A 52028-nucleotide genomic window follows, 5' to 3' on the forward strand; every position below is an offset into this window, starting at 1 on the left:
ATGATACTTGAAATTCATCTTCTAAATTTTAGCTAATATTACATTTTCTTTCATTATAAGGAATTGCTTCCATCTACCAGTTTATACCTTTAATCAATGTGATTTTAATATATGTGAAGAAACATGATAAAGATTTCCTAAACTTTATTTACCATTGTCAAATATGATTTAAAACCAAAATCACAAAATAATACATAGCTTCATACTCTTGATGAATCTGTTGCATACCAGTTTTGTATAATTGTATTTGTTAATCTTTGTTTTACTACTGTTAAACATAAATAAGTAAATAATACGTAAATAGCTCTCATTGTTTTTAAAGATTTCTTTCCTAGTTCATTATTATAGATAAAATTGTTTTGTGCTTGTCTTTTAACTCCTTACAACTTCTTACAATACTTTGAATGTATATGTTCTAATACATGACTATCATATGATCGCAATATTTGTGATCTATAGTAAAGAATTGGTATAATAAGTTTATCAAATAGATTCAGTTTATGTTTAACTGACATACAAGGAAATCTTATTAGTTCTTTTTCAAGTTTATTCACTGCTTTCAATAATTGTACAGAAAGTGTTTCAAAAGTCATATTAAAAGATTCAGCTACAGCCATGTGGTGTAGTTTCTTTTGTTAGACAAGTCATTGTAAGGTGAAAGGTTGTTAAGTGTGTTCACTAATATTTCACGTGCATGACACTAAAGCTCACACAAAATATCTTCTTCCTCCTTATGCAAGTCAGTTCCATTTAGCACGAGCATCTGAAACGACTTAATTAAAGTTGTTGTACTATAATAGTTACTTTATATTAAGGCCCGTATTTAGAAACGATACTTAATCTGAATTTCGACTCAAACTCACAAAAGTTCACCCCTCAAGTGACGCTGAAGGAGACTTATGGTAAGTAACTCACAATGTGCAAAATGGTATTCGTTTTGTTTACTCAACCTCACCTCTAGTGAGCGAGACTTCAAAAGTTGGCCGGCCGGTTTTGTTACATAACAACACTCAATATACATTGGAAAAGTGTAACCATGTCGTGTAAAAGAGTGTATTTAACAGAAGTCGGGAAACATGTCAAAAAATTAATTATTAAAAATCTTAATGTTAAAGAAAACAAAAGAAAAAAATGATTGTTAAAGAAAACGAAAGAAAAAAATGATTTTAAGTCTACGTTCGATACAACAAAAGCATGGTAAGAAATTGAAAGAGAATTTAATAGTTTTCAAGTAGTACATTACAGAATCAATAGCAAAACAACTGGAAAAATGGAAAACATGAAAGACAGGACGAAAATAGAGGAAGCTAAAGAAAGAAGTGAAAGTCTTCAGACAGGCATTTTGAACTGAAAAAAAAATACATTTTAATACCGTAAACTTTATTTTGAAAGTAGCATCCAATTTTTATGTCAGTGAAAACGTTTTTAATTCAAAATTGTGTCGTTGTTCTTGTAAGAGGTTTACTATGTTGAAATTGTACCTTAAAGAAAAGCTTTGATAGTTTCTGAGAAAATGGAAATTAGCCTATTATCTATTACAGATCTAATTATCATACAGAAAAATAATGAAAAAAATTCAGACACTGCATTTTTTATCAATTATTGTAACTGTTTAAAGGTTTGATCAAACTCCTTTATTATTTCTCAAGTTTTACCCCGGACAAGCATTATTAAGTGATAAAGGGAGATAATTAAACAAAAACTAAACAAATAGCGTCATGGTTCTTTGACACTGAACTAGTCACTATAATTGTGTGAAGTTCAAATAAAATTCCTTCAATATTTTTCAAGAAATTATCCGGATAAGATTGTGAGGATCGACGGAGGGACGGATGAGGCGGCGACCATATACACTTCGGTATGTATGAAATAAAGATAAGAAATGCGTTGATCATCATGCCTTTCGTCAACATATAAATGTAGTAGCATAAAAGCAACAAAAAACACAATGTGATACAATACAATTACGGACATCGATTAAATCAAATTAATCAGTATAAACATATTGTAACATACATATATCATTAGAATGGTAGGATACATTTTAATGTAAATCAGAAGCACTATTGTATATGTTTCACACACGTGTTACCTTTGACTTTTTTGTTATGACGTTGTTATGTGTGAGCGTGAACATAAACCAATGCTTATATTTTAATACACGGCTTATATTACATTTAAAATAAACGTAATTGTTTCAAGATCAAACTTTTTCCAGTACTGGGTTGGGGGACTGAATATGGTTGAAATCACATTAATATCAATAAAAGATATATGTCAAAATAGAGAAAAACAGAATCCCTAAAGAAAGTCTAACACAACAAAATTGAAAATGTTGCAGGCTCGGTTTGATTGAGCCTGTTCATGGACGGTACTGTAAAGTGCAAATTACCGTCCACGCCCCCTAGCACCGGCTTAAGCAGAATTCAACATTTAACACGAAAATGGCGAAATTTTGAATTTAGAAACATCCGCAGATGTGTTCATACGACGGTTATCATGGAACCTTCAATGTGACACAGTAGTGCCATTCCAAGAAAAGCGGCGTATGGTCCCCAAGTAAAAGAATGCTTTTGCCCTAAACGAGAAAACAATGGGCGGAACTAAATAAAATGGAATTTTGAAAGGGGATCTGAGGTTATGAAGCCTTAAGTCTTAAAATCTTAAGAAGGGCGCAACCGTTTGGAAAGTTTTGAAAAATCTTGGTCTGGTTCTATATTTGAGCTTATTGAGATTACAATACGCGTTTGAAAAACAAAAAAAAGTCTAAACAGTAGAGACACCGCAGTCGTCTAGTCTTAATTACATTTCCGGTAATTGTATGGTGTAGAAATTTTCTTGGCGATGAGGGGGACTACCGCCCCCCCCCCTTCAAACCCCCCAAACAGAAGGGGGCACATCCCCCATCTGGCAACCCCCTGATGTACCATTGTGATTGGAGAGGCGATGCCGAAAAAGTGGTCACTTTTTTAACAACATTTCTCAAACGAAAAACAGTGTTTGGGGTCTAAATAGGGCATTGTTTCACTGTTTGAGGCCTCAAAAGGGACAAAAAGCTGTCAAAACACGTCTTTATGAGGTAAAGGGTTAATAAGGTGCAGCAACAACAAAATCGGATTAGAGATTAACAAAAAATGGCGGGCAAGATATTCGGAATAATTCCTATGCTAAATACCACCAATTCATTCATGTAGACGTTACTTAATAAGTGCATTACTTAGTATTTAGAGGTTCGGAAATATTTGTTTCATAAATTGAAAATTTTATTCTTGTTATTAAATCTTAATAGTTGTTCATGAAATCGGCAGTACATAATCTACTCATTATACTCATGTATAAATATTATAATTGTTAGTAATACTAAAATTAACACATGTACTTGCATAATGTAACATAAATATTTTGAAAATGAATTCATTTACAAGACCATTTTTGCTACTACTAAAATTCCAGTTCATTGAAATCGTACGTTTTGTCAGATATAGACACACATACATAATTATATACATTTTAGTATTGCATCGCAAATGAAACACAAGACGATTGCTTCCTTAAGTCAACAATACATACAAGGGAAAAAACCAAGACAGTTATTGTGTAACAATCATCAAGATTTGTTTACCTTTAGTTTTTCTTACGATATAACTGTAACACTTATTGAAATTAGCATAAAGCGTAAGGAACTAAAACAAATTAAAAAAAACAATAGTGGGCCTCAAAATTTATACGGTGTCCCGTAAGGCCAATATCGACACACACATAATTCGAAACAACGAAAGCACGAAATTAAGATGGTGAAAAGTCGAAATAACGAAACCACGATGCTGAAAATCCGGATGTTCAATGATGAAAAGTCAAAACAACGTTGGTTTAAATTCGAAATAACGAAAATTCGATTGTGAAAATTATAACTTCGTGTTTTAACCATCGTACATTCTATCTTTTACCATCGTGGTTTCGCTCTTTCGTTATTTTGAATTTTCGCCATGATCGTACTTTCGACTTCTCATAATCGTATTTTCGTCTTTTAACCATCATGGTTTCGTTATTTCGTCTTTTTATTAAGTGGTTTCGACTTTTCACCATCATACTTTCGAATTTTCATCATCGTGGTTTCGAGTTTATATTATTTGAGATTCGCCTTCCTGTTAAGCATGCGCACTGTATGACAATCTGTAAAATGATGTAACCGTCAGTCGGAAACTTTTTAAAATTAACCAAAACGCACAATATGATTAACCTTATGATAACAAGATGTTCAAAAGCCATTTGTATTATTGTTTCATCGCATGTGTAACCTTGGTACAAATATTTTCTTGTATCGTAATTTCTTCTTATGATCTCTGTGCGCATGTCAGACAGGAAGGCGAAACTAAGGTGGTAAAAAGCCGAAAATACGATGATGAAAAGTAAAAAATATGACAGTGAAAAGCCGAAAAAAAAGAAAACAAAGCTGCGATGGGGAATGTCGAAAATGATTAGATTCAAGTGCGCTTACCGGTTTAAGGGCTTACATGAAACCTGTTTTTGTAACTTCGTACCGTCGAATCTCGCCCAATAATACATTTATAAGGTTTCGGTTCAAGTAAACCTTTTAATGTTTTGTATGCATGTGTTCGTTTCTTTGCTTTCATGAACGTCGGCTACGTTTCAGCTCAACGAACTTACTGCCTAAACCGTCTGACGCCAAAATGAAGATAGCTATCGAAGATGTTATTGTTACGGATAGCGGCTTTTTCTGTCAGTATTTTTACTCGGAATCAATTATTATTAAATATTTATTCAGGATTATTATATATTCTATAAATGAAATATTCAATAATTATTGACTAGTGATCCATTGAATATGATGTTATATTCACCGGTATATGTCAAATCAATTTTGATCGAGGCAATAGCCGAGGTCAGTATGACATTTTGCCGGTGAATATCATATCATGTTCAATGGATAGTAAGTCAATAACTGTTTTATTATATGACCAGCCTAAGATTAATAAAAACACACACAAAGTAAAACCTAGCATTAAAAACAAGTAACTGTTATTAATGTACTTATAATTGTGGTATAACCTTTACCTATTATTGTGCAGTAAATGGATTTTTGGATCGAGAAATATGCCTTTAATAACAAAATGCAACAATTGTAAATAGTCTATGCTGTATTGTCATTGAATGAGTCTGATACCATTTAAGATAAGGAAAATTCAGCCAGTGAATATGATACTACACCTACACCTAGTCATAACTGCGCATGACTGAATCAAATTTACCCAGTGAATATGATTTACGCAGTTAATTGTCTTCGCGGTATGGTTATTGAATACGAGTCTATTTTAGATTGGGAAAATCCATTTTAGTCAGTAAATATGATACTACGTCCAGTGAATATGATTTTATGATTTGTTCTGTTGACTTCCATTTGAACCAATGAGATTGCAGCTATTTTAAGATCATATAATAATGATAGATATTTAAGAAATAAAATGCGTGTTTTTATTTGCACTACACTCAGAGGCACTTATAACCCGACACTTATATTTTTCGATATAAATTGGTTATTTGTGAACGGATTTTGTTCAACTTTGGTCCATACAAAATTCAACTTATCATACTTATAACTTAGAATTTTATTTACAATTCATTGACACGGAAATAGAGAAAATAAGAAAACAAATATGCTACTGCAAAATGCAAATATCACAAAATGGCTGTATATATCGTAACAAAATGAAAAGTATCTGAATCCCACTAAATATGTATGTTTACCAGTCCTAATGCTTTGTATGTCCTTTTATGGTTATAACAACGTGTAAACACCTGTCTCATGGAAATGTCGCAGTTTCTTATGAAAGCTTTGGAAATATTTCTCCACTCCTGAATAAGGAATAGATCCAGCAACTCCTGCCTCCCAAGCCACCATATCTAAACGCTGAATTGAACACGCGTGTGAGAAAGCGACCAGAAGCCCCTCGCAATTTGCTGGAACTAGAGCCTTTGCTCAGGAATAAAGAACTATGAGACAGAGGTGTTTAGGTTGTTATAGCCAATTGGGAGGACATACAAAGTATTGGAACTAGTTACCATACAGATTTTGTGGGATTCAGAGACTTTTCATTTTGTACCGATATTTATAGTCATTCTGTGACTTTACATTTTGCAGTAGCATAATTGTTTTGTGTTGTTCTCTATTTCCTTAACAATTAGTTGTAAATATAATTCTAAGTAGTAAGGATGAGATGTTGAATTTCGTATGGTCCAAATTTGAACACAATCCGTCCACAATCTGCATGTTCACTAGTGTCTTAAAAGACTATTTTCTTCTTTATTCAGCCAATACATAAAATAAAAGAAATCTTGAGCATTGTAAGGTCAAAAAGAGAAAACTTAAGGTATAATAAAAAAAGAAAATTAAATTTTCATTCGCCACTTGTGAAATATTGATTTCAATATAACCCAATGAAAATAAATCCTGTATTTATAGCAAAACTTGAATATCCTCTATATATTACATTAAACAAACCGCATTTTTGCAGAATTTTAGAGCCTCCACGCAATAAAAACCCTGATTTAAATTTGTAATGGTTTTATAAGTTTTATAGTAAAGGATACCTTTTACGTCATTGATTCTGTTTATATCAATCATATAATGTACAATTGATCATTGTCTAAATAAATGTAAGTAGAATAATCTGCATAAAGATCAACACATAAGATATTAACATTTGAAAGTAATGTGCGACGATTTATTTTGTAAAATATTTTCCATATACATGTACACCTTTTATTTTATTTTTATTTTATTACTTTTTCTTTGAAAAAAAAAACACAAATAGACATTCTGTCATAAATTTGATTAACCGTTTTAGAAAACATTTATACATTAACTACACCACTGCCTATACATTTGACATTTACCAAAAACATATAACGCGACTCTCAGAAGCTCATAAGAACAGTTTCATTCTCATTAGTTTTGTTTTCTACAGAAATTCTTATTTTACTGTAGAAATAAGGTAACGGAAAAAAGAGGTTGACATTACACTTACTACTTATCATTAATAAGCAAACTTACAGAAGCTTGCTGCATTTTATCGACAATATAAATTGATCATAGTATTGCGCACTTTATCAAAGTCACTGCATTAATCTAAAATACGAATTAAAGGTATCGGCCAAATGTTTCTATAGTAACTGTTTTCTTAAGTGTACATTTTGATGAACCATCGAGGAAACCTTAACAGCACAACACTTATTTACCATGATGCATAATCATCGTCAACTGAGTGTGTCACAATCAATATCATTGTGTAAATCTATATCAGCTCCCTAAATTTTACACTAGAACAAACACAATCTTTTCAATTCAATTGAAGGGCATCTATGAGGTCTAGATTATTCTTTACAACGTACTGAACTCCTGATACTCTCCCAGAAAATGTCTGATTGACCATGTAAATATTTAATCTTTAAACTTTGTTTCTTTATCATCCTCAAAAGATTGGTTACGGATTTAGCCCATGGTTGAAAGTCATCAGTGTTTTCTGCATTTTCAATACCGTGAAATGCATGTATCAAATCGGCCAATTCTTTCGCGACCATGTCTACAAAATATTTTATATAATGCACTAACAAGTGATCATGATAGGCTACCGTGATCAAAGACACTGTGTTTTGCTGACTATACGGACTTTCAACTGTAAGTTCTTCCTGAAAATAGCAATAAATATGTTTCAAAGCATCAAGTGTACATTGTGCCAGGTCGTCATCCTCTCGACCGCAATGGTAATGATGATATATCATTATGTTTTTGAGGGCATATGAAGATATACCACATCTCATATTAACATCATATTTCAGAATTTCATGTAAAAGAATCTCGTCCCATCCATGACCATTTATTAAAAATTTTAGAATTTGGTAAACCTTTAAATGTCTCTTTGACAACTTAAATTTCATAAAATTTAGTTCGGTTTCTGTGAAGGATATTTTCCCCGTACTCATAATCAAGTAACTGTCAGTTTCACGAACTTCTGCCCTGAATTTTTTTACGCCAAAATTAAGATAGCTATTGAAGACATTTGTGTCTAAATTGATAACTCTAATTGCAAGAGTTATGTCAACAAATATATCTCTGAATGAATTTACATCAGATATATTACCAAAAACCAATCGCATTTTCGCAGCAGGTCCTCTGTATTCAACGAATTCTTTAAACCTTACTTCCCACGAGTTGTTCTCGTGTGTATATGCAAGAGTCTTGGATATCATTTCTAACTCCGCAAAGAAAACGTTAAGATCTGATGGGTTGAAAAATTGGCAAATCGATGCATGTCTCGTGGAGAATAACACGACAGTGAAATCGAATTCGTTCGGAAAATAATTTTTTGTTCCTTCATAAAAGCTCCCAACTTTGAGAAAACGTTCACTCGTCGTATAAATGTCTTCGACAATTTTATCTCTAATGTTTGCGGTGATGTCATAAAATTTCTGTTTTAACTTGGTGCAGAGTATATTTATCCAACTTTCAACAATATGCTCAACACCGTTTTGAATAAATTTTGTTTTCCTATTTGAAAAATAATTGTATCGTATTTCCCGATCAAAAATATTATTTAAAAATTTATTTAAAATGCGTGCCTTTTCATCATGAATAGGCCCATCATTCAGATCCAAAATTGAATCAAATTGTTCGTAATTCATAACTGTTTTTGTTACTCCTTACATATCGTTTGAAAGCTATTAAATGCTTGCAAACTTATGTTATTTAATGCGTTTTTCATTTCATGTTAGTTTCCCATTCTGATGTTCAATTTTTACGACGATAACATAATCTGTGTAAATAGCTTTTCAACAAACAGATCTTATCGAGGGTCCTGTATAAAGTTGCCATTCTCATGATATCGTAGTTTGATAACGTTGTATAACGTTTATTTCAACAATTGTTTTTTGTAATTATTGGTTATTTTGTTTCCAGAAAATCGTAGCAGCTGAAAAAAGTTTCCCCGTTCTTCACTTCAGTGTTGTTATATTTTTCTGGTCCTTCGAGATCATTGATGCCAGCACTATTAAGTGTTGAGAATTGAGTACCGCTCAAGCCGGTGCTAGGGGGCGTTAGGGATGTTGCACGTATGTACAGACTCAATCAAACCGAGTCTGCAATTCTCTTGTAGTTTTGTTGTGATTAATGCTTCCGAGGGATCACTTTGTTTCCAGATTTTAAAATAGTGTACAAATCTTTATCAAAATGTACGCAATGTGCAATAAGATTTTTTTTCTCTTTTTGTTGTTGTTGTTGTTTTCCTTGTTGGTAGGTAAAATTACATTTAATAAAACGAAAACTTATGTGCTAAGGACCGAGCTTGTAACATTTTCATTTATTTTCGTTTTCAGCGTTTTAAAAGCAATGTTTTTTCTTCTTATAAGCATGATTAAACGTGAATTGAATTTAAAGAAAAAAGATCATTTAAGGAATTTTTGTATGACCCTCTTAATAATTTATGATATCTAATTCTTTGCTATTAGCAAGAGGTGGATCTACTCAAACTAGTGTACACAATCCTGTTTTATTATCGAGTGTGTTAGATACAAATTGAAGGACACAAACACTGAATAAAAGCATCTTAGAAATCATATGGATAACTCATTTAAATCAATGATGTATAACCTTAAAGTTTGTTTAATTATTGTCATTTAAAGATATGTACTTATTAAATCAATAATTAAGAACGTCGGTGTTCCCTTGCTCTGATACTTTCAAATCAGCTAATATTCTGCCCCCCCCCCCCCCCTCTTTACAAAAGAAGTGTTAAATGTTGAATATCTTAAATGACATTCTTTGAGTATAGACATAACCATTTATGATTGAAAGGATTTTTCATTTATATTTACTGTTTGAAAAGCGAACTTTACAGGCAGAAATGTTCTGATCCCGGTTTACACTAGTCATATTGGTTGAACCTGTTACCGCTTAACATTTAGGACACATTAGTTTTCGATCCTTCCGGATTTACACTTAGAAATACGTGCTGAAAATGTTGACAGACATGCTTCAACACATCCGTTTTTCACACAAAAAAATCTTCGAATTGTCGTCTACAATTAAAATGATAATTTATATCAATAATTATGAATGCAACGTTTGCTTTGTTACTTCGTGTAGTCGAATTTCGATCCATTGATAGCAATTAATTTCGTATTCATGGATTTTGCATGCCTTAAAATGTTGTTGTTTTTTTTTTTTGTTTTGTTTTTTTTTTTGACAAATCTAATAATGCAATAAAAGTTAGCTTGGTATCTGAGAAACGTATGATATTCTGGTCATACACAAGTAACTGCAGGTTTCACGAAAATTATGCTTTTAATCCTCAAGAGCAAATGATAGCTATAAAAAACGTTTTCCTCACAATAAGTTATGAGTTTCATCAACAAATATATTTGTGAATGAATATGCATCGTCAGCCGGCTGTCCCGTATTGCAATTTACTTATAAAGTTTGTTACTGCCACACATTTGTTCAAAAGCGAGAACACCTGTATTATTAAAAGGTACGGACATTCTTAACATCTTGAATGATATCAAATTTTGAAAACCGCATTCTAAAAAGAATAAAAAAAAGGTTGACTCGCTGTTATTTCATGACGATGAAAGAGTCTAGACAATTCTCACCAAGGTAAGTTATCCTTGTTTTCAAAAAGAAAAAAAAACAAATTAGGTAACACCAAACAAATTTGTACAATTGATATAGTTATGTTTTTTCTGTTTGTTTTTGTTGGGTTTACGCCGTACCAACACAGTAGAGGTCAAATGGGGCTCTTTAGATTTTATGATTGTGAATTATCTCGGGTACCATTCCGTGCATTATTACAGGCACGGGAAGAACCACCTGGATAGCTTCCACACATGAAAGAATCCAAAGTCACTAGTATGATTCAAACCCACAGCAGTAACGTGCACGTGATTTGAAGTCAACGACCTTAACCACTTGTGAACAGACGCTCCATAGATTAAAACAATGTAATTCCAAAAGGACTGTTGGGGCGGACAATTAACAAGACATTCAAGATTTCCAGCTTGCCTTGCGATTTTTCTCTTTCTTTTTCATTTTTCATTATGATGTTTAGATGGATTTTTCAATGAAAAGAATGAATCAATATTATGTCAAAATGGTAACACATTATAATTATTATCATCACTTACAAAATAGATGCTTTTGGGCATTTTGCATCCTTTTCTGATAACCTTTAGATTGTTTTAACCTGAATTTGACTCTGTACATCCTTTCCAGCTTCAGTGCGTCATCACAAATTTCAAATACAAATTCAATATAGAATTTTCCTCGATATTTGTCTGGTGACACATTGATGATCGGCAACTCTGGCAGTTTCTGGTTCTGTTTCCCATCCATCTTTGGAATATACAATGGGTCAGTTGTTGAAAAACAAAATCTTTATTTTACTTGGAGCATGTAATTAAATATAGATACTTGTAACAATGTGATTTACGTTTCATCTACTTTATACACATTAACAATCTATATTTGTGAGCGTGTTGTAAAAAATTAATTCTATCATATGGTTGAATTTTACTTATTAAATACCAGTTTTACAAAAAAGTTAGTCAATATGTTAAGATGGAAAAAAAACTGTTTCACCTTTAAAATACTGCTATTGCTTTCCATCACATTCAACACAATATAAAAAGTAAATCTATATTTTTTTCTGTTTTATGGATCGGCAGATTCAATATAAGTGTAATATTATACAAAAAGATATAATCAATTGTGTCATCTTGTATTCTACACATACAAATCAAATAGTTTTTAAAAGTCATATGTCATTTTCCGATTTAATGCTGCAACTGTAATACATACATACAAAAAATGTAGATAGAAGCCTTTTTAGTTTTTACTGATGTCAGAATTGAGACGCACTTTTCTTATTTCATTGACAGAAGTGGTTAATACTAATACAAGCTACCGTCTACACACTTAGCATGTTATAAAGCGATGTAAACCATCCGATGTACATGTTGTATAATGGGAAGACTTTTAACACTATCGCTGGTGGAACATGTATTTAAAGGTGCATTATGCCCCAGAAATGTTTTTCATTATATTTTTCAAAAGCTGTATATTTTGGAGATCTGTTCTGGTTTCCAAAAATAAATCACTCATTGTCAGTTAGCTGAAACATCTTTGGCTTCTGGTGCTTTTTGGCAAATGCAAATAGAACGGAATTAGAATTTTGTTTGGAACTCAAAATACTTCTTGTTTACATTTTCCTACTTTATAACAAATGGTTTCACATTCCGTGCACCTTCCTTCTAGGTGACATGAAACCCTACATGCTCTAAAATCAGTATTTCAATGTTTTAAAATCTTTAAGTTATAATCACTTCAAATGTTCTAAAATTGATTAAACATTATAAAACACTTGCTTTCTTTACAGAAGAAAAAAATATAATTGTTTATGAGGCATAATGAGTCTGTAATATAATTATTAGTAAATTAAAGAAAAGGGAGATGGAGTGGCTGCACTTTTGAAAGCTGCAGTATGTTCATAATATAGTTAAATCTAAACAGAATTGAGAAAAAGGCATTTTAAAAGATAATTTCACCCATTGTGTAATTTATATTTCAAGATTTAAGTTCAGTAAGATAAGAATTAAAATGTGTCATTTAAAAAGACGTTGTTATCTGCGTTTTCTATGTACAAATACAATTGGAAAAACGTAACTTTTATATGACATATACTATGCCAAATTAGCATGATTAATGCAATATATATGTATAAGAATTGTCATTTCCTTTTTTTGTATATATTTGAAGGTTCGCATATTGCTTTTTGATTGAGTACATTCAATGTTTTTTGTCTCGATTTTGGTCATTTTTACTTCTCAAAAATTTTTAATTTGCTTAGTTGGGGGACATCTCTATATATCTTTATAAATAACGGATAATAAGAGTTGCTGCAAATAATTGTCCATTGATCACATAAATATCAGATCTTTTACATGAATATGAATAACGTACACATTGTTACAAATAACGTACAAAAGTTTATATTAGTTCTTTTACTTCAAATCAAAACATGAAAAAGTATGCAGTAATTGCTAGTATCATTTTAAGAGCTTGTTTTAAGTGACATTATGACAAACCAATTGTATGTTGTGAGTGTAAAGGTAAATGTCAAAATAACTATACATTTTACCATATTTTTTTACAATGTCATATTTCAATACAAAATATACAGTTTGTAGTACAAAAAGTTTCAATAAATTGCCGTAACGTCTAAATGATAAATAGAGTGGTACAGTCTTTTTATATTTTACTAAAACAGGTTAGGTAATTTAAGTTGCTTTTCCTAAACGTTGTCATTCCCAATAATTGGTCAATTATCATTACAATACATGTTGCAATAGAAAACTTATTCAGCTCAACTTGACAACGAAACAAAATGAGCATAATGTCTCTCAAAAGAACTTTGATTTCTTGCATGAAGCTCCTGTTGTAACAAAAACAAACCGTATATTATCACAATGTAGAAAATAAACATTCAATGAAACACTATAATTATTTGTCACCCTTTCAAAATGGTCATGACATAATAAACTGGTTATGACATTTAAAACACTGATATCTTTGTTTAAAGTTATTGCTCAACTCCAATGTCATAGATCTCCTTTCCCTCCTTGTTTGCCACCATGATCTTAATGAAGTCCTCTTCGGAACATCTGGTTACTTTAACCGCTGGGACAGCTGTAATGTTGTCTATCCAGGCTACCAGGTTTGGAAATTGATCTTTTCTTATTGCAGCTTTGTCGTTGACTTTTCCCATACCTACTATTCTCTCCATGTGTGGCCATATCATGAAATCTACCATCATCGGCTTCTCACCTGAGAATTAAGGGAAAAAAATGAAATGAGCCATGTCACGACAAAACAAACACTATGCGTTTGAGACCAGCAAGGATCCAGACCAGCCTGAGCATCCGCGCAGTCTGATCAGGACCCATGCTGTTCGCTTACAAACCCTATAGCAAGTAGAGAAACTGACAGCGAGCAGCATGGATCCTGATCAGACTGCGCGGATGTGCAGGCTGGTCTGGATCCATGCTGGTCGCAAACACATAGTGTTGGCTTTGGCGTGACGTGGCTCAAATTTTGTTACGATTTACAAGTACAAGCATGATTTTCTATGGGCATGAATCAACCAGATCGATATGAAGTTGTCGGTTTAAAGATGTTTTGATACACACAGAAATAACTTACAAAGCCTTAGCAGATAGTTGTATATTTTTGCCGATTTTCAATCAGTATAAAATGGAGAAAATGAAAAACGGTAATAAAGATTAGTAGAGTGTTCTGGTTAGTTTCAGCATCGTTAGCATAGAAACGCCATAACTTGACGTGATCAAGTGATGATAATACGCTGTATAAAACCGTTCTGTAGCTGACTATGCTTTTCAAAACATTCACCAATTTAAGTTGGGTGAGGCAAATTGGGGAATGTTTTGAAAAGCATAGTCAGCCACTGAACGGTTTTAAATAGCGTATTATCATCATTTGATCACGTCAAGTGTTGCTATTTAGATACAACTGACAATCTCACGGAAACACTATATTTGTCGATGGCGATTTGTTAATCGAAATACAAGTATAAAGATTTGAAGCGCAACAAAATTTTTAAAAAGAAGAGGTGAAGAAGGAAAAGCCCTGAGATTGACACAACACATACCTCCAAAGAATGTTTTGCCTCTTGACTTTAACTCGTCTTCAAGGACGTTAAGACCGGACAGTAGCTCCCCAAGTGCTTCAGGCTCTTGCTTTAAAGCCATTCTGTAGAATGGTGTTACAACTTTCTGTAAAATATAATGCAACTTTCTGTAGAATATGATGTAACATTACTTCGTTGCTTTATGACGAACACTTGACGTAATTAACTTCTTAGATTGAGTACGATAAATAAGTAGGATGTCAATGGAGATAGCTGGGTCATTTTTTCGGACTACGTTTGTTGCTTGGTATAAAATGCATTTATCTATTTATGAAAAAGATTTTTTTTTGTCTCACTGATGATACCTCGTCTCAATAATTGTCATTTTGATAAGCCCTGATTGACTGATTATAGTTTAAAGCTTATTTTTAATTATATTTTAAACATCGTATATCAGATGGATTATTATACTGATCAAACCATTTCAGTGTTCATGGATATGAAAATATACCTTAAATATTTTTGAACATTATATTTGTATATGTACCTTTGAGTACCTTTCTACCAACATTGCATCTTTTGCCTTCTGGTAAGGATCGTTTGGCGTTAACTTTTCACCTGGGTAGGTTTCGTCAAGATACTGACAAACGATTGGAGAATCATATACAATTATGTCATCTTTTTGTATAGCTGGCACTGTACCAAGTGGAGCAAGTTCTAGAAACCATTCTGGTTTTTCCTTCAAATTGATATTGACAGTTTCAAATCTGTAATAGATTTGACATAGAGAAATAATCAATTCCATAGTTCTATAGACTAGTTGTATCTATAAATAAACCAATGGATCAGTGGTTAATTAAGCATTCTAGCACGACCCGCATTTTACCCTATTGAATATAGAAGAACCGAAAGTGTGTGGTATTTAAGAAATAATATATCCCAAACTGTGATTTTATTGCTCAATAACATCACTGTTTGGAGTTCGGATGCGGGGAATTATATCACGAGGGCGTAGCCCGAGTGATATAATGATGCGCATCCGAACGACATACAGTGATGTTATCAAGCAATAAAATCACCGATTTGGATATATTATTTCGATTCTAACACGACATCAAGAAATAAATGCTGCCGTACATGATAATTAGATAAACTGCGCCTGATTTGTTTCCGTACTTATTTTCAGCGCGTCACATTTTTAGTGGTTACGTCACGTGTATAACGATTACGTCACATATCTAAATATAGAACGTCAAACAGTGATTTTATAGCATAATAATACACACTTTCGGTTCTTCTATGTTTAATAGGGAAAAATGCGGGTCGTGTTAGAATATGCAATAAAATCACTGTTGCCGTTCTATATTTAGATATGTGACGCCATCATTATACATGTGACTTAACCACTAAAAAATCTGACGCGCTGTAAATAAGTACGGAAACAAATCAGGCACAATTTTGCTTAATATCAGGAACGGCACCCTTTATATATTGATCACAGGCACGAGTATCGGACCTGGGAAGAAAAAATATGACCAGATTGATAATAAAACCTGTGTTCATCTTAAAAGTGTCAAAAACCAAATAAAAATGTAAATAATGACCTCCTTTAAAAATATAATATAAAAATAAAATTTTGAAAGACCGTGAAAATGTTTGAAACTCGAATCTCGTGTGTATCAGATGCTACTGACAGTTGTGAGTGGTCTCATTTAATGAATTTAGTAATATTATTTAGTAAATTCAAGTGATTTTGACCCGTACTCAGCTGGCATACATGTATTAGTCTATGTTTACGTACCGAATCGTTGTGCCGCAATTCTGTCTACCAAGGATTTTTAGCACGAATTCGCTCGTTTCCTGATAGATATTTCATGAACGGGTAGGGCAAGAGACTTGGGGTTGGTCTCATTTTGAAGCTTAATACAAAAGTGAAATAGTGATAAAATTAATTTTAATTATCTGGCCAATTGTTTTCACAACGGCCCGGGAAATGAATGACCCTTGCTCGTAGGCTCGAATCTGGAGTTTCCGGCCTTCTCTTAACTTATAGTATATTTTTAAAGGGGGTCATTATTTACAAATTTTTTTTTGGTTTTTGACACTTTTAAGATGTTCAATCTGGTCATATGTTTTCTTCCCAGGTCCGATACTCGTGCCTGTGATATTGATGTCGAGTTAGAATCGAAATAATATTTCCAAATCGGTGATTTTATCGCTGGATATCATCACTATCATTATATCACTCGGGCTACGCCCGAGGTCGTGATATAATTCCTCGCATCCGAACTCTAAACAGTGATGTTATTGTGCGATAAAACCACTGTTTCGGATATATTTTTTCTTAATACCTGATATTAAGCAAAATTGCGCCTGATTTATGTCTGTAAAAGTTTATTTTCAGCGCGTCTGATTCCAAACTCCTCGCAGCGGTTACTTCCCCTGATCTGTACAGTAACCACTGCCACCACAAGTAAATTCGGTCGAATATAGCCGGATATATTTTTTTCACTTTTAATTTTAAAATAGAATACTTTATATCATTTTAGTTTTCTTTCGTTAAATAGTTATGCTTAATGTACAAGAAAGTAAAAAATTATACGTATAAAAATTATTTTGTAAACATAACGAAAGATATTTTCACTGTGACACCGTATGCATAGTAACAACCAGTAAACAATGGCAGAATATAAACAGTTATTGAACGATTGCACAAAAAGATTTGATCCGGCACTTGTTTTAAAGTGATAACAAATTGTGTGTCTTGAACTTATTTTGTCTGGTAAGGATGTAATTATAAATCTGACAGTTTGATATGGGATCCTTGGCGTTCTGAAACTGGCCGCCATGTTTTTGTCACATGATACAACTATCATCACGTGATTTCAGTGGTGGCAGTGGTTAAAGTAGCAAAGCGTGACGTAACCGCTGTGAGGAGTTTGGTCTGATTCTTTTAGTGGTTACGTCACATGTATAATGATTACGTCACATATCTAAATATAGAACGTCAACTGTGACTTTATTGCATACTAACACACACTTTCGGTTCTTCTATTCAATAGTGACAAATGCGGGTCGTGTTAAAATTTCCTGTATATCATTCACTCGTCGTACAAGTGTATGTGTATTTAATCATTGTAAAATTTTCATATTTAAAAACATTTAAATATTTTCTCTTTTTTATAGATCTAGATGTTTTAAATATTTATATAGCTTTATTAAGATAGACTGCGATTCGATACATTATAGTGTCTCGTTAAAGAGATACATAATTATGTTAAATGGCAAAAAGTAGAAGTACTTGATGATATTTACTCAATATTTTTATGAAGCATCACAATTCGAGCTCTCTGGGCATACGGACAATGCCTCATACTGTATACCCGCAACTTCCCAGCCTCTAAAGCTGGAAACTCGCTTCCTGAAAATAAAATATCAATTAAGAGAACTATTTGTAAACAATTATTATGTTGAGATTATTTTGTCGTACTGACATTGTTACTTTCGTCGTATCTGCATATATGTCTCAGTTAAATAATGCAATATTCGGCACAAAACAGAAATGGTCAATAACATTGATTTGAACTTAGATATCATAAAACAAAAATTCCATTTACTTTGAATTCGAACAAAAATCATGTGTGTCATCTATGTTTTACGAAATTGACATTACAAGTTTTATTTTGGAAAAATGTCATTCTGTATCATTTACATCTATTCGTGCATATAATGTATTTGAAAGATTTTGTTTTTCCGTATTTAAAATGACACACGTAAACATGTTGAATGTCTCCTCTGTACTTTTATCAATTCATTATATTTGTATTATAGATAGTTACACCTAAATTTATATTAACGCAAAACTTTGAGTCCCGTCACGTCAAAAAAAATGTCGGTAAGGTCTCTTTAAGATTTTGGAATCTGTCATGATATATATTTATGATATATTTACGGATAAAATCCATATATAATATATATATTTCTGAATCGGTTATGCTGAAGAATGCAAAACGTTTAAAGTGCAATGTTCAGCTTAGTAAATGAATATTAAAGAAACTCTTCATATCATTGAAATAATTTTCCTTTCTTTGTTCTTTGAATTTGTATTGATATCACAGTAAACTCTGAAGTCAACAATTTAAGTATAGCGATGTTACTCTCACATTATTTCAGTTCTTTTAGTATTGTGTATTTTGTATATTAATCATTTTTCTGTATCAAAATAATACTGTTAAATATCAAAAATAAAATATGTTAAAACAATTACCTTTCCTATATGCAATTTCCGACGGCATTTTTCCTTCTTGCAATATTATGATGTGAGTGAAGTCGTGTGTTTGGTATTCTTATTCATTGTGTGTTTGGTATTCTTATTTATAAACTACCCATCCTACTTTATAATCTTCGTAGATAAGAGCGGTCCTCGTTTTCAAACTTCTACAACTATGATAAAGGTTTGTAACCTGTGTGTATTTGAGTTTATTTATACTCGGCTACCCATATGGGTGAGTCCTCTATAAGTCATTTTAAATTTTTGGAGGTTTGTACAAAATACAGAACGACCACCCGAGTGAAATATGAACTTTTGGTGTTCACAAGGTGAAATATATTTCGATATTACACTAAACTAAACAAAATTTCTTTTTATTATATGCATTGAAACGTTTTAAAAAGACATTAAACATAATACTGAATGAAAAGCGCGCCAAAAAATAATACAACGTGACGTCATTTACGACGTCACGTCATTAAGTTGGTACCCAGTATTGTGCACGCTGGTATTTCACTGAAACAACGTAAGGGGCTTAAATTCAAAACAGTGAAATTATCAAAGTGGTTATTTCACTGTTTCAAACAGTGAAATAACCAGTTTTATATCACTGATTTATTTCTATAAACCACCGAAAAGCATGTAATAAAAAAGAATCCAAAATATCTAAACCTTTTTGTTTGTATGGGTTTACAAACATTTTCAGTATACCTTTTTGTTTGAATTGGTTTACAAACATTTGATTATAAAAGGATTTCAGTTTGAAACCCCTCGCTAGAAGTATTAGGCAGTTACCAGTGAAAGATGTTTTTGTTTTTCTGTTTAATTTTCCTTTTTTAGACATATTTTAAAAGGGCGTAACGCGCCACTATTTTAGTCTGTTTTTCCTTTGATTTCCCCGATTCGTAAATGGTTATATTGCATTTTTCTTAACGGCAAACTTCGTTTTGGTATGAAAATCAAAGACATTTAGTTAAGCCTTAATAAGGTTCTGAGTGGCGATGGACATCTAAAATATATTATAGGTTTATTTTTATTCAATAGCCTAAATTCTTTGTACTTAGACACAGCACACGTTTACATACAACATGAAACCCTGCATAACTTTGTTATTGATAAAGTGCTATTTTTATCTCTTTTATTCCCTTTTTTAAGGCTGTCAAACTTATTTTCAATCACGAATGATAAACCTTTAAATGGGTAGTGGTTCTAAGGGATAGTTTGTATCTAGAACATGCGTTCTACATTATAGTCTTTCTCGTCAAATAGACCAGAACTTTATCGTTAAATATACCCCATCTTTCTCGTCAAATATACCCCATCTATCTACCCATGACGAAAACGCCTCAATGAGACTGTATGCTGATGATGCAACGGTTTTTAGCTGAAGACGTTTTCTTCTTTTTTGTAATTTTGAAAATTGCAGTAAGACAGTCAATTTTAATTTCTATTTAGTAAATGATGATTTATTATGCGCGCACCCACAAAAGTTATGGACAAAACTCATCATTATTTATTTATTTATTTATTTAGTATCTCTTAGGGATGTCATTAATCGAAAATTTCGTTATATCGATATATCGACTTCGACAGTAGATACAATGATAAATATTTAAATATGTGTTATAAACTGGGATCATGGCGATATGCATGCTTGTATTACACATTACAAATACTACAAACTAGCAGAAAGTTTGTTTTTTCTGTTATTTTTGGTACTGAAAATGGAATTTAAAGTTAAAGGTAGCCAAGACAACTGGAAAAAGTGACTTCTCTTATTAGACAAAATAGAGAGATATATTCACAAACATAAATAAATAAATATTTAGCTTGTATTGATATTTGAAAGTGTGTATCGATATTGTATTGGATGGTGAATATCGATTGCAATATTCAATGACAGCCCTAGACTATTTCTGTTGATTACAGATAACAAGTAATATAAACTGCTAACAACAGGAGATAATTCTAAAATTTAAAGTATCCTCGAGAATTAGCATAATATTATATAGCGTTGCAAAACAAAATGAATTTATGTACATGTATAGATTTTATATAGATATTTCATCGCAAAAGATATTTACTTACGTTGACATAACACACAACATATATTTAGTGCAAATATTTTTTTTAGCTATGCATGTTATATATAGGCATACACAATGTAAACGATTGATAAAACAGATTGACTTTTCCACACTGGCCATAGCTTTCGCAGAAGCGGTGGGTCTACCGCAGCGACGGTGGAGTATTCGTCGCAGAAGCGGTGGATAAAATTTGGCCGTTTGTTGTTTTCGGTAAGTATATGACTGAATTTTGTTTTATATTTTAATGTTTTACTGGAAACACTCAGTGAGACTGGAGCCCACACATGTACTCTTTCAACCTATTACACGGGCACGGTGCAATTCATTGCCGTTTATGCAAACACTTCTGTACAGTTTGATGAGGGGACGCCACTTTTGCCTAATTTTGGTTAAAAACACATACAAATGTGTGCAAAAACGACCCATAATGCATCGGCATCACATCGAATCAATGATACTTTCACAAATTAACCATAATTTGGAAAATTGGGAAATTAGTATTGCCTGTTTATAAAATAAATGACAAAAAAATTTTTTCGTCGCAGACGGCGGTGGATTCGATTGCAAACGCAGTGCGGTGGGCCCGATACCATTTTTTTATATTTTAAGAATTTAACTTGACGTAAGGCATTTTTCAATTGAGAACAGCCCTTTTCTTACTTTGACATATGAGAAACGTGTTTATTTTGATGTTTAAAACGATATTAATTACTATATATATACGCTCGTACAAATATATGTCCGAGGCCCGCTTTCATTTTTCCTTCCATTGAAAATTACTTCAGCCATAATTATCATGGAATAATCCACGTTCAACCTTGGACTTAAAAAGACCGTAAGTTCATTTTTTGTCATACAGACATACATGTATAAGAGATACTCGTAAAGATAAACAGAACATGCTTCTTGAATACGAAAATTTAATGTCACTGTGTTATATAACCATATATAGTGAGAACACCAATATAAATAAATTGTATGTTTACAGCGTAAGAGTTGTTTCAGGAAAAGTTTTTCTCTATTACTATTTAGTAAAGACCTACGCGTTTAATAGCTTTAGTTTATCTTCTTTTTCTTAAATTGTGACATTTATAAAAAAAAATGGTTTCAAATATGGTATATGTTTAAAGAATTTTAAAGTATGAAATGAAATAAAAAAAAAAAGGTAATAGAAGTATTTTATGGAATTAAGTCTTTCTCTAATAATGTACACACATATAGTAAATAACGTAATATGCGGGAGAAAAAAGATTTTTCAGACTTACATTTAAGTCATATTACCTTGAAATAACCACAATTAAGGAAAAAATCAAATTCACGTACAGGAAATGAGATCGGTGAACCCTAAGTTTTTTTCCCGCTCTAAAATGTTTATGTTATCATATTCTGGCATCATGCTTAATTTAAAGAATATAATTTTATCGAACCTCCTTAATTTTGCGTGTATGTGTTTATAATACTGCACGTTTGTTGGATAATCGTGACGTTTTATATACATACAATGTACTTTTTAAATACATGGCTGCCGTAAATTTATGAAATTATTTCATTTTTTTAACAAAAAAAATGCTTGATGTATTATGAGTTCGTTATAAATAAATCCAACAGGTTATATGGTCGTTTATTATATGATCTAAAAATAGCTGCAATCTCATTGGTCCAAACTGTAGTCAACATAACTTTTTATAAAATCATATTCACTGGGTGTAGTATCATATTAACTGGCTAAATTGGATTTTCCAAGTCTAAATATAGATTGAGACTCATATTCAATGACCATACACCGTAGACTGTTAATTACGTGTGTTAATTAAAAAATAATTGTTGCGTTTTGTTCTTTATGGCATATTTCTCGATTGAAATAACATTACTTTACTGTTATACTTAAAGGCTAAACCGGTATAAACTTGAATTACTTTTGTATGCGCAGCGTTCTCGTAGTCGTTGCACGCCTAACACGTGCGTCTTTTTCCCCGCGCTTCAACGAGGCAAAATTTGTACATGTATATAAGGTTGTACTTTTTCGTGATTTTTTTTTAATTCTTAGCCTATTCATATAATAAAACAATTATTGACTAGTGAGCCATTGAATATGATGTGATATTCACCGGCAAAAAGTCTTCTGCCGGTGAATATCACATCATATTCAATGGCTCACTAGTCAATAATTGTATAATATAAACGGTTGTTCGCAATATTAATAGCTATCGAAGTTCTTTATTATACTTGTACATGTGTGTAAAAATCAGAAAATAAAGTTACAAATAAACCAAAAAATCTCTATAATTAAATAAATGTCTCGATTTTCCAATGAAAAATTACGTTACAAACATGCAGTTTTATAAAGTTTATATATTTATATACACGACTGCTGTTTATTTAATAAGAAATTGTATGTTTATGTATTATACATGTATTTTCAAACAACCGTTTATATACGGCCATATTGAATAGCCTTTCAAAATCTTTATAACTAATATGATACCCTCGAAAATGCCATGAATATGTGTTAACTTTATGTATTTATAACTCATATGCCGCAATGCAAAACTATATGCTTATATATATATATATACCTGCCATGCCGCTTTTAATAAGTCAGAAATCGGCATTGGTTATAAGGGATAACACGTCATCACGTGTAACATGTAAATGTCTGACACATGTGCTATTTTGGCTGGATTCATCACATTTGTGGACTTCCCTGCACATCGCTAAATTTCCTTTCGGTTGTGCATCAAGGTCAAATATTATGACTCTTAGTTTTCGCCGTTTCCTCTACGGTCCAGGTTGTCAAATGCATGATCCCTAATATGAACTTGGAAATACAAATATGATAAAGGGCACTACATTATGTTCTTACTTTCCTGCGCTTTTCAACTGGAATGGTGCATTCACACTCAAAAATACATGATACCTAGTAATAACCCGCAATAAATAGTTGAACGTGGATTATTCTATGATAATTATAGCTGAAGTAATTTTCAATAGCGGACCTCGGACATATTTTGTACAAGAGTATATATAATAATCAATATCGTTTTAAACATCAAATAAACACGTTTCTCAGATGTCAAAGTAAGAAAAGGGCTGTACTCAATTGAAAAATGCCTTACGTCAAGTTAAATTCTTAAGATATACATAAATGGTATCGGACCCACCGCACTGCGTTGCAATCGAATGAACCGCCGTCTGTATTGAAAACATTTTTTTTCATTTATTTTATAAACGGGCAATAATAATTCCCAAATTTCAAAGTTATGGTTAATTTGTGAAAGTATAATTCATATGATGTGATGCTGTTGTAATATGGGGGCGATTTGCACACATTTGTACGTGTTGCAACTAAAACTAGGCAAAAGTGGTGTCCTCTCGTCAAACTGTACGAAGTGTTTCCATAAACGGCAATGAATTGCAGTCTGCGTGTAATACGTTGAAAAGTACATATGTGGGCTCCAGTCTCACTGAGTGTTTCCAGTAAAACATTAAAACATAAAACAAAATTCAGTCATATACTTACCGAAAACAACAAACGGCCATATTTTATCCACCGCTTCTGCGACGAATACTCCACCGTCGCTGCGGTAGATCCACCGCTTCTGCGAAAGCTATGGCCAGTGTGTTTTCGTCTGCACTTTTAAAACAAAATGTTCAATAAATTACAGATTTTTTCAGACGATTGGCGTATTTATAGGCACTTAAACATGCTAGGATATACTCGAAGAGCACGGATTGTAAATACATGTATATAGTAAAGATTACAAACAGAAAAATATCTATTGAGTCTGATAAATATATGTTTTTTATCGTGTTAACACGAAAACTAACTAGTTAGTCAAGATCGTTATCGCTATAATTATATGGTTAACTGTTGGCAGAAATATGCCACCATACAAACAAGTTTAAAATACCGTGCGTACATACACCGAGTACGCAATACTGATAATAATATTAACCGAATTTACATGAAGATTAAGTATAGAATGTGCTTAAATGACAAAAAGATACTTCAAATTGGTAAATGCAATAACAAAATCCGGGTCAGCTTAACGACATTTTGTTTAGCACTTCATGATTATGAATGAACCAGTTGCTTAAATTAACAATAACTTCATTTTTTTCGCATTTTGGATGTCACGTATTTATGCATCTATTTAATTCTTCGTTGCATATATGAGCCGCGTCACGGCAAAACCAACATAGTGCGTTTGCGACCAGCATGGATCCAGACCAGCCTGCGCATCCTATAACAAGTAGAGAAACTGATAGCAAACAGCATGGATCTTTATCAGACTGCGCGGATGCACTATGTTGGTTTTGTCGTGACGAGGCTCATATGTTTTTTTTCTTCGAATCATTCGATGGTTAAGATATGCAACGGTAGGTTAATGAACGTGGCATATAAATTGTGGTTTGGTAACAGCGCGGTTAAATTGCTTATTAACTGAGGTGGTAACTTTTGTTAAAAGGTATTTATATATAGTATTGCACATTTGTAACGTCGCTTTTTGAACATTGGAGTACCTTGACGTTTGTATAGATCTATATTCACTGTAAAATTATTAAGTAATTTCGTGTTGTCCTCTAAAAATAGGAACTTTGTTGTATATTCTACATATTCGTAGCGGCTCTGATTTATTTACAAACAACCGTTTATATAATTAAGGTCAAATAACATGTCAAAAAGTAGTGATATGCACGTGTATTAAGTACACATGTAATTACTAGTAGTTATAATGCAGTCAGTCATTTAATACATACTGAATATCGAGATATCTATATAAACAGTTGCATGTAGTACGAGTTTCATAAAATCCGCTATAAATAGAAGGAGTGATCCGTAAACCAATACAATAACTGTACAAATATTGTTCTATTTAATGTACCCATAAGCGGCCAGAGAATGAAAAACAAAACTTTGAAGAAACAGGAATGAGTGTTGAGATTTTCATGTGAAATATGTCTTCTGAAAGAGCTCTCGGGTCAGGTTTAAAAAACCTGTTTTTTTTTTTTTTTAAATAAAAAAACCTTTAAAAATTTTATAAGGGGTTTATGGTAAACAAAGGGCATAAAAGGGTTTTTAAAAAATCTTCTACTGTTTTCGAAAAATTTTAAGACATATTTGTACCAGGGAAAATTTAGATAATTTTCATTTTTTTTAAAATGTTTTTAATTTTAATAATTTCGAACAACAATAGGGAAAATAAAACCCAAATTTGCCCCTTTTTGGGCGTTTTTCAAAAAAGGCCTTTTTACTAATTCCCCCCCAAAACCCGGGGAAAGTTTTTTTTTGATTTTTCTTTTAAAGCCGGCAATTTTTTGAAAAAAAACCAAAAATTGAAAAATTTTTTTTCCGAATTTTTTAAGAATTTTAAAAAATTTAACATTTAGACCTTGAATTTTTTAAGTTTTTCCTTTTTATAAAAGGCAAAAAAATTAATTTTTAAAGTTTTATAAAAATTTGAATATCCAAAATAAAAAATAAATTAATTTTCTAAAAAAACAGGTTTGGACATTCTTTTCTCAAAAAATTTTAAAATTTTAACGGAAATATACCCCTTATATATTGTATAAAAAGGGTTTTATTTTTGAATAAAATTAAATTTAAAATTGTATTTTTAATTCTTTAATTTTAAAAACCCTAGGACATTAAATTTACAAAACCCTTGGGTAAAGGGCGGTTTTTTTTTTTTTTCCAACGAAAACACTAAAATTTTTCATCGTTTTTTAAAAATTTGACGGAGATGTTTTGTCTTTAATATAGGTTTAAATTTCTTGTTAACGTTATTGAAATTACCCAAAAAGGGAACTTTTAATCGTAATTTAAAACTTTTTCCCACCCAAAATCGGGCGGCCCTACCCGAAAAGTCACTGGTAGGCCACATTTTAAATTAAATTTTTTGAAAAACGCCTACTAGCCCTGACACGGCCGCCCACTTTAATATTTATAAACTTTTTAATTCCCACATTTTTGGGGCTATATTTTTAATTTTTTTTATTTTAAAAAGGGAAGTAAGTATCCCCCCAAGGTCCCTTTGTGTTTTACGTTTGAAATGGAAATTGGGGATTCTGCCCCTATGGGGGAAGAGAACGCAAAAATTTTTTGGGGGGGTTTCTGGAAATAAAAATATTCGTAAGTTAACCCCCTTTAATCTAAAAAAAAATTGGATAAAGGCATCAATAAAAAAAAATTTTTAACAAACAAAAAAATTTTTATTTTCAAAAGAAAAATATATTTAAAAATATGATGATATAAAGGTACCTTTTTCAACAATTAAAAATTTAAATTTTTTTTTCTCATAAAGGGAAAGGGAAACTTTTTAACTTTAAAATCTCATTGAAAAACCGGACGGGGTACCTCAAAAAATAATTTGTCTAGGACGGGTTCCATCCAAGAGACTGATAATAAAGTCATTTTTGCTCGGTTATTGTTAAGGGAGTACATTGACTCCGTAAAATCCTGGGGGAAAATTAATTCCCAATATGGACTTCGACCCGGAAAAAAGCCCAAAATGCTTTTTGGGAAATATGGCCCCCCAAGGGTTAGATATACAAGATTTTTTAATTTTTTCTTTCAGTTTGGCCTAACTTTTAAAAAGTTTAACTTTTAAAAAAATTTATTTAAACTCAAAAGAACAAATAATAAAAAAATTAAAATAATCTTTTAGTAAAAAATCATGAAAAATAAATATCATTTGGTTTACTCGGGTGTTTTTTTTCGGCCTGAAAAAACCACAGGGGGGGCCTTTGAGCCCTTTTCAAATTCCAACAGTACTTTTTTAAGTTAATTTAAAAAAAATTTTAACAAAAATTTTTGGGGCCCCTTTTTAAAAAAAATTCGATTTAGAAAAGGGATATTTTTTACCAATTTTTAAAATTTTATTAAAAAAATTAATGTTTTGGGCCGGTTTCGTTTTTTTGGGAGAAAAAAAAACCCCCAAAATAAAAAACAAATTAATACTTTTAAATTTGAAGCCCCAAAAGGTAAAAAAAAGGAAATAAAAATTGGAAAAAAAAAATTTAAGAATTTTTTAAAGGAGTGAAACTTGAAAAAGGGAGAAAAAACCTTTTTAAATTTCCAAACTCTTTTTTATTTAAATGTATTTTTTGTAGAAAAAAAACTTTTAAAAAAATTTTTGACTTTGGGGCTTTCTGTGTTTTTAAAAGGTTGTGACCCCAGTTTATAAATTTTTTATCCAAGTGGTAAAACAAATGAAGTTTTTCCCCCATTTTTTTAAGGGCTTTAATCGTATCAAAATGAACTAGAAGGGGAAAAGGATACAAAATTCCTTTGGGGGGTATTTATCTGTTTTATTTTTTTTTTAAAATTTTCCTTTTTTTAACTTTTTTTCTTTCCCCAAAATTTGTTTAAAACCCAAAAAAAATTTTTAAAAAATTTTTAAAAAATGTTCCAAAATTTAAAGGGCAATTTTTTTGTATAACTTAAAAAATAGAAACCCTTTTTCTTTATAAAAACCCCCAAAAAAATTTTTATTTTTTTGGTTTTTTTGGGTTTTGGAAAAAAAAAGGGGGCTTAAACCCGGTTTTTTTTGGAACCATTTTTTTTAATTAAAAAGAAATTTAAATTTCCCAAAATTGAAACAATAAATTGATAAAATATGAAATGACAACTAAAATGGTATAGAGGAATGTATTTTTAATTTTAAAAATTAACCTTTTTTCGTGGGTTTCTCCAAGTTCAAAACCCCGATTTTTATAAAATTGCCCTCCCTTTGGGGAATTTGGGCCTAATGACGTTTTTTGCAATGTTTAAAATTTTATTTACTGAATCACTTTAAAAATTCAAAAACCCCTGTTTAATTTTTACCAAATTTTTTTTCACTATTTTTCTTTTTTAACTAGGGGGAAAAAACCTATAAAAATTTTTGACTTAAACAAAATTGGCCCACAAATGGAACGCATAGTTTTTTTATTTGCCCGGTGGCTGGTTCCGGTTTTTCCCCCTTGACGCTTTTCAAAAATTTTAAACGTTTGAAGTCAGGGGATTATGAAAAAACCCGGGTAACCAGCTGTTAAAGAAAAACAAAAATTGGGAATTTAGCAATTTTTTAAGTGTTTCAATGGAAAACCAGTTAAAAATGGAAAAATGGATTGTGCGCGGGTTTTGGGAAGAATAAACTTTTTAGGGATAAAAAACGTAAACAAATTAAATTTCCCGTGAATTTTGGTTTAAAAACTGGAGTTTTAAAACTAAAAATTTTTTTAAAAACCGGTAAATTTTTGGGGGGCCTTTATGGGTTTTTGTACCCCAAAAAGGATTCTAAGAATAAAAATGTTGAAATTTTATGGGGAACCAAATTTTTATGGAGGAAGAAAAAAAAATTCCCCTAATTTTTTATTTGGAACATATTTTTTTTCCCAATAGTAAGGTTTTTTAAATTTTTTTTTTACAAAATTTTCAAAAACTCAAAAAATTGTGTTTTAACGATAAAAATGGCCCAGATATATATAGCTTTAAAAAATTTTAATTTTTTCCTTTTAAAACTTTTTTTAAAATTCATACAGCACCCCTTTACTACAGTATTATATGAAAATTTTGGTTTTTTTCTTAAATTTGGGTTTTTGGGTTTTTTTGTTTTTTTACACCCATGCCCCCTATCACACAAAAGCCTTTAACCATGTTATTTCTGGCCACCCTTTAAATTGTTAAAATTTTTGGAAAAGAATGAAAGAAAATTTTAAAAAAAGGGTTTTTTCGGTTTTTGGGAATTAGATACGGCATTACCAAAAAGAAATTCATGTTACATGAAAAAAGGTAAAGGGGTTTCTTTTAAAATTTTTTTTTTTTAAGGGAAAATTTTGCATTTTTCAACCTTCAAATAACAAAATAGAAATTTTTGTTTTTTAATAGAAAAAATGTTTAAAAATCCTTTTCCCAAAATTTTAAAAGGAAAAAACGGGTTTGGTGTTTTTTCCCCAAATTGCGGGCATTTCCAAAGTCAGTAAAAGTTAAAATCTAAGTTTTTGGGTTTTAAGAAAAAAAATTAAAAACGCTTTTTTTTTGTGCGGGTATGTATGTAACTTTATCTCATATAAAAAATTACTAAAGGTATGTAATTTTTAGTCTAAAAATTTTAACAGTTTTTTAAAACTGACCCCCGCCCTTTTTAAATTTTTCCCTTTGGAAAAGGCGACTTTTTTAGGGGCAGTAAACTAGGGCTAAAATATCTTCTAGAAAAAACATAGATTGCATTTTTTTTATGAAGTTTTTTTTATATAAAGGTGACAGTAAATTAGTAATATACTCGAAAAAGGGGGCGCAGCGGGAATTTAATTGTAACCAGATTGTTATGGTTTTCAGGTTTGAACTTGCCTCTATCAAAACCAGCGGGGGTCTATGAAAGGTGTCTGTTTTCTGCTTTGGGGGTTTTTTTTGGGTTTTAAGTTTTTACAAATTTTTTCCTGAAATTTCTTCATAGACCCCAGTGTTTGGTGACTTTAAAAAAAAGGGGAACAAAAATTTGGGAAAAAAATGGGGCCTCGATATTCTTAAACAAAATAAATGTTTTAAAGTTTAATAAACGGGTTGCTTTATTATCACAAAAAACAATGATTTTTTCCAGACTGAAAAATTTTGAGTTGTTCAAAGAATCTCTATAAATTTTATCACAAAGAATTTTAAAAAGGCCGCTCCCTTTCCAGTTTTTAAAGCTTTTTTCATAAAAATTTTTGATGAAAATTGCAAAGGGCCGCTAAAATCCATTTACATTAACAAAAAAGTTAGTTTGTTTTTTTCATTTACCCCTTTTTCCCCCAAAAGGGTTATTTCAGTCATATAGGCAGATATTTTCCAAACCATCGTTCCCCGGGAGTTACCCAATTTTACTAAACCCCCCTTCCCTCTGCGCAAAACTCCCAAAATTTCTCTCCCGGGGATGGGAACCCCCAGGGCCAAGGGGTTATGGTTGAACCATCGCTCAAAAGCCCCCCGACCCCCGGGGGCGGTCCATTAACGAAAAAAAGGTAAAACGAAAAAGGTAAAAAAATACAAAATAGCCCCTACTGGTTAGTAACGCTTTAAAGGAAAAGATAATACTGCAAAAAATCAATCAATAATCGAATAAAACCCATGTATATTGTTACTTAAATTTATTTTCTAAGTCTTGTTCTAAAGTTTTTTTGAAATCATTTGGCTCATTTTGGGAAAGGGATGAGCTTTAAGGAATTTTGATACAAAAAGATGACCGTTAAAAAATAAATTTAAGTCTTTGTTTTTCCATTTGTAAATATGTTTTAAAATATCTGTAGTTTTTTTAAAGGATGGTTTTTTTTAACCCGGGTTTTTGAGTTTTTTTTGTGAAACGCCCCCGATGAAATTTTAACATAAAAAATTAATCAAACTTTATATCATCATTTATTTTCAAAAACATTTTTTTATTAAAAACAATGACAATGTTGTTGTCAAACAAGATATTAATTAAATGAACAAAGCCACATATGAGAAAGGTTATCTTACAAAATAATCAAGACAATGATTGGTTTACACCAACAATTATAAAATACATCATTTCATTCCATTCACTTATTTATTCATTTATAAATACTAAATGAATCTATTCTTTATCTCATCAAAGTACATGCACTATTAAAGATATTCAATGAGTGTAAGTTCACTACTGTTTTTATTGAACAAGTTAAATAAAATTTATATTATGGGAGTGCCTGGAGAGCATTATATTAATTTATTCACTGGTTCAATAAATTTAGAAATGAAGCTACACAAATATTAAAATATATCGATCACATACCCAAAATAAACTGTTTACAGTAAAGAAGAATTTTTTATTGACATACTGTAGCACCGACAATTAACTCCTCTTTACACTTTCTTTGTATCACTAACAAGAACAAGACGTATAATATCACACTGTAGAGGATAAACAATGTAACACTGATTATTTGTCACCCTTTCAAAATGGTCATTACATAGCAGCTTTTTAAGTAACTGATGTCTTAATTCAAAGTTATTGCTCAACTCCAATGTCATAGATCTCCTTTCCCTCCTTTCTTGCCACTACAATCTTAATGAAGTCCTCTTCGGAACATCTGGTTACTTTAACCGCTGGGACAGCTGTTATGTTGTCTATCCAGGCTACTAGTTTAGGAAATTGATCTTTTCTTATTGCAGCTTTGTCGTTGACTTTTCCCATATCTACTATTCTCTCCATGTGTGGCCATATCATGAAATCTACCATCATCGGCTTCTCACCTGAAAATTAAGGGGAAATGAATTTTGTTACCATTTACAAGTACAAGCTTGGTTTCATTTAGGATTGATGCAACCAGATCGCCATTTTAAAGATAGTTTTATACATATAGAAATAACGTACAAAACCTTACCAGACAGTTGTGTATTTTGCCAATTTTCCATTAGTATAAAATGGAGAAAATGAATAACGGTTATAAAGATAAGTAGGGTGTTCTGACTAGTTTCAGCACCATAAGCATATAAACACTAGCACTTGACAATACACTGTTTACATCTGTTCAGTGGCTGACTGATTTGCAAAACATTCCCCGATTTCAGTTTTGCACGTATGCTACTATTAAGATACTTATATTGACATCTCACAGACTCACTATATTTGTCGATGGCGAATTTTTAATTGAATAATCAAGAAGGAAAAACCCTTGGTTTGGCACAACACATACCTCCAAAGAATGTTTTGCCTCTTGACTTTAACTCGTCTTCTAGGACGTTAAGACCGGACAGTAGCTCCCCAAGTGCTTCAGGTTCTTGCTTTAAAACCAATCTGTAGAATGGTGTTACAACTTTCTGTAAAATTATAATGTAATTTTCTGTAAAATATGATGAATCACTACTTCGTTGCTTTATGACGAACACTTTACGTAATTAACTTCTTAGATTCAGTACGATAAATAGGTAGAATGTCAATGGAGATAGCTGGGTCAATTGTTTCGGACAACGTTTGTTTCTAGGTATATAACGTTTTTTTTATCTACATTTTATTATGAAATCGAGTTTGTTTTTTGTTTCAGTTTTTGTCTTACTGATGATACTAGTACATATCACAATAATTGTCATTTTGCTAAGCCCAGATTAACTTATACGGAAATAGTTTTATTGTGGTAAATGCGATTTTTTAAAGTTCTGTTTAAAGCTTATTTTACAACATCGTATTTATGATAGACTATTAACTGATCAAAGCATTTCGTGTTTCAAAATTATTTCTATGGATATAAAAAAAGACTTAAATACTGTTGAACTGTATATACCTTTGAGTACCTTTCTACCAACATTGCATCTTTTGCCTTCTGGTAAGGATCGTTTGGTGTTAACTTTTCACCGGGGTAGGTTTCGTCAAGATACTGACAAACGATTGGAGAATCATACACAATTATATCATCTTTTTGTATAGCTGGCACTGTGCCAAGTGGAGCAAGTTCTAGAAACCATTCTGGTTTTTCCTTCAAATTGATATTGACAGTTTCAAATCTGTAATAAATTTCAAATAGAAAAATAATCAATTCGATAGTTTTTAAGATTAGTTGTTCAAGTTATCTATTTATAAACCTAGCGATCAGTGGTTAATTTCCTATATATCATTCACTCGTCGTAAAAGTGCATATGTAATCAAAGCACAGAAGGCGCTGAATTTGTTTGGGTCTCAGAATGTCAGAAAGGTGAAGGTTGTGAGATTATAAACCAATTTGTTTTTGTATAGTGCCACCAATGCTTTCCAGCGTTTTAATTGTGGAAACACTGATATTCAATCCAATGTTTATTTGACTCAAACAATTTTAAAAAAAAATAAGTTGCCTTAAATGGGATTTGAACTCCAGACCTCTCGCTTCCTAAGCGAGCGCGCAAACCCCTTGGGCACGGTGAATTTATATGTTAAAGGCCTAAAGAAAACCATGATATTCCAAATTAGGGTTTGTAACGCCGCTAACTGTTGTTTAACACAGATGTAAATAATCATGGAGCTTACTATAAGCATGTATATCTATAAAGAATAAAACAATATTAGAAATCTTCGACCGTTCGGAAATTATTTTGCTTGAAAATTAATGCGCCTGTCATTTGACTATCTTTACGCAGTGATCTCCCCTGAATTTTTCGGCGTTAGTTTACATATAAAGGGAAGTAACAGCTTCAAAAAAGCGGACTACTTTCGGCAATTGCAATTAACAGCATTAGAGTCAGAAACTTCGCTACCATTATTTGTTTGGTCTGACGACCCAAACAAATAAAAAATCATTTTAAAAATTTCATATTAACTTTTTCATATATTTTCTCTTTTTCATAGATGTTTTAAATTTTTAAGCTGTATTAGACTGTGGCTCGGTTGAAGAGAGACATTTGATAAATGGCAAAAATCCTAAAGTAGAAGTAATTGATGATATTTACTCAATATTTTTATGAAGCATCACCATTCGAGCTCTCTGGGCATATGGACACTGTATACCCGCAGCTTGCCAGACTCTAAAGCTGGAAACTCGCTTCCTGAAAATAAAATATCAATTAAGAGAACTATTTGCAAAATTATTAAAGTTGAGATTTTTTGGTCGTAACTGACATTGTTACTTCCGTCGTATCTGCATATATGTCTCAGTTAAATTTAATGCAATATTCGGCCACAAAACAGAAATGGGTCAATAACATTGATTTTGAAATTAGATATCATAAAAACCCCAAAAAATTTCCATTTTTACTTTGAAGTTCGAACAAAAATCATGTGTGTCCATCTTATTTTTACGAAACTGACATTAACAAGTTTTTATTTTGGAAAAATTGTCATTCTGTATCATTATACATCTATTCGTGCATATAAATGTATTGAAAGATTTTGTTTTTCCGTATTTAAGAAAATTGCACAGCGTAAACATGTTGAATGTCTCCTTGTACTTTTATTTAATCATTAATATTTGTAAAGGTGATTTCTGACACATAAATAGATACACCTAAAGTATTATAAACGCCAAACTATGAGTCCCGTCACGTCAAAAAAATGTCTGTAAGGTCCCTTCAAGATTTTGGAATCTGTCAAGAAATATATTTATGATATATCAATATATAAAAGTGTGTATTTCTGAATCGGTTGTGCTGAAGAATGCAATATGTTTAAAGTGCAATATTCAGCCTTGTAAATGAATATTTAAGAAACTCTTCATATCATTGAAATAATTTTCCTTACTTTGTTGTTTGAATTTGTATTAATATCACAGTGAATTCTGAAGTCAACAATTCAGGTATAGCGATGTTACTTTCACATTATTTTAGTTGTTTTAGTATTGTGCAATTTTTATATTTAATCATTTTTCTGTATCAAAATAATACTATTAAATATCAAAAACAAAATGTGTTAAAACAATTACCTTTCCTATATGCAATTTCCGACGGCATTTTTTCCTCTTGCAATATTATGATGTGAGTGAAGTCGTGTGTTTGGTATTCTTATTTATAAACTACCCGTCCTACTTTATAATCTTCGCAGATAAGAGCGGTCCTCGTTTTCAAACTTCTACTATTATGATAAAGGTTTGTTACCTGTGTGTATTTGAGTTTATTTATATTCGCATTTATATTCGCAATCGGTTACCCATATCGTTGAGTCCTCAATCCTCAAGATGAGTATTAGTCATTTTAAATTTTTGGAGGTTAGTACAAAATACAGAAGTACAGAACGACCCTCCCCCCCCCCCCCCAAGTCCAGAAGCTTCTACGGGTTCTTTAATGTGTCAAGTGTTTATAATAAGCATTTCATACACGGGAACTCGATTTAAAGGCTCATCCGAAATACTACTTATTAGTAATTTTGTTTGGCGGTCCGGGAATCGGACCCACAATGTTGAGATTATGAGTTTCACGCTCTAACCGATTGAGCTATGCAGACTGGCATATTTGTTATCTGTTTACAACAGAATCCAAAATATCTAAACCTTTTTGTTTGTATGGTTTTACAAACATTTTCAGTATACCTGTTTGAATTGGTATACAAACATTTGATTATAAAAGGATTTCAGTTTGAAACCCCTCGCTAGAAGTATTAGGCAGTGACCAGTTTTAGATGTTTTTACTTTTTGTAATTTGCATAGGTATTTTTTTCGACATAATTTTAAATGACGTAACGCGCCACTTTTTTAGTCTGTTCTTCCTTTGATTTCTCCGATTCGTAAATGGTATAGAGCATTTTTTCTTAACGGCAAACTTTGTTTTGGTATGAAAATCAAAGACATTCAGTTTAGCCTTAATAAGGTTCTGAGTGGCCATGAACATCTTAAATATATTATAGATTTATTTTTATTCAATAGCCTAAATTCTGTGCACACGGTTACATAACTTTGTTATTGATTTTAGATATCATATAGTGCTTTTTTATCTATTTCATCCTCTTTTTTGTTAGACTCTCAAACTTATTTTCAATCACGAATGATAAACCTTTAAATGGGTAGTGGTACTAAGGGATAGTTTGTATCTAGAACATGCGTTCTACATTATAGTCTTTCTCGTTTAAAAAAGACGAACTTTTAAACGTTAAATATTTCCCCCTCTTTCTTTGTCCCAAAAATACCCCCCTTTTTACCCTGACGAAAATTAAATTAGAATTTTTTTCAATGGTTTTTAGGGTGAAAGGGGTTTTCTCCTTTTTTTTAATTTTGAAAATTGCAGTAAGTCAATTTTATATTCTATTAAGTAAATGGTGAAATTTATTAGACAAAATAGAGAGGTATATTCACAAACATAAATAAATTTTAGCTTGTATCGATATTTGAAAGTGTGTATCGATATTGTATCGGATGGTGAATATCGATGATATATCGATATTGCGATATTCAATGACAGCCTTGGACTATTTTTGTTGATTACAGATAACAAGTAATATAAACTGCTTACAACAGGAGATAATTCTAAAATTTAAAGTACCCTGGAGCATTAGCATAATTGTATAGCGTTGCAATAAATGAATTTATGTACATGTATAAATTTTATATAGATATTTCATCGCAAAAGATATTTACTTACGTTTAACACACATCATATATTTAGTGCATGTTATAATAGGCATACACAATAGACAGCTCGGTTTTTCGTCTGCGCTCTTAAAACAAAATTTTCAATAAATACAGATTTTTTTCAGACGATTGACATATTTATAGGCACTTAAACATGCTACTCGTACAATAATATGAATTGAGCACGGATTGCATATACATGTATATAGTAAAGTCTGATAAATATCTGTTATTTATCGTGTTAACACGAAAACTAACTAGTTGGTCAGATAGTTAATGCGATAATTATATGGTTAACTGTTGAAAGAAATATGTCACCATACAAACAAGTTTAAAATATCGTGTATAAAGCTTGCATACGCAATAATGATGATTATGTTAACCGAATTTAAATCAAGTTCAAATAAAGAATTATGAACTAAAATGACAAAATGGCTAAAATGACAAAATGATAGGATGTAAAATCCTGGTCAGCTAAAATCTTTGTACTTTTTAAGAAAGTTTGTTTAGGACTTCATGATTATGAATGAACCAAAAGTTAAGATTTTTTTCGCATTTTGTATGTGCCGTACTTATGCATCTATTTTAAAATCCTACGTTGCATGATATATTTCACGACGTTCAAGTTGCAACTTGTGTTAATATTTAAAGTACTGCACGTTTCAATAAATAAATTAGATCTTTCGTGTTTTCGACTAAACACGGGGACTTTGCTGTATTCTAAATTCGTTGTAAAGAATCTTGACAGCGTCTCAATCTGGTTTATTTACAAAAGGCTTTTTATATAAGGTCATATATATACCTGTCATAAAGTAATAATATACACGCGTATATAGTTACTACAACTTGATTAAATAAGTGCACATGTAACTGTTATTACTAGACAAACTGAATACCGAGATATCTGTATACATACAGTTGCATGTAGTACAAGTTTCATAAAAATCCGCTATAAATAGAAGGAGTGATCCGTTAACCAACACAATAACTAAACAAAAATTGTTCTATTTAATGTACCCAAAAGCGACCAGAGAATGAAAAACTTAACTTTAAATTAACAGGAATGATACTCGGATTTTTATGTAAACATGTCTACTGAAAGAGCTCTCGGGTCAGGTAAAAAACTGTTTCTTGCTTTTTAAAATTAATAAACTAGTTCAAATTTTATAAGTGGATATGGTAAACAAATGTTGCATAACAACTGCTTATATAAAAATGCTGACTTCATACTGTATCGAACAGTTTAGACGATAATTTGTACCATGTAAAATTAGATAAGTTCATTATTACAAATGTTTAGTATACATACATGTTCGAGACAGAGCAATAGGAAATATAATATGTACATTGGCGTCGAATAGGCTCCTTCACTCTTCCCCACCCCACCCTGGGAGTGTGATTTTCTTTTAACAATATGCAAACAAAATTGATATTTTTTTCTGAATTTCCTAAGAATTTAAGATTACGACATTATAGATTCTTGACGTTAAGTATAATATACAAGCAAATAATAATAAGATAAAATAAATGAATAATCCACATAAACAATCCATAATCTAATCACAGGAGTTTGACATTCTATCAATAAGCAAATAATTAAGAAATAACGGCAAATATACCCCTGTATATATTGTATAGAGGTGTATATTAGAATAGTATAACATGTATAGTGTATTTTAAGTCTTTAATTTATAAACTAGGACATTAAAGTTGACGAAATCTTGGTACAGAGCAAGTGATTTTTTTTTGTTCCACGAGAATCACTGAATTTCATCGTCTTTTAATTGCACGGAGATGATTGTCTTTTAATATAGCGCTTACTACTATGATTGAACGTTATTGAAATCTATCCAAAAGAACATTAATCGTAATCTGAACTATTCCATCCAAAAATCGACGAGCTCCGTACCCGAAAAGTCACGTGGTATGGCCACATTGTATTAATGTTGAAAAACGCCTACTAGTACCTGACACGGTCGTCAGCATTAATAGTATTAACGTTAATTACACAGTTTGTGACTATATGTAAGTCTTTTTATTTTATTAAAGGAAGTAAGTATCCGCCCAAGGTACCTGGTGTTTTACGTTTGTATGGCATGAGATTCTGCCCCTATGTGAAGAGAACGCGACTTGTCCTGGAACATAAAAATATTCCGTAAGTTAACACCCATCTATCATGCAAACAAATGAAAATGTGATATAGGCATCAATGAAAAATATTTAACTAAACTAAAAATATTTTCATAGACTAATATATTTAAATATATGATGATATGACGTACCTTTTTCAATTATTATAATTATATTTTTTCTCATCAAGGTACGAAACTGTCAACATTAATCTCATTGATAAACCGGACTGGTACCTGCAAAAGATCAATTGTCTAGGACTGGTTCCATCCATAGAGACTGATGATGACGTCATATTTGACTCGGTTATTGTTAATGAGTACATTGACTCCGTATATCCTGGTGAAAAACTGATTCCCAATGATGGACGTCGAGCGGCAAAAGACAAAATGCTTCTTGAAATATGGTCCAAGGTTAGATATATCAGACTTTTTTAATTTCTTTAACTTTCAGTTTAGCCTAACATTAAAAGAAATTCAGTACATCTTTAAAGAAATTTACTTTACTCGAAGAACAAATAAATGGATAATTATAATCAATGAGTAATACTCATGTACTAATAATATCAGTGGTACTCTGGTGCCTTTTCTGCCTGAAATAATCCACGAGAGAGAGGGAAGCTTTGGCCCTTTTCAGACTTCAACAGTACGTTGTATTACGTAAATTATTTAACTAAAGCATGTCTGTGACGCCTTTAAAACAAATTCGATTACATAAGATATTTCCACCAGTTTTTTACATATTCATTAATACAATGTATGTTTCCGCTGGCTCGTTTATTTGTTAGTATTAAGCACCTCAATATAGAACAGAATTAGATACATGTGTTAATACTGAAGCTCCAGAAGGTAAGGCAAGAGAATAAAAATGCAAAATATTGAGAATATTATAATCGGAGTGAAACTTGATAAAGTAGTAAAAACCTTTTTCTAAAGTTCCACTCTATATTATATTAAATGTATGTTTTGTAGAAAAAAAACAGTTTTACCAAATTTGACATTGCTTTCTGTGTATTTAAAGGTTGTGACACAGTATTATAAATTGTTTTATCCAAGTGGTGAAACAAATGAAGTTGTTCCCAATATGTTATCGGCATTAGATCGTATCGAAAATGAACTAGCAAGGAGAGATACTAAATTCTTTGGAGGTATTTATCTGTTTTGATTCGTATTTTTCCTTGTTTTAACTTTTTTTTCAAAATTGTAAACATATTATTAATTTAAACATATTCAATTAATGCAATTATTGTATACTCATGAACTCGTATAAAGCTATAATGTAACTGGTGTTGAATAAGCGCTTAACGGTGACATTGATATAAAGAATTTAAATCAATGAAACAATAAATTGATAAATATGAAATGACAACTGAAATGGTATAGAGGAATGTATTGTTAATCTTCAAATACATTTCGTCGGTTTTCTCATTAGTTCACAACCGATCTATACAACATTGACTGCAATTGGAATTGGCAAATATGACGGTCTTTGCAATGTTTATCAATTTTAGTACTGAATCACATTAAAATCTAAAACCTGATTAATTCTACCGAAATCTCACTATGTTCTCGTTTAACTAGGAGACAAACCTATGATGATTGACTTCAATATGTGGCCACACATGGAACGCATAGTTCATTTTGACGTGCTGGTTCCAGGTTTCACCCTGGACGCTTCAAGATTTAAACGTTTGACGTCATGGATTGATGAAATGAACCGAGTACCAGCTGTTAAGAAAACAAAATTGAATTTAGACAGTTTTAAGATGTTCATGGTAACAATTAAAAATGGGAAAATGGATTGTGACGCGGGTCTTGAAGAATAGACTATTATAATCAAAACGTCACATAATACATATTCGTGAATTTTCGTTTTAAAGACTGGAGTATAGACTGTAAATGTTTAAAATCGTAAGCTTTGGCTTATAGGCTTGTAGCCAAAGGTATTCTGAGAATAAAAATGATTGTAAGTTTATGTGACAAATATGGAGAGAAAAGAAATGCTGATTTTCATATGTAAAAATATTTCTTTCATAGAGGTATTTTTAAATTATTTTTTTACAAAATTCAAACACTCAAAAATGTGTTAACGATAATATAGGCAGCATATATATAGCTTTAAACATATTACATTTTCATTTAAACTTATTTTAAATTCATACAGCACTCAATACTACAGATATTATATGCAAATTTGGTATTTTTCTTAAATTTGGGTTGTTGTTGTTGTTTTTTTACACCCAGTGCCACTATCACACACAAAGCCTTTAACCATGTTATTTCTGGCACACGTTATTGTTGAAATGAAAGAATGAAAGAAAAGCTTTAAAAAATTGTCGGTATTGAATTAGATACGGCATTACGAAAGAAATATCATGTTACATGAAGAAGGTCAGAGTTTCATTTATAAGCTTTTTTTTTAAGAAAATATGCATTGTTCTAACTTCAATAACAAAATAGAAATTGATTTTACATAGAAAACTAGAAATGTGTCATCATGCCACGGATGCCCCCGCATGCAGCCAAAATTTCAGATGGTGCATTAATTATTTTTTTCATTTTAAGTTCAAAGCCCTTAAAACTTTTCAGTGTTAACACAAAACCATTTTCATACAATGTTCAAGGCACTGAAATTATTCAGTCTTAACCTTTTAAAAATAGCATATTGCATATTTGTAGCCAAAATAATGGCCAAAAGTATGAGTGCTGAAACTGAAAGTTCAAAATTTTTCCAACATTCAGGAAAGATAAGTTTGTCTAAAATCATTGAACCACGACCAAATTCAAACTAAAACTGCTTATTCCTAAGATGTATCTTTATTTTTTCAAAGTGAAAGTGACATAGCTCTGCCAAAAAATCATCAAACCATGACCAAATTCCAACTTGACCTGCCCATTCCTTTGACATGTCCATATGTCAAATTTAAGTTGAATATGTAACACTGTTGGGTAGATAATGAACAGAAACTGTAAATTTCATATTATTTTCAAAGTGAAAGGGGCATTACTCTGCCAAAAGTCATTGAACCATGACCAAATTCGAACTTGGCCTGGGCATTCCAAAAACATATCCATGTGTCAAATTTGAGTTGAATGTGTTGTACCATTGGGGAGATAATAAACGGAAACTGAAAATTTCATATTACTTTGAAAGTGACAGGGGCATAACTCTGCCAAAAATCATTGAACCATGACCAAATTTGAACTTGACCTGCGCATTCCTTTGACGCATCCATACGTCAAATTTGATTTGAATGTGTTGTACCTTTTGGGAGATAATGAACGGAAACTGAAAATTTCATATTATTTTCAAAGTAAAAGGGACATAACTCTGCCAAAAATCATCGAACCATGACCAAATTCGAACTTGACCTGTATCTTCTCATGACATATCCATATATCAAGTTTGAGTTGAATGTGTTGTACCGTTTGGGAGATAATGAACGGAAACTGAAATTTCATATTATTTTCAAAGTAAAAGGGGCATAACTCTGCCAAAAATCATCGAACCATGACCAAATTCGAACTTGACCTGTATTTTATCATGACATATCCATATGTCAAATTTGAGTCGAATGTGTGCAACCGTTCTTAAGATAATGAACGGAAACTTATGATGACGGAATGACAGAAGGACGGAAGGATGGAAGGACGGAAGGACGGAATGACGGAACAGGGTAACACTATATGCCCCGGCCATTACATGGCGGGGGCATAATAAAAATGTTTAAAAGATCCTGTACACATTTATAAAGGCAAAAACATGGATGGTGTTATTTTCCAATTGCAGCATTATCCAGTCAGTAAGAAGTTGAATGCTAAGTGTTGTTGGTTGATAAGAATAAGAAATGAAACGCTTTTTTTTCTGTCTGAGTATGTATGTAACTATTATCTCATATATAAATTACTGAAGGTATGTAATATGTAGTCTACATCTACAGTGTAAAACTGACTCCGCGCCTTTGGAATTTTTCCCTTTGGACAGGCGACATTTATGGACAGTAAACTATGACTAAAATATCTTCTAGATAAACATAGATTGCATATTTTTATGAAGTCTTTTTATATCAGTGACAGTAAATTAGTAATATACTACGCAAAAGAGGCGCAGCTGGAATTATTGTAACCAGATTGTTATGGTATCAGGTTTGAACATTGCCTCTATTAAAACCACCAGCGGTGATCTAGTGCTGAGGGTGTCTGTCTCTGCATTCGTGGCTTATGGCTTTAACCTTTTACCCCATGAGCATATTGCAAAAAAAGGCCGTTTTCATTGAAAAGCCTCCTGTAACAAGTTCAAACTGCTATGAAACTGTACAAAATGCTTCAATACTAATGAAACTTGGCACAAATGTTGACTACACCATAGCCTCTGTAACAGCATGCTCAATGGTAAATTTCCTGTTACCATGGCAACGGGGGACGTCTCAAAATTGCCAAAAATCACTATTTTGCATTGTTTTTTCCATCAAAACTGATTTCAAAGTGCTGCAACTTCTCAATGAAATGAGATAGAGTAAAAGGTTTTTCAGCGTCGGTTACTGGTTACCCTAAGATCGACCTGAGGCCATTTTTAGCCTGTAACATGTCCAAAATTTTCTTGGAGATGAGGGGGACTCCGTCCCCCTTCAAACCCCCCAAACAGAAGGGGGCACATCCCCCTTCTGGCAACCCCCTCATGTAATATTTGGATGGGGGACGGCGCCGAAAAAGTGGTCACTTTTTTAAACAACATTTCTCAAACGAAAAACAGTGTTTGGGGTCTAAATAGGGCATTTGTTCACTGTTTGAGGCCTCAAAGGGGGGGGGGGGGCAAAAAGCCGTCGAAACACGCTTATATAAGGGAAAAGGTTAACCAAAAATTATGAAAAACCTTGGAATTACACAAAAACTAGATTTTCCATGTTACCTTATGCCCTAACACCGAAATTTGGTGAAAAAGTGTTGTTTTTTGACATTTTTTATTTTTTTATTAACCAAAAATTATGAAAAACCTTGGAATTACACAAAAACTAGATTTTCCATGTTACCTTATGCCCTAACACCGAAATTTGGTGAAAAAGTGTTGTTTTTTGACATTTTTTATTTTTTTTATTAACCTTTTACCCCATGAGCATATTGCAAAAAATGGCCGTTTTCATTGAAAAGCCTCCTGTAACAAGTTCAAACTGCTATGAAACTGTACAAAATGCTTCAATACTAATGAAACTTGGCACAAATGTTGACTACACCATAGCCTCTGTAACAGCATGCTCAATGGTAAATTTCCTGTTACCATGGCAACGGGGGGACGTCTCAAAATTGCCAAAAATCACTATTTTGCATTGTTTTTTCCATCAAAACTGATTTCAAAGTGCTGCAACTTCTCAATGAAATGAGATAGAGTAAAAGGTTTTTCAGCGTCGGTTACTGGTTACCCTAAGATCGACCTGAGGCCATTTTTAGCCTGTAACATGTCCAAAATTTTCTTGGAGATGAGGGGGACTCCGCCCCCCTTCAAACCCCCCAAACAGAAGGGGGCACATCCCCCTTCTGGCAACCCCCTCATGTAATATTTGGATGGGGGACGGCGCCGAAAAAGTGGTCACTTTTTAAACAACATTTCTCAAACGAAAAACAGTGTTTGGGGTCTAAATAGGGCATTTTTTCACTGTTTGAGGCCTCAAAAAAAGGGGGGGGGGCAAAAAGTCGTCGAAACACGCTTATATAAGGGAAAAGGTTAAGCTTTACTAGATTTATGGCCTGTATTTCTTCATATGACGCCAGTGCTGGTGACTTTAAAAGAAGTGGACAAAAAGTGGTGAAAATGAGCTACAAGATATCTTAAAACAACAAGAGGGCCATGATGGCCCTGAGGTCGCTCACCTGTATATAGCCCCCCCCCCCCCCGGCCCAATTTTTACCCAAGGGCTTTTATTTGTTTATTTGAACAGACTTGGTAGACACCCATAAGAAGATGTTTCATGCAAAACATCTAAGTTCTAGCTCATTAGGTTTTTTAAAAGAAGATTTTTTAAGTTTTTATTATACACATATAGTTAAAAACAATGACACCCCTCGGGCAGGGCCAGTTTTGACCCCTGGGCTTTTATTTGAACAAACTTTGTAGATATTTACTTAAAGATGTTTCATGCTTAATATCTAAACTCTAGCTATTTGGGTTTTTTCAAAGAAGATTTTTAAGTTTTTGCTATACACATATAAGGAAAATCAATGACCCCCGGGGCGGGGCCAGTTTTGACCCCAGGGCTTTTATTTGAACATACTTGGTAGACACCCATTAGAGCATGTCTCATGCTAAATATCTTAGCTCTAGCTCTTTGGGTTCTTTAAAAGAAGATTTTTTAAGTTTTTACTATATGCATATAGGGAAAATCAATGACCCCCTGGGGCGGGGCCAATTTTGACCCCAGGGCTTTTATTTGAACAAACTTGGTAGACATTCACTAGAAGATGTTTCATGCCAAATATCTAAGCTCTAGCTCTTACGGTTCTTTAAAAGAAGATTTTTTAAGTTTTTACTATATGCATATAGGGCAAATCAATGACCCCCCGGTGCCGGGCCAATTTAGACCCCAGGGCTTTTATTTGAACAAACTTGGTAGACATTCACTAGAAGATGTTTCATGCCAAATATCTTAGCTCTAGCGCTTTCGGTTCTTGAAAAGAAGATTTTTTAAGTTTTTACTATATGCATATAGGGAAAATAAATGACCCACTGGGGCAGGGCCAATTTGGACCCCAGGGCTTTTATTTGAACAAACTTGGTAGACATTCACTAGAAGATGTTTCATGCCAAATATCTAAGCTCTAGCTCTTACAGTTCTTTAAAAGAAGATTTTTTTAACTTTTTACTATATGCATATAGGAAAAATCAATGACCCCCTGGGGCGGGGCCAATTTTGACCCCAGGGCTTTTATTTGAACAAACTTGGTAGACATTCACTAGAAGATGTTTTATGCCAAATATCTAAGCTCTAGCTGTGACGGTTCTTTAAAAGAAGATTTTTTAAGTTTTTACTATATGCATATAGGGAAAATCAATGACCCACCCAGGGCGGGGCCAATTTTGACCCCAGGGCTTTTATTTGAACAAACTTGGTAGACATTCACTAGAAGATGTTTCATGCCAAATATCTAAGCTCTAGCTCTTAAAGTTCATTAAAAGAAGATTTTTTAAGTTTTTACTATATGCATATAGGGAAAATCAATGACCCCCCAGGGCGGGGCCAATTTTGACCCCAGGGCTTATATTTGAACAAACTTGGTAGACATTCACTAGAAGATGTTTTATGCCAAATATCTTAGCTCTAGCTCTTTGGGTTCTTTAAAAGAAGATTTTTTAAGTTTTTACTATATGCATATAGGGAAAATCAATGACCCCCTGGGGCTGGGCCAATTTTGACCCCTGGGCTTTTATTTGAACAAACTTGGTAGACATTCACTAGAAGATGTTTCATGCCAAATATCTAAGCTCTAGCTCTTAAAGTTCATTAAAAGAAGATTTTTTAAGTTTTTACTATATGCATATAGGGAAAATCAATGACCCCCTGGGGCGGGGCCAATTTTGACCCCAGGGCTTTTATTTGAACAAACTTGGTAGACACTCACTAGAAGATGTTCCATGCCAAATATCTTAGCTCTAGCTCTTACGGTTCTTTAAAAGAAGATTCTTTAAGTTTTTACTATATGCATATAGGGAAAATCAATGACCCCCCGGGGCGGGGCCAATTTTAACCCCAGGGCTTTTATTTGAACAAACTTGGTAGACACTCATTAGAAGATGTTTCATGCCAAATATCTAAGCTCTAGCTCTTAGGGTTGTTTAAAAGAAGATATTTAAAGATTTTTCTTTCGGTTGCCATGGCAACCAGAGTTCTGCATGGAATTAAATTCTTTGAACAATTTTTAAAGGTGACCACCAAAGGAACATTCCTGTGAAGTTTGGATGAAATTGGCTCAGTGGTTTATGAGGAGATGTCATTTAAAGCAAAAGTTTACGGACGGACGACGGACGCCGGACGGACGGACGGACGGACGGACGCCGGACGAAAAGCGATCACAAAAGCTCACCCTGTCACTTTGTGACAGGTGAGCTAAAAATAAATGATTAAAGTTTAATAAACTGTGCTTTATTATCAGCACAAACAATGATTATTCCAGACTGAAGAATTTTGAGTTGTTCAAAGAATCTCTATGATTTTATCACAAAGAATCTTAAAGCCGCATGCCTCCAGATTCAAGCTTATTTTCATGAAAACTTTGATGAAAATTGCAAACGGCGCTAACAATCCATATACATTAACGAAAAGTATGTTTGTTTGTTTCATTTTACGCCTTTTCCCCAACAGTATTTCAGTCATATAGGCAGATAGTTTCCTAACCATCGTTCCTGGAGTTACACCAGTACTAAACTACCTTCCTCTGCGCTAAACTACCAAATCATCTCCCGGGGATCGAACCCACGCCAGAGAGGTTACTGGATTAGAACTCATCGACTCTAAGCCCTCGACCACGGAGGCGGTCCATTAACGAAAAGAGGTCAAACGAAAAGAGGTCAAAAATACAAGAATAGCCCCTACTGTGTTAGTAACGCATTAGAAATATGATAATACTGCTAAATCAATCAATAATCGAATATAACATGTATATTGTTACTTGAATCATGTCATAAGTCATTGTTCTCAAGTTTCTTGAAATACAGTGGCTCATATTGGAAGGATGCAGCTTTAAGGAATGTTGATAGCAACAGATGACCGTTACAAAATACATTTAAGTCATGTATACCACTGTAAATATGCTTTAAACTATCTGTCAGTTGTTTTAAATTTTCCTATTGATGGATATGTTTTTTGAACATTAGGTTTTAGTTATTTTTTGTGTATCACGTGCGTAACGTTCAAAATGGCCGCTAAAATGATGCAAGGGTAAATGTTTGCGTTTTTGCAGACTGATTTACATTCTGAGTTTGCGAAATAATATTATTTTTATAGATTTATTATAACACTATTGCCTCAATTTAATAAGGCAGTGCTTTATGTGTCTTATTTCTAGTGATGACAACACAAATGTCTTCAAATTTTAACATAAACAAGAGCTGTCGGTAGAAAAGCACGCTCGACTATTCGAAGTGCTTGATAGTAAAAGAGCCTTGATAATGTTAATTTTTTTAAGATCACAAAAGGTCTAATTTTTTATAATAAATTCATGTTATAGGCCTTAGAGAGAGTCTAATTATACAGTATTGGCTTGACTATTCGGAAGGTAATGTCACAAGGTTGTTTTATTGAGTATAATAATACTAATTTCCTATGAATACATAAATTTGACAGAAAAGGTACGAAGGCTTCTAATTAAGATGTTTTATCAAGTAAATCACTGCTTTATTATTTTGAATGCATAAAATTGTCCCAAAATAAGGCACAAACCCTTTAGTAGTAATTGAGATAACAGCTTACAAGCAAAACTTTACCATGAATTTCTAAGTTGAAAAAGGGGAGAAAAATCAGCCTAAATGCAAGATAGAATTATGGATCTTTGTCAGTGACCTACAATTATGACCCTAAATGCATATGTGAAGTTTTAAATAAATATCTTTAATAGTTATTGAGATATGTAAAACTTGCATGTAAACATTAACCAAGAGACTTAAAGTAGAAAAGGGGATATGAATCAGCCTTAATGCAAGATAGAGTTATGGAACTTGGTCAGTGACATACAATTATGACCCTCCAATTATGACCCTAAGTGCATGTGTAAAGTTTCAAGTAAATATCTTTGAAGACCTTTAACCTTTAACCAAAATTACTAAGTTTCAAAGGGGCAAATAATTCTTCAAATTTTGCAGGCAGAGTTATGCAATTTTGCAAACTGATGTACATTGTTACTATAAAAAAGTATTTTAAATTTCAATTGAATATCTCAAGCAATAATTGAGATATTTGACTTTACAAAAAACTTTAACCAAAATTTCTAAGTTACAAAGGGGCATAATTCTGTCAATATTCTAGGCAGAGTTATCTAACTTGTCAATCTGATATACCTTGTTACTATAAATAAGTATTGTAAGTTTCAATTGAATGTCTAAAGTAATTATTGTGATATATGACTTTACAAAAAACTTTAACCAAAATTTCTAAGTTAAAAAGGGGCACAATTCTGTCAATATTGTAGGCAGAGTTATCCAACTTGTCAATCTGATGTACCTTGTTACTATAAATAAGTATTGTAAGTTTCAATTGAATATCTCAAGTAATGATTGAGATATTTGACTTTACAATAAACTTTAACCAACGCAGACGCTGACGCTGACGCCGACGCCGACGCCGGGGCGACTACAATAGCTCTCATATTCTTCGAATAGTCGAGCTAAAAGTTAATCAAACTTTATATCATCATTTATTTTCAAAAACATTTTTTTATTAAAAACAATGACAATGTTGTTGTCAAACAAGATATTAATTAAATGAACAAAGCCACATATGAGAAATTTTATTTTATGACAAAATAATCAAGACATTGACTGGTTTATACACCAACAATCATAAAATACACAATGTCACTCCATTCACTTATTCATTCATTTATAAATACTCAATGAATCCATTCTTTATCTCATTACAGTGTGTGTACTATTAAAGATATTGAATGAGTGTAGGTTCACTACTGTATTTATTGAACAGGTTGAATAGAATGTATATTATGGGAGTCTCTGGAGGGCATTATTTTATTCACTCTTTTAATAAATTTAGTAATGAAGCTACACAAATATTAAAAGTTATCGATCACATACCCAAAATACTGTTTACAGTCAACAAGATTTTTTTTATTGACACACTCCTACTGTAACACTGACATTTTGCTGTCTTTACATTATGCTTCTATGACTGTGTTTGTATAGTGCAAACGTCATAAATTCAAAAAGTGCATGGCTGTTCAATACCAGATTTACTAAAGTCAAAAAAGCTGCGCAGGTATCTTATAACTATGTTTTACATATAAAATTCATCTTTCAACACTATTTCAGCCCAATACTTCCAAAAGATTAACATAACTATCAGTCCTGAATATGTGTCCTGGTAAAACTATGAATATCTAAGACACTAAATAATCGTGAATACTAACAGTTTGATTTCTCCGTAAAAAAACAAATATAGAATATACTAAGTCTTTATTCAGATCTTTACATTAATAAATGTTCCTTCAAGGGTGTAGCATGAACATTGATGATTTTGTAACGGCCAATCTAGCTAGAAGTCCTTGTTCGAGCCAATATAAGAAGCCAAACTGGCTTGCAAAGAGTCATTCCCTACACAGACCAACTTTAAAAGCCAAAATAACTCAGCATAAAATATTGTCAGGTGTCCGAAATTTTTCCCTGTCCTACAGTCAACACTGTCTTAATTAAGTGACAAAGTCTCTTCAGATGTTCGTTAAAAAGGAAAACAAATGGATGTTTTAAACATCAAATAGAATTTAATTCATCTGCCAAATATTTTTTCAACATAGAATTCTTGAATATTTATTTTTAAAAATAAAGTGTATCAAACTAACACTGAGAAAATGCTTAGGGTAACGAATCATGACTACCCATGGATACAGAAAATGAAAATATACACAAAAAAAACAAGTTGATGAGCTTTTATATTTTAGTGTCAACAATGAAATTCAAATACATATACATTTATTCTACAAAAAGAAAGTTAAACCATTAAAAGAACATATTTGAAAAATCATTTTGCTTACATTTACTTTATAAAATTAGTATCAAGAGAAAAATGTTTCTTGTCATAAGTACAGAAGAAATTCTATTCTTATCAAATATGAATATATATATATATATATAAGTAAAATCTCTAACTTGCCGTATATATATAAAAATTTGCCTCATCCAAAACAAATCAAATTAAATAAACATGACAATGCCATGTATTCAGGTTTTCAAATGGAAATCATTTTCTATTTTAAGTAACATTGACCTTTACCCTAGGGTCAAAAATAAGCAATTCCAAGTGAGGTCTGCACATAAGATTGTTACTTAAGTTTTATTACGATATATCTCATTTTAAACTCTAATTATTGACTGGAAACCACCTGTCCGTCCAAACGCCAGGCTGCTCGCCATGTGCCACTCAAAATTGAAAGCCTGAGCTTTGATACAAGTAAAGACAATGTTTATAGGTACATACATATGTCCTTATTGTGAAACTTCAATAGAGGACAAGTTCCATTTTATGTTAATCTGTCCTCTATATAATGATATACGCTGCCAATATATTTCGGAAAATTACAGAATGCTACCAACACTTGCTAAATTTTATTCATTAATGTTTAACGAAAATGAAATTAGAAACACTGCAATGTATTTGTTCTATGCATTAGATAAAAGACAAGGTTTCTTAGATATTTTTCAATGAATACTGAAATACTGTAAGTTTTGTATTTAATCATGTCTGTATCACTCACTGTTTATGTATGTATATTATATATATGTTGTAAATGTTTATGGGCCGGAGGCCTAAAGACTTATCAATAAAATCTTAAATCTCATACATCTTGAAACATCTTATGATATCATTAGTTAGTATGTCATATATATTAAAATACATAATGTCTACCTGTATCTATTTGTTCCCCTATAACAATATTAAATGTAATGTCATCTTTTTAATATGGAACATGGTCGTTATTATAAACGTTCACATCAAGGAAAAGAAAAAACCGACAGAAAAAAGTAGGAGAAAATAATATGGCTTATTTCCTATTGGCAACAATGCCTTATCTATTTCAGTAGAGTAACAATGTAAAGGGAGGTAATCAAGATGAAATT

General features: G+C 32.1%; 2 protein-coding genes and 1 pseudogene across 3 annotated transcripts; 1 reads left to right on the forward strand and 2 right to left on the reverse strand.

Moving 5' to 3' along the window:
- Positions 1-12734: 12734 nt before the first annotated feature.
- Positions 12735-19129, reverse strand: LOC132726477 (glutathione S-transferase omega-1-like). Its single transcript, XM_060711794.1, has 5 exons — positions 18982-19129; positions 18030-18135; positions 15262-15481; positions 14736-14859; positions 12735-13894 (listed from the first exon to the last, which is right to left on the reverse strand). The coding sequence occupies exons 1-5, from the start codon at positions 19007-19009 to the stop codon at positions 13650-13652; spliced, it is 723 nt and encodes a 240-aa protein (XP_060567777.1). The 5' UTR covers positions 19010-19129; the 3' UTR covers positions 12735-13649.
- A 6760-nt stretch (positions 19130-25889) lies between these two features.
- On the forward strand, positions 25890-41413 carry LOC132726475 (pyrimidodiazepine synthase-like). Of its 2 annotated transcripts, none has more exons than XM_060711790.1 (5): positions 25890-26058; positions 39120-39225; positions 39391-39613; positions 40221-40347; positions 40781-41413. In XM_060711790.1, the coding sequence occupies exons 1-5, from the start codon at positions 26031-26033 to the stop codon at positions 41023-41025; spliced, it is 729 nt and encodes a 242-aa protein (XP_060567773.1). In that variant the 5' UTR covers positions 25890-26030; the 3' UTR covers positions 41026-41413. The 2 variants fall into 2 exon arrangements, with proteins under 2 accessions (XP_060567773.1, XP_060567774.1); XM_060711791.1 differs by lacking the exon at positions 25890-26058 and adding an exon at positions 38008-38186.
- On the reverse strand, positions 31428-35557 carry LOC132726470 (glutathione S-transferase omega-1-like; annotated as a pseudogene).
- Positions 41414-52028: the final 10615 nt, after the last annotated feature.

Source organism: Ruditapes philippinarum, unplaced genomic scaffold (assembly GCF_026571515.1).
Source record: "Ruditapes philippinarum isolate M1 unplaced genomic scaffold, ASM2657151v2 ctg33_1_1_1_1, whole genome shotgun sequence".
Lineage (NCBI taxonomy): Eukaryota > Metazoa > Mollusca > Bivalvia > Venerida > Veneridae > Ruditapes > Ruditapes philippinarum.

What these genes read in the sequence shown, in the direction of transcription:
- LOC132726477 (XM_060711794.1), bottom strand. Translation starts at nt 19,009, where the DNA reads ATGCCGTCGGAAATTGCATATAGGAAAG. An exon ending in GGAAATTGCATATAGGAAAG is followed by an intron (nt 18,136 to 18,981) that starts GTAATTGTTTTA and finishes TTTTATTTTCAG; the next exon opens with GAAGCGAGTTTCCAGCTTTA. An exon ending in AGGCAAAACATTCTTTGGAG is followed by an intron (nt 13,895 to 14,735) that starts GTATGTGTTGTG and finishes CTTAATTCTCAG; the next exon opens with GTGAGAAGCCGATGATGGTA.
- LOC132726475 (XM_060711790.1), top strand. Translation starts at nt 26,031, where the DNA reads ATGTCTTCTGAAAGAGCTCTCGGGTCAG. An exon ending in TGAAAGAGCTCTCGGGTCAG is followed by an intron (nt 26,059 to 39,119) that starts GTTTAAAAAACC and finishes ATTTTATTAAAG; the next exon opens with GAAGTAAGTATCCGCCCAAG. An exon ending in AGATACTAAATTCTTTGGAG is followed by an intron (nt 40,348 to 40,780) that starts GTATTTATCTGT and finishes TCGTTTAACTAG; the next exon opens with GAGACAAACCTATGATGATT.